At 38.2% G+C, this 71,395-nt stretch overlaps 4 protein-coding genes across 6 annotated transcripts in view; all 4 read left to right on the top strand.

Moving 5' to 3' along the window:
• Window positions 1–6,836: 6,836 nt before the first annotated feature.
• On the top strand, window positions 6,837–16,675 carry LOC118557422 (transmembrane protein 33-like). Its single transcript, XM_036127413.1, has 8 exons — window positions 6,837–6,939; window positions 7,612–7,678; window positions 10,086–10,180; window positions 10,276–10,463; window positions 11,304–11,371; window positions 12,078–12,211; window positions 13,835–13,918; window positions 14,545–16,675. The coding sequence occupies exons 2-8, from the start codon at window positions 7,631–7,633 to the stop codon at window positions 14,672–14,674; spliced, it is 747 nt and encodes a 248-aa protein (XP_035983306.1). The 5' UTR covers window positions 6,837–6,939; window positions 7,612–7,630; the 3' UTR covers window positions 14,675–16,675.
• Window positions 16,676–17,601: 926 nt separating this feature from the next.
• Window positions 17,602–27,527, top strand: LOC118557461 (Bardet-Biedl syndrome 7 protein-like). Of its 2 annotated transcripts, none has more exons than XM_036127519.1 (19): window positions 17,602–18,066; window positions 18,174–18,239; window positions 19,084–19,146; window positions 19,236–19,411; window positions 19,520–19,706; window positions 19,918–19,990; window positions 20,090–20,197; window positions 21,950–22,080; window positions 23,334–23,418; window positions 23,518–23,620; window positions 23,707–23,899; window positions 24,034–24,108; window positions 24,201–24,269; window positions 25,605–25,744; window positions 25,880–26,044; window positions 26,430–26,539; window positions 26,637–26,740; window positions 26,824–26,947; window positions 27,053–27,527. In XM_036127519.1, the coding sequence occupies exons 1-19, from the start codon at window positions 18,031–18,033 to the stop codon at window positions 27,184–27,186; spliced, it is 2,142 nt and encodes a 713-aa protein (XP_035983412.1). In that variant the 5' UTR covers window positions 17,602–18,030; the 3' UTR covers window positions 27,187–27,527. The 2 variants fall into 2 exon arrangements, with proteins under 2 accessions (XP_035983412.1, XP_035983413.1); XM_036127520.1 differs by having other exon boundaries at window positions 24,204–24,269.
• Window positions 27,528–29,397: 1,870 nt separating this feature from the next.
• On the top strand, window positions 29,398–33,253 carry LOC118556238 (cyclin-A2-like). 2 transcript variants are annotated; one of them, XM_036127433.1, is made up of 9 exons: window positions 29,398–29,513; window positions 29,774–29,994; window positions 30,384–30,633; window positions 30,706–30,812; window positions 30,885–31,108; window positions 31,438–31,642; window positions 31,732–31,845; window positions 32,500–32,633; window positions 32,711–33,253. In XM_036127433.1, the coding sequence occupies exons 2-9, from the start codon at window positions 29,782–29,784 to the stop codon at window positions 32,760–32,762; spliced, it is 1,299 nt and encodes a 432-aa protein (XP_035983326.1). In that variant the 5' UTR covers window positions 29,398–29,513; window positions 29,774–29,781; the 3' UTR covers window positions 32,763–33,253. The 2 variants fall into 2 exon arrangements, with proteins under 2 accessions (XP_035983326.1, XP_035983327.1); XM_036127434.1 differs by having other exon boundaries at window positions 29,437–29,994; window positions 30,706–30,815; window positions 30,888–31,108.
• Window positions 33,254–49,436: 16,183 nt separating this feature from the next.
• The window catches only part of anxa5a (annexin A5a), a 24,714-nt gene continuing 2,755 nt past the window's right edge, over window positions 49,437–71,395 (top strand). The window contains exons 1-12 of the mRNA XM_036127748.1: window positions 49,437–49,621; window positions 49,736–49,776; window positions 51,243–51,327; window positions 55,692–55,786; window positions 60,228–60,341; window positions 62,755–62,845; window positions 63,432–63,511; window positions 63,800–63,850; window positions 66,544–66,637; window positions 67,809–67,904; window positions 68,077–68,135; window positions 70,213–70,335. Coding sequence (XP_035983641.1) covers window positions 49,774–49,776; window positions 51,243–51,327; window positions 55,692–55,786; window positions 60,228–60,341; window positions 62,755–62,845; window positions 63,432–63,511; window positions 63,800–63,850; window positions 66,544–66,637; window positions 67,809–67,904; window positions 68,077–68,135; window positions 70,213–70,335 — 891 coding nt within the window. The 5' untranslated portion in view covers window positions 49,437–49,621; window positions 49,736–49,773. The remainder of the gene's footprint in view (window positions 49,622–49,735; window positions 49,777–51,242; window positions 51,328–55,691; window positions 55,787–60,227; window positions 60,342–62,754; window positions 62,846–63,431; window positions 63,512–63,799; window positions 63,851–66,543; window positions 66,638–67,808; window positions 67,905–68,076; window positions 68,136–70,212; window positions 70,336–71,395) is intronic.

Here is a 71,395-nt window from a genome sequence, read left to right on the forward strand (position 1 = left end):
CAGGTAAACTGGTTTTATTTTCTCAAACAAAGCAGGTATTGTTTGTCAAATTTCAAGTATTAAACAACTGCACACTCAGCAGTTCATAAAAACACAGGATAGCAGCATGATTTCAAAAGTGTTAAATCCAGAATCATCTTCCTTATATGCATGCAATAAGATATTTTAGAGGGTATTAAACATTAGATATATGCAATTTAATTTAGTTTGGAAACATATTGTTCAGTAATAGTGAAGTTCTACATTAACTACAGTCGTGATAAGCTTTAATGTCCCTCCTTCAGCATCTCCAACAGCTGTTTGAAGAAAAACACAAAGCATTCTTTGACATTTTCTCTCTATTTTAAATTTAAATTCTGTTAGGAGACATTTGCATTTCTTACCTACAAATGTGCATCTTTTTGACTTCATATCTTGCATTAGCTACTGTGATCCTACACTATAAAAATTAGTTTTGGATGATATTAAATATTAGTCATCAAAACAATATGCATTTTAATGAAGCCTACTGATTTGTAAAAGGAGTTTTCAACAGTGCTTATATTCCATTAACAAACGGTTTTAGTATTGAATCCCACTTATACATTAATTTGAATTGAAGGGAAAATTGTGGTTTGGTGGGTTAATTTCTTGTGTGTGATTTTAAAAAGTTTATGAATGATTTGGGAATACTTTGTCATTTATTTTGTTAATGTTGGGGGGGGGAGCATCTGAGCTAATTAGTCTTTAGTTGGCAAGAATTTTCTGTGTCATCAATTTAGTATTTGGTTAACACCTCATCAACATCCCCATCTGACATTTTAATTAGTGTTTAAGTAGGAGATTATTTGTTACAATAAAATGTGAGTGTTGTTTTAATTTAACTAATTTTACATTTTAATATATCAAAAATAATATTCTTTTTTTTTGCATGTGTAACATACAATCCAATGAAAAATGCCCCCCTCCCCAGGGATGCTGCTGTGCTGCACCTGGGGAGCATTCTGGGTCTTGCTCAGGGACTAAGAGTGGCAGTCTATGGGATTCAAACCAGGGAACCTCTACCCTTTTCAGGATGCAAGTGCACTGCTCTGGCCACCACTCTCCATGAGATTTAAACCTACATTATTTTAATGGCTAAATTTAACTCCTTCTAAAATTCAATTTTATAGTGTAGAACCTCTGCAGTGTTTTTTAATTTTTTTTTTTTTTTTTTTTTTTTTTTTTAGGAGTGCAAAGATTTAAAGATTTGCATGTTTGAAATGAAAATGTATCCTAAATTGATTGAACTTCATGAAAAATCCGTCCATCTGCAATGGAATTTTATTAATTTCCTATTTTTCAGGGAGTTCTGCATTTATTACCACATGGGGCATGAAACCAACCAAAGAACAAAAAAGAAAAAAAGAAAAAAACAAAATTATTTTAAATATGCATGTTTGCTGGAATGTTGACGTGCTCTTTAACAGTGATGTGGAGCTGTCCCTTCAGAACCATGACTGTGTTCTCAGTCTGCAGGTACGGATGAAGATATTCGGGGCCCCGGATCACTGTGGACCTCGACACAAAGTGCATTAAGCCTTCTGATCCCTCTCAAACCATGTGATTAATTCACTCCCATTGAAACCCGAGCGGGCAACGAGTGGAGGGACGTGACCAATGACATAATAGGCTCTGTCAAACAGCCCCGCAAAACGCCCAGACCATTTGTGGTGACAATCCTGATGCCATCAGTTCCATTATGGGCCCCCATTCAAGTCACAAACAAACATAGCTTTAGTGTGCGAAAGGGGAGAAAACAGTGCTTTTAGGCGGAGCCCCCTTTCTGTGTGTGTCAGTCGGCTCAGAGGTTCGGGGAGGCCATCAGATATCATCTGATTAATTACGAAACAATGAGTTGTTATCAAAAGAAAACCAACATCAGCGGACACATACCGTCTGTTTAATCCCAACAATATGATTTAACATTTTAAAACGCACCTATTTCTGATTTTTTTTTTTAAGTTTTAATGTTTGTTTGTTTTTTTCATTGTTGCCTCATGATATTTTATATGCAAAGAAAATAAAGATGCAAGACTTTCATTCCGTTGTGAGATTTTGACGTATATACGTGAGGCATCGCTGCTTGACGAGTTAAACAAACCAACCAGAGAATAAGAATAAGAATAAGAAGAATAAAACAGATCTCATGAGAAAAAAAACAATCAATTTAAAAATAAAGGGAACATAAAAATGTTCTTAGTGGCAAGAAAATTCCTGCAGGTTTTTTTATGAGATGACAAAGTGCGCAGAGGTAAGACGTTCAGTGCTGATGCATTCAGTAGCCTATGTCGTGTGGATCCTTTCCATACCTTTTATATATATATATTGGACAACCTTTAAAATGTATTATGTTTATTTATCCAGTTTTAAAGTTAAAAGCTACGTTTTCATTTTTAACATCGGCAGGATCAATTCTGTTACAAACCAACCACAAATATCAAATATTTCCCCTTATAATGGAGGGGAAAACACTCAATAGGAAAATGAATACATGTAATCACTTTTTAAATTAATTTTTTTAATGATGGATTTTTGCACATTTATGCAACGAAATGTAGAATCGTTCAAAATGTTGGAAAACAGAAAATTAATGTAGGCGATTAATGAAATTAGGGCATTAAAGAAAATAAACGATTTATTGTTTTAAATTATGCGTTCTATGTCAAATCTTAAACTCCAACATTCAAAGTCCGAGATAAACTAATTCTTGTAAATCAAGGCGCGCCTTTATCCTTTTTGCGCACAGAAACGCGTCTTTGACGGTGCGGCGGAGGATAAAAGGAGCAGGACAATGGGTTTTATCGTTTCTTCGGAGAAAATTCACCGTGTCCTTCTCATTCCTATCAAACACGCTCGCTTGTTCATTCTCACCTCCTTCCACGCCCTGTTTGCTTTGGACGGAATTCATCCACAGACTGAGACGGAGATGGTTTATTTGTTTCTCAGCTCTTTTCCTTCAGCGTAGCGCTCTCAGTCCTCCTAAATCTCTGCTTATCTTGAAAACGACTGAAGACGCTTTGATCGGGAAAGGTTCAAAGACAGAAAGCTGAGGATTTTTAGTCGAGTTGTTGGTGAAGGAATTCAGAAAAAAAGCTCCAGTAAATACGGACTTTAAAAACACTGATTCATAGTTTTAATACTTATTTGAAATCTAAATAAAAAAAACGGAAAATTGCGTTATGATTGTATATCGCCTGTTTTATATCCTTTATTATATCACGCTTTTTCTCTTAAGTGCATTCCATTAAATTGTGTCTTTATATTATTGAGCCACAACAATGTGTGGAATCATAAAATGGCACACAGGATAATATCGCTTTAAGAGCTTTTTTGTCTCAATTTCACACAAAAAATAAAAATAAAAATAACCACCCTTCCATTAGGTGGGTTATAATATAGGCCTACTGCATTTTAATTATTCTGTATTTATTAAACGAAAGCCTAAAAATAGGATTTCAAAACAATTAGACAAATAATTGAGGTTTGATTTGGATTTTTGAAATCCTGTGATTGAAATTAGTCAGTCATCGTGAATATATAACATTTTAACTCCATTTATTAGAAAATAATACACATTTACAAATGCTGATTATTAAAAGCAATCGGGCTCTGTGTCACCTCTAAGATGTGGGACTTTTTTTTAAATATACCAGACTACTGGGGTATTTATATATGTATATATATATATATATATATATATATATATATATATATATATATATATATATATATATATATATATATATATATATATATATATATATATATTTTATTATTAATATTTCTTTTAACGTCGTAAAACACCGGCACGGTTGATCGGTTTGCAGCAAACTTCTGTCTCGGTTTTCCCCACGGAGCTGCGCCAAATTAAAACTCGGTCAGAAAATGTCTCATTTAAATTCTCACCTTGAGCTCTCTGGTGGCTGTTAGCAGTCCGAAAGGAGCTGACGCTTTCGAAATGAAACAGCCCGTGTAATGATGTTCCGAGCTCTAGTGCTACAGCCTCCCTTTTTTTGGACGAAATTTTTAAGAGAACCCCGTTTCGCAGCAGGCAAACAGAAGCACCAGTTAAAGATGGAAAATGCATGCAAAGCAGGCCGGGCGCCGCAGCTTTACTTACTCTGTGCGCTGTTGCTGAGCTGAGTCTCCGCTGTTTAATTACGACCCCTAATTTCCCCATTCGGAGATAGTGTCAAAAACCTGCGACTATTTCTCAGAGATTCCCTTTAACAAGTGGAAACTTTGTGTCCTCCTGCACCATTTTATACATGATGAGCCGGCAGTAATGGGATTATTAAACAAAAACGTTTCAGGCGCTGGCGTTAACCTTTTTTAATGCCTAATTAGGTTTTGCAAAGAAATAATTAGATTCTACAGTGCTTACACTGCCTATATTTTCAAATGGCATCTGCAGCAAACACATCACCCCGCGACACCGCTGCCAATAATCTTCGGATGTATGCCCCTCAGAATCGGTCAGATGTAAGATTTTAAACATGTTTCGACCAAATAAGTGCACTTAAAGCTAAAATAATTTTCCTGAACGGCTGCAGGCCGAGCTGGTGCCGGATCAAAGTCTGGCCGACTGCGCCCCCTGGTGGTATGAAATGTGTACTGACAAGTACTGGAGAAGGTTTGAATACAAATGGCGTGTGCACATGTCTGCTACAGCGTTAGCAAATAGGTTATAGTGTCGTCCGATGAGAATAGTGGACAAAAGAGGAGGCAATTCTTTATCTATGGAAAACAGTTTTGGAGAAGCGAAAATAAAAGTGGCGCAGGCGCAGTGTTGAGAGTTCGGTAAACGTCATTCTCTCTCTTGCTTTCTTTAGGACACAGTGCAAAAATCATTGCCCTTAAAATCGTGATATTTTTCCATTGAGAAATTTCCAGTGGCCTATTTTGAATGTTAAATCAATTTCGAGCTTTTAAAGCTGCAGCTTAATTTTTATTTTATTTTTAGGGGTGGAATAATAACGACAACTTCATTGAATTTTAAAATCAAGAATTATATTAGCAAGTTTGAGATTTTACGCAAATGTTCTTTAATACACAGAGGTTCAATATTCAAGGTTGAAAAAAGATTAAATAATATTCAGATATTGTTCCTTTTGCAAGTTATACAAATGTACTAGTCTTTAGCACAGGAAGGTCAAAGTGCATTTATGGCCCTTGGAATTATTTAGTGTGGCCCCAGACCGCAGTTCAAGAATGGTAAGAAAAAGTAGATGGACACTTTTTGTAGCATTTAAAAACTGAGGTTTTTAATGAAAAATGTCTATCTTCTTATATGGAAAATGTTAAGTACTAAATAAAACATTATTTTAATAAACGTGTTTTATTTTTATATTTACTTAGGCACAACCATTCATGAGCACAGGCATCTACCTGAAAGCTTTAGAGAACTTCATGCTTCCCTCTCCTCATTTATATTTCAAATATGTTTTGGCAACTACTCACATTACCAAAGCTCCAAAACACATACTGACCATAGTATTGCTGTGTCATCAAACTCGGCAGACCTATACTCTGTAAATATTCTGCTGAGAATGACAAGAGAAAAAAAAGAGACCAGACTCAACAACGTGGACAAGCTGTAGACTGCTATAAGCAACCGGAACTTCCTTGACTCCTGATCAGTGCAGAATCTCCTCCGAGCCATGCCGGATCTATGCAGTAATGCAAGCAGAAGGAGTCCTGACCAAGTAAAGTGTGCATACAATCATATATTAAATAAAAAATAATATGTTTCCAATGAGGCTCGTTTGTCTGATTAAGGGTATCTTTTAAGATATCAACCCTTAAGCAGGAAATTTAAACAAAAACATGTTTTTTATCCACATTGCTGTATTTCAAACGTATTATTGTAATCCTAAATGTCATGTTTTCATTAGTTCCATCCATCCATACCTGCTTATCAATGCAGAGTCGTAGGGTGCCCATCTCCGTCAACGGAACTGGCACACTTACAGGTTGCTAGTTGTTTTCATTAGATCTAAAGGGAACATCACCATTATTAACATAAATAAAGGCTTGCAAACATCAGTCTGTGTGCAATTAATAATTTGTTAAGGCTTGGGGATAATTCAATAACAATATATATTGATTGTTAGACGTATATCCATGATAGAAAAAAGGTGAATAAAAAGTTCAATCGAATAACAGTTTTTCTTCCTTTTGCATTCTCCACCAATCACAACGCAGACCCAGGAACGCTCCGTCAGCAAGCCCCGCCCCCTTCAAAGAGTTCAGCGAGCACGCGTTTTTTTTTCCTTTTTTTTTTTTTAATTGCAGTTTTGGTGAAAGTTGGTTGAATAAAGGGTTGAGTTTTAATTCAGTGTTTATTTGTTCTGTATCTAAAAATAGGTCGCTTAGCAACAACATAAAATTATCAGGGCTGCACTTAAAATATATGTTTTGAATTTGTTGACAATTATCGATATTGATTAATATGATTTCTATTTTATTGATATGTTTTTTCTATCTCGTCCAGCCCCGTAATGCGTGTCATTTTGAGAATAGAGTCAGTGAAATAAATGAAAATGTTTTAATGATATTCAAATCAAATATAACTGCTGTACAATTATTGGACTTACTTTCTAGTGGACCAAGATATCTGTAATAAAATATAGTTTTTTTATTGCTTAAGTATAATATTCTAATTTGCATGATAAATACACTGGTTTGTTTCCGCTGTAATCTCTTTCTGATCACACATAAACCTTTAATAACGTCCACCACCAGAGGGAAATGTTTTCTGCCTGGTCACGGAACTATCCGTGAAATATCGCGAGAAGTCGCGCTGCATCATCGTTTGAGAAGGTCAGCTGATCATTTACTACATACAGTAGTGACCGGGCAGCTAGCTGCATGACACGGGATTATTCGACCCTGTGAAGCGCTTTATTATAACCACATGTAAGATGAAGGAGATGTTTTTAGGCCCTAACCGGCCATGTTTGGGCAGCAGTTAAAACGTGCAGCGCTGTCAGGGTAACGTGACTGCAGGCGGTGAGGACCGGCTAGGAGGCTAACGTTAGCTGCAATCTCGTAACGATGGCAGCAGAATATTCTAGACCATCGTCGGCTAACATTAGCAACTGGTGATGACATTGGTCTTACAGTCGGTAGATTTCACCATTAGAAATCATCTAGGGTGTGTTTCTGTGGGTTTTTAGTTTTTCCGTTGTAATCAAACTGTTCAAGGCTAGGTCCGCTGGCTAGCTGGACAGCTGCGTATTAGCTCGTCCACGGGGCATATTAAATGTAATTATCAATGATTAGTTCCCGTGTTTGTCCTGGTGGGTGCCAAGAATAGCTTTAGCTTTCAGTGCCTCCCAGTTATGTGTGCGTTCAGTGTTACATTTGGGTTGCTTTTTTATATAATTGTACTTCCCAGCACAGTTTGCAAGAGAAACGACCAGTTGTAATGTACATTGATGGATAATTTTAGAAATACGAAAGCAGCGTGTGTGATCCTTTTCAAAAATATGAACTTCAGAAAAGATTTGTCATTTATGTGACGCTTTGTTACTGTGCTGAACCAGTGTCACTGATCCCAAGGGATTTTTGTTTTTTTCTTATCAACAGAGCAACTTTATACTGAGAGATGGCTGACAATAACCAAGGAACCCCTCCTCCCCAGCTGGGGCCTGTGGTAAGTAGGCTGGATCTAATCTCAGTTTTGAATCTTTCAGATCCACGTGGGCAGGTAGGGGTAGGTATGTTTGTAAAATCACAAGCTGTTAGTGTGTATGAAGAACCAAATCCTTTCGTCTGTGTAGATGACTCAAAGCTTGTGTCTGATGTCCTAATGTGCACGCCGTACTCTGATCCCTATACAAACGTATGCATATTACTACCGGGTGATTCAGTCCTCTCTGTTTCAGCAGCACGTTCATGTCCTGTCTTGCTCCCTGATGTGGAACTGGAAAATCAACTACGTTTACGTTAACAAGCGTGCCTCCTTCACATGGTGAACATCCGGCACTTTAAAAGCTTTAAAAAGACTTTCCAAAGATAGATTGTAATGGCAAAATGAACCTGAAAGTGCACTAAATGTAGTTTTAATTATTACTTAAATGTATATAGCCATGTAATATGCTTATTAAAAAAGACCAAAAACCGTTTGATCATGATAAAATAGGGTTATATACGCCAAGCCTCCATCTTGATAGTGTTTTGACAGTCCTTTTTGAGCCGAAAAATAATCCCCTCTCGGACGCCGTGACCAGATATAAACAGACGTGGCGACATTGAGTGACAGTATCGCAGAACTATTATAATGCCAGTTTGCTTAATTAATAAATCAATTGTAAATAAAGCCAGACAGAGCCTGACCCTTTGCAACGCCTCGGAGTAAAGCAGCAGCTCGGAGTGATCAAAGACCAATGTTATTAATTAAATAAACCAACCTACGGCAACTCTAAAAGCCTCATATCAGAACATTTACTCACGTCAGTCAACTCTGGTCACATCTGAGCCTCGGCAGGTTTAGCGTCCGCTTCAGTGAACACCAACGTTCAGACTGTATTCCTAGCGATATTCCAGTCTTTTCGCTCTGGAAATCATATATTTGCGCAGTACATACTTAAATTGTAAATACACACAAATGGCTTTATTTACAAGTTCAGCAAAAACACCAAAATAACAACTAATGCGCCAGCAGGACGTAATCTTTCATTAAATCTTTGTATGCGACCAGATCAAATCCACAGTTTTTATGGATGGGCACAGATTATTTGGTCGACTAAAAAATTAAATTGTGCTCATCTGCAGGTAAATCTACCACCGTTTTGTTGGACTTGAATAAACCCAGGCTTTGTTGCTAAAATGAATTCATATGTCACATCTGTTACAGCTGTTAATGTAACAGAAATAGATAAGGAATTAGATTCTGGGGTTTTTACTTCATGTTTCTGTGGAGATTCTCTAAACCTCCTGGGAAATGTGGCACCGTGTAGCATAAACTACCAATCAGTGGGACGGAGTACACTCCGGCAAACATGCATGCTTTCAAATGATGCCAAGATCATGTATGCTGGGTAAAAGTTAAGTAACAGCATTTTAGAATCTCAGGTTCTGGGGAAATCTATGTCTCGGCGTACATTAAAATGTGCAAGGTTGTAGCTAAGACAGAACGTTCACTGCCAAACATTAATAGGTAAAAACAATTCACCGTGTGTTTCAGACGTTGACATAAAGCTTTCAGTAAATTTATATCACTTCATTAACTTCTCACAGTCCTATGGGTTACAAAATGGTCACTATTAAACATTGAGGCATGAAACAAAAAGCACCGAATTGCCAAATCCTTTTCAAACCATATAGTTAAATTGTGAAATAAAGAAAATAACCATCTAACTCCTCTGATAAATTACCCTAACAGTTGTCCTAAGCATCAGAAAGGTGTGTTTTTGGAGGGGTCAAAAGCGTGCAACCCCACACTACTGCTTTTAACTCTTTTTGGTGTTTATTAAGTTTTTTTCTTGGGTTGGAAAGCTGTTCATGTATCAAATCGGTTGCTTTATGGCATATAGGTACCTGAACTAACAGGCTATTACACTTACAGCCCTGCTGTGTTGAGAACTGGAAGAGATTTTTGATTAATTGAAGTTTGTGTTAACTTTGCTATCGTGCTTCAAACTTTAACCAGTGTTAGCTAATGAGAAGCTAGAAGAGGCATCCCTAAACTTATTCAATAATTCCTTTGTTCCCTGTGCAGTTTTTTTGTCTTTTATTTTTGCACTGCTTCTCCTGGACGGATCCTTTTTTTTTTCAAAACCGAGTTTCCCATCTGACAATAAAATGATGACAATACAAACAGCCGAAGCTGCTAATAATAGAAACTGATCAAGATTTGGAAACCTATAAAGGTGTGCATGTGAAAGAAACAGTTAAAGGTCTTTTACGTCTTGAATTATGGCTTTATGAGTTATTAATCGTACTTTCAGATGTTCACAGTGACAAAGGGGTTCTAAAATTTTAGAAATAACAGTACAGACACAATGGTAAGTGTGAATATACGTTTGTTGTAAAGTCATTCTTATATTTATTCCCACCAGCAATTTCTAATGAGCAACAAGCTGGAAACTGCGATGTGGCTATCCCGTCTCTTCACGGTCTACTGCTCTGTAATGTTTATTCTCCCAATTCTGGGGTGAGTTCCCATCGTCACTGTATACCTCAGCTCAGAGATTTTCACACACCAGCATTAATAAACCATCTGCTTAACGTCACCTTTTGTGATTTCAGACCTCATGCTGCAGCAAACTTCTATCAGCGAGCCCTGCTAGCCAACGCCCTCACCAGCGCACTTCGCCTACACCAGAGACTCCCACGCTTTCAGCTGAGCCGAGCGTTTTTGGCCCAAGCTCTGCAAGAGGACAGCTGTCATTACCTGCTGTACTCCCTCATCCTGGTCAACTCCTACCCCATCACAAGTATCCTTCGCTTTAAATGGTTTTCACTTCAAAGGTTAGGTTTCCAGTAGTGGTTTTGAATTATTTGATAGTTTTGACTAACAGCGATACAGAACGTGACTATTTGGATCACAGTCAAAAACTAAAACGAAGAGGAGCACTTCTGTTCTACTTCTCTCTCTAGCAATACGAGTGCGCTCTCTGCTGTCCAATTATCTCTTTTGCTAGCCAACCTTCAAGGATTCAGAACTATTAACCGCTTTATTAACAATAATGGTGAAATGAACTGCTCTCTTTGTAAAACCTACGGTGTTTTGCCTTTTACCAGCCCATGTTTTGTAATGTCCACTTTGCGCCGCCACTCAGACGGTGTTTCTCATACAGCAGCAGTGAAAAGAAAAGAAGAGGCAGATTCAGCAAAAATGTGATGGCTACAGCTATGGAAAATGCACAGTGGCAGTGTGAAGAGGAAATGAAGGAGCTTCTAAAAATTTTGTTATTAAGGGAAAGAAATGAAGGAGGAGAATAAACAGGGCACAGAGGAGAGAGAGCAACCTAAGATGACAACTAGGAAGGGAGAAAGTGACAAGAAACTAAAGCTGCGTATTATTCTAAGGTACAAGTAGGACGGTGTAAGACCTCTTTCCAGGCTCACAGATATTACAACCCCCCCCCACCCCCCAATAAACGTGTAGAAATCCCCCTCTGCGAAGCTTGTAAGGAGGGAATTCCCTCCTTTTTTGAAAACTGAATTTCAGGCTCTGATCACATGGTTTAGATTTAAAATGTGTTTTCTTTGACTAATTGTTTGCTACATAACATTCCTAAGAGCTTTGCTTGGTCCTTAACGTTTGTGTTCAGTGAGCATCTTCCCAGTTTTCCTGTTTTCGTTACTTCATGCAACCACCTACACAAAGAAAGTTCTTGATGTGAGTATAAGTCGTTAATCGACTGCTGTGCCTTTCACTGCACCTGATGTATGCCTGGAAACAGGGTTCTCATTATGAAGTCGATTGAAAAAGTTTTTGTCCCCAAGAGGCAATTCATTTGCAAAATGAATACACTTCAAATTAATGAGCACTCGGCCAAAAAAAATCAAGACTTTAAACATTAAAACAAAATTTATGGGATAATAGCAGAACTCCAGGCAGCACAATTTTAACAGCAATGATTTAAAAACCCAACAGATAAGGGAATGAAATACCTCAGGTATCGGTTAGATCTTGCCTTATGGCCATTAGTAAAGCTCCTTCTTGATGGCAGGAGCTGAAAGATGTTTTAGAAAAGATGCCGAGGATTATTAAGGATTGATGTTGCTTGTTCTGAAGACCAGATTAAAGTCTCAAATCAGCTCTAACAATTTTAGTACAGATCTTAACTATGCCTAATAACCTCCTTTTTATTTGTCATGCTGAGGTTACCAAACCAGCACACCCTTCCAAAAGTTAGTTATTTCTGTCTAATTAAGCAGCTGTAGCCTGGATACACACATTTTACCAACTGTTTAATGAAAAGTACTAAATACAAATGTCATTGCTTTTGTATTTATTTTAAGGCAAACTCTGTGCCCCACTAAAGGCTATTTGTAACACAGCTTTTTCATCAGTGATTGACTTTTTTTCCCCCCAACTGCAGTCCATGGGTCCAGGCAGCCTGATGTTCATCAGAAACCTCCTCGACCGACTGACGGCCAATCAGCAGAACATCCTGAAGTTTATCGCTTGTAATGAGATCTTCTTAATGCCAGCTACTGTTTTCATGCTCTTCAGGTACATTTACAACAAAAGTCTTGGGTTTCTGATGCTACGAGACATTGCAGAGCCTGAATGTAGCCATTTGTACATTTATTCCATGTAACCCTTTTTGTAAAGCTTTTTATTACTGTTTAGGTAAAAGTTGCACCAGTCAGATATTTATTGTCTATTTATGAACCAATACACACTTTAGCCACTTTGGGTTTCTGCTTAAGACCTGTTTTAATTAGTGTTCAAATATCTTTCTAGCTTTTGTGCTGTGAACGTTTATGAGGGTTGTGAACCAGGCTGACATCAATGTTTGTCCGAGAGAGAAGATCTTTTAAAAATTAGTTTTACTAGTTTATAATGAAGACAAAACTATTTGAAGCTGAGGTTCATTTCACTCATTCATCAATTTGACAAAACCTCCCCAAAGCAGCTACGGATGAATGTTCTGTACCATGTGGCAAGGCAAATGTGTCTGTATAGCACATTTCAGTACAGAGACAACACAAAGTGCTTTACATGATTAAAACATTGGAGAATAAAAACAGAATAAAAGCAAGTAAAAAAAAGAAAAGTTGGAATGAAATGTAGAAAATTTTAAAAGTAAAACACGAGAGAATGGAAACTAAAAGCAAATATTAATGATTTTCAAAACAGTTGGACTATAAACTTGAACTAATGACGCATCAATAAAACAATTTAACTAGGACAGTCAAAGGCGATCCTAAACAAATGTGTTTTTAATCTTGATTTAAAGGAACTCAGGCTTTCAGCACTTTTACAGTTTTCTGGAAGTTTGTTCCAGATAAGTGGAGCATAGGAACAAAATGCTGCTTCTTCATGTCTGGTTCTGGTTCTGGTTCTGCAGAGCAGGCTGGAGCCAGAAGACCTGAGTGGTCTGGAGGGTTGATGCACTGATAACAAGTCTGCGATGTATTTAGGTGCTAAGCCATTCAGGGATTTATAGACTAAAAGAAGTATTTTAAAGTCTATTCTCTGAGATCCAGGGAGCCATGGAAGGACTTTTTTAAGCTACCCCCAAAAAATTTAGCTTGAAACCACCAGAAAATGACCAGAATCCGCCGAATACCTAACTCTGCTGTAGGAGCCCAAATGAACAGCTGACGGGCCTCTGCAGAAAATACCGACTTTATTTTTAAACTCCTTAGTGACACAGCGTAGCAAGTTTCTTCTCTTCGTAACAGTGTCCACTCCAAAGAGTAATATCTTTACCCTGCCACGGTAGCGTTTACTTTACTGATCAGAAAGAGATCTATTTATTTTAACTGGCCAGTTACCTGCCAAGACACAGGTGACAATAAAGTTTTCCATCTTTGTTGTTGTCTCATATCCATGTTGAAACAGGGTTCTTCAGGACATCCTTTACATAAAGAAGCATGATTTTTATCACCAAGCTGAACGCAGCAACTACTTTAATCATGTTTTTATATTTATTGAAACTCTTTAGGAACAAACAGTTCTGAAAAAAAATTTTCACAACTGTTTGTTGGTATTGGGAGGTTCAAGCATCATTAATTGGAATAATTATTGTCACGATAAGTCGAAATTCTTATCATAAGTGAAAGAATAAATTCCCTTGCCTAAAATGGAGTTAAAATATGTCTGGTATGTCCTTTGTCTCTTTAACAGTGGTCAGGGAAGCTTGTTGCTGCCGTTTATCTACTACCGATTCCTCACGCTGCGTTACACATCCAGAAGAAACCCGTACTGCCGGTAAGATGTTAAATATGATATTACCGTAACAAAATAAAAATGTAAGATGGGTTTATTTCAGAATATGAGGACTTTCCTGCAGTTGCATCCCAAAAAAATTGAGAAGTATTATATTTTTATTTTTTGAATTTTTAAGTTTGTCACATCATTGTGACTCCTACTTTATACAACTTTGCTTCAGATTATTTAGTTTTGTTTTTTTGTGAGCACAACTCTCTTAAGATCCCAACCACAGCATCAGGTTGAAGGTTCAGCTTTAACTGTGTTATCCCAACACCTTGGTAAATAACTTTTTCAAATGGTGTACTTTGTTCTTCACAACAAATGCATTAACAGTCGTGGAAACTTCTCCCAACGCTCTGATTGTACAGCTGCAGCACTTTGTTTATTTTCAGATGTAGGAATACAGTAGTGCAAGTTAAAAAGTGCAAAACAAATGATCATTGTTGGCCTTCTGTCAAGTAAAAGTTACTTTGCTGTCTATATTAGTGTTTATTGGAATGTACAACAGTTAAATGGGGTTTGAGCTGCTATGTAAAGAAGTGCAATACAGGAACATTTAGTCATTTGCTTTTCTGAAGTGTCAAATTTGAGATTTCGTATTTCTACACATCTTCCCTCTCCAGCACTTTGTTCACGGAGCTGCGAATTCTCCTGGAGCACTTCATCATGAAGCCTTCGTGCCCTGCTTTTTTGAGGAGGATGTGCCTCAGCAGCATCGCCTTCGTCAGCCGCCTCGCCCCCACAGGCGTCTGAGTAGACTACGCAGAAGTTGTTCCGTTTTTTTCTTTGTTTGTTTTTTTATTTTATTTTTTGGTTTTTCAGCCATTTACGATGTGACTTAAACTATGAAGGGGACAGATATCGCCATCAATGGATGAAACCGTTTTTGAATGTCAACTTTACTGTCTGACCTCCCTTTTTTTACCTGTATATTGAAGACAAGCCAGTAAAGCACTGAAGTCTCATAGTGATATTTCTTTACTCAGTTTCTGGAAATTCACTATTTTACGTTGGCTGAACGGAGAACAGCTGATACCAGCTGCACTCTGTCTTATTTTGTTTCATGTCATTATTTATTCATAAAAAATGTTTATTCTGTGATGAAAAATAACATTCTGAGGTTATAGAGACTTGAAGCATGATTATTTTTTTTTTTAAAGATGTACTTTTGTTTGCAACCTTTATTATGAACTAAATGCCTCACTTTCAATGTTTTCCTTCAATGCCATCAAATAACTCCCCCCAATTAACATTCATAGGTATGTAGCTTTGTCGTCAAAATGGATGTTTAGCTCAGAAAATATCTGCTGTATTTTTTTCAGAATATTTTAAGGTACCAGAGTTCTTGCTGTAGGATTTGTTTGAAATAATTTGCACAATGCATGTCATCCTTCTCATTGTATCTCAGTTTTTATCACAGCTCTGAACTTTTTTAACTCATTGATGTTGCAGTAGGTTCTCCTCCTCAATGCCTGATTTCTTTATATTTTATGTGCTTACATGCCCTCAGAGACACCACATTTTTATGACGAGAATAAAGCTAAATCTCTTAAGTAAATCAGGATTATCTGTTCTGATACGCATTTTTTTTATTTTTTTTTAATACATAGGTTATACAGGGTTTTTTTGTTTTTGTTTTTTTTACAATAAACTACAATATCAAGAAAACTTATTTCACTAAACATATCAAAATGTAAAACTCATTTGGTGTCCAAAGTGTGGTGCGGGGGCCATTTGTGTTCCCTGGACTGATTTGCCCCCAATGGCAATTCAAGATGGTTGATGCAGATGGTTGCTTTTTTTAGCTTTAATTAGAGCAAATTTATTACAGACACGTTAAAATCTTACAATGTAGAATGGTACAACACAAAGTAATTATCTTTTAATTACCTTGCTTTTTACATTCTCTTTAATTCATAGTAAAGAAGACCACATATATCCAATGGATTTTACCCAAATGCAGACTTTGCTGCACCCAAATCTGTTTTTAATTAATTTATTAAAATTACCTAACTTACAGCAGGTGTTTTCAAAGACAGATTGACTCAACCTCTGTTTTATTGCTGAGAAAAGACGAAATTATTGCCTATTTCTTTCAATCAAACACAAAAGAATTTGTAAATTGGATGGCCATATTTTAATAAGGCAGCTTTGCCAAACCATTTTAAGTTTTTCTCTACAATGATTTACACATCCCTTTCCTAAAGAAAAGCAGACTAGTTTGTCTAATGTTAATATTCCAAGGGTTCGTAATTAAATTTTTTGGCCCTCGAATGCTTTTGACAACATAATTTTGGCCCCTGTGGCAAAATGTTTGGACATTCCTGATTTAAATGCATTAGTTGTGATGATGCCTTCCATCTAATGAAAACACCAAATACAGATTTTCACAAAATTAGATATATATTTTTAAAGTTTTAATTAGACTTAAAAAAAAGAGTTGTTGCAGAGTTATTGGCCTGCTTGCCAGCTGACTGTCTCAGTTTCTTCCGCCCGCATATTTGCATCATGGGTCATGGTAGTTTGCTAACTACCCAAGGACACTGATTGCCATGATCATACTGAGAGAGTGGACCAACACCAGGAGATGGCATGTTCCTCTATTCACTGATCTTCACATTGGATTTAGAGTTACTAGGCTTCTGTTCCCCCAGATTATTTATCCGGACTCTACGGACTTTGATTTCCAAATGTAACACAGAATTTTCTTCTTTTCATTTATAATAAAAAAGAGGACTTTTTTTCCTCATCCCAGGTAGGAGTCATGTAATATTTTGATACATTTTTCTTCCATTTAACTTTCCTGCTTTGATACAAGTCTGTACAGTGAGACCTACTGGCTTCTTTAAACCTCCAAAATTGCCTTTCCACCCTCCTTGTATAGGGCAGAGATTGTCTGCTGGACAACCTACAGTTGTCTTCTTCATGATTTTATAGGATTTAAGACCTTCTGTATTTAACACTTTTTTCTTATATTAGCTTTATGTAATGTTCTGCATTGAAAAGAGACTTTAGCTTTTCACTCACCAAATCATATATGTATTTTAATTTTTAAACGGAATTACTAAAAATTACATTTTGATTTTTCCACTGGACTGTAAATCCATTTACATTTTGTGGTTGGAGTCAAAAACTTCTATAGATTCAGCTCAAGATTCCACACGTCTGAAAACGTAAGAAGCCAACAACTGTAAAAGTGCTGAAAGCCTGAGTTATTTTAAATAACTCAGGTTCTTTCGTTATTTAGGATTGCCTTTGTTTTTTGTAGTTAGAAGTGCTGCCAAGAATTATATATGTACATTTCCTTTTTGGGGGCCCCTGCCAGTCAGGAGCCCTAGATTTGTCCTAACTTTCCCCCCTTTACAACGCCCCTGGTTGTAGTTAACCCGTTAACTGAAACATCATTGGTTTAAGTTTGTCGGTAGTCTGTTTTTAAAATCATCGATAGTTACCATTTCCCATGTTTTATTTTGTTTACATTTTTCTACATTTTATTCCGACTTGCTTTTATTCTGTTTTTATTTTCCTATTTTTTAATCATGTAAAGCACTTTGCATTGCCCTTGTAGTGAAATGTTGCTACCAGACAAATAAATTTGCCTTGCCTTGCTTTACAGCCAATCAGCATGCGGCGTCAACCTCTCAGTTCTGCTTTAATCCAATGAAATCGCAGTTTGGGAAAACAGGAAGTCGATGTTGCCTGGCAACGTCAGTTTGATTACATGGTGTGCCGTGATTAATATCCTCAACATTGTCGTTTCACTGAGTCTAGACAGACATTTATGGCAGACAGAGATCATGTTTGACTTCGGTTGCCCACTGCTACTCGTTCGGAGCTCAGGGTTGATCTGCGCTCACTGACCGACAGCTGGCGGCTCATTTAATCGCGTTAGCCAATTAGCTTGCTAGCTAACGTTAGCACGTCGAGCTAATCTCTTCGCTGCAAGTAATCCCAGCCTTGACTGCCTTCGTCGTTCTTTCGTTATTTAGCTTGAAAGAAAAAAAAAATCTGAACAACGTTTAGGAGTCAATTGGATTTTTTTTCTCCTTGGTCGGAAAACATAGTTTGAATATTATCTCAATTTTTTTTTTTTTAAATATTAAAAGAAGATGGAGCTCCACCTACACAGAGTTGATTATACGCAGGTAATCATTCATTAAACGCTGTGTTTGTCGAGCCGTTTTAGTTGCTGCTGAACTGAAATGGATACATTTTGTTTTGCATTATTTTTGCATGCGTGCTCTGCTCTCAGGTTGGTGTGACATCCCAGAAAACGATGAGGTTGCTTCCAGCGTTGGGGAAAAAGGCAACCCAAAAGGTACTGCTAAAAACCACCGCCTAATGTAAATAGACGCTGTTGATTTCCCTCTAAACGTGACCAAATTTAAATTTTATTCCTAAGAAGGGATTTCTTTTTTTGTTGAAAAGGTCTAGTTTGCTTCTAAGAAGCTTGTATTTTAATTATTTAAAATAAGTGTTAGTCCTGTTTTTAAAATGTTTATTTGAACATTAGCTGTTTTCGTGCTTTCTCTTCAGTTTTGACATTATGTAGTTCGTCCTTAAGAAAATTTGACATGAATTAAATGACACAACACGTTGCAATATAAAAACTATTAATACAGTATATAATAATACATAATATAGAATATCTACAATGAATAAGGGAAGTACAGTAATACCTCAGACAGTATATAGTTCAATCAATTTCCTGCATGTATGGTTTTCTGCTGAAAGCTCTTAAGTAATTACCTCACTGGTATGGCATATCAAACTGCCATCTTCTGTGTTTGTTCATAGATTAAACAGATTTAATTAGAACAGAGTGTATTTTTGTGTGTGACAGGCTGCTTGGATCATACTTTGAAATCTAAATTGTCTAGGTTCTGTGAAGTATGGACACATTCTCTTGAATTTTGGAAACTGTTATGTCTGAGTTATTCATAGTTAGAAGCTAAGTAATTTAACTAGCAAACTTCCTCACACAGAAACAACTTTTGTTTACTGTGCTGATTTATGTTTTAAATCAACTTTAGTAGAAGCCTCTGAAATGTGCTCTGGAAATGGACCTCAGATCACCACTCAGTCAGATCTTTATGGCTGAAAATGTGGTTCTTTAAATGGAATCAAGTTTGTTTTCTTGCTCTTCTTTGTGTCTTGTTCAGGTTGCCATAGCTGATCAGGATGGTGTAATCACATGTTTTGGGATGAAGAAGGGAGAAGCCGTCGTGAGTTTAAGTTTTAGACTTATGATCCAGCTGTTGCAGCATTCAGAAGTGACGTTTTCACTGTAAAGAGAAACGACTGTCTGTTTCAGCCTGTGTTTAAGACACTCCCTGGACCAAAGATAGCCAGAATGGACCTCGGAGGAGCTGCAGGAACTCCCCAGGAGAAGATCTTTGTCTGTTCTGGTTCTCAGGTTCGAGGATTTACTAAGAAAGGCAAACAGTTCCTCACCTTTGAGGCCAACCTCACGGAGAGCATTAACGCCATGTAGGAATCTCCTCCCTTTACTGCTTCGTGCTCCATTTCCCTGACTTTTACAGTACTTTGTGACTTTAACTTACTGTATGTGAACGCTAATGGGAATGTTATTTCCAGGCACGTCTCCGGCGCTGACCTGTTTGTGTGTGCGAGTTACATCTACAACCACTACTGTGACTGCAAGGACCAGGACTACTTCCTGTCTGGAGACAAAATTAATGACATCACATGTTTATCCTCAGAAAAGCTTCCTCACCTCGTCCCTGTGTTGGCTTGCCAAGATCGAGTTCTCAGAGTCTTACAGGTAACTATCTAGCTGGATACTTGCATATCATTTGTTGTTTGTCATACAGTGGGGGAGAAAATGTTGCTCTAAATGCTTCCAGTTTATTTAGGTTATTTACATTCAAGCGCCGCATTTAAATCAATGATTGTTTTTTTTTATCGTTTTGCTCTAAGCTTTTGCGTCAGTCTAAGGTTTCTCTTCAGTGATTCAATATAACTCTTAACTTCAGGGATCTGAACTTGCCTATGATGTTGAAGTCCCCGGCCCGCCATCTGTTCTGGAACTTTATAATAAAGATGGAGGCAAGTGAGCTTTGTTTTCTGTAGTATATTTAAGTTGTAAACCTACAAGATTTTGACTTGAACGAGATGCGACATAATGTCTTTTGTTTTTTTCTTCAGGACAGGAAGTCCTTTATGGAACCACAGATGGAAAAATCGGACTGGTTCAGATTGGGGACTGTGCTGCTGTGACCAGATGGGAGATTGAAAATGAAAAAAAGAAAGGAGGTACAGTTTATACACAGAGCTGATCAGAAGTAAACATCCACTCGTCATTGCCATGGTAGTCTTATTAAAATTAATATTAATATTTATTTTAACCGTTCATTTTCCAGGGTGGAATTATTTTACAACATGAAACTTCAGTGATTAAAAAAAAGAATTAGGTGAAATAGTTTGGATGGATTTATTGTAGATTTTTTCTAATCCATGTAGATTTTCATTTATACACACAAGCTCAAGTATATACATACTTTTGCTGTAATTTTTGGATAAGTTTCCCTTCGCGTGTTGCAGACTCATTCGTTCTGACCATCAACAACCTTCTGGGTATTTTACCATCCTTCTTGGCAGAAATGGCAAGCCGGTTGTAATTATTGTAATTATTATTATTATTGTAATTATTCTCGAGAAAAGTTTGTGGTCAGATGAGACGATGATGCGGCCATTCGGTCATTTGGTCAAGAAGTATCTTTGGAGGAATCAACAATAATAACATTTTACCAACTCAAGTATGAATAATCTTTATTGTTATTGTGTAACCATAGGGACATTTTGGTGAGACACTAACTCAGAATTTACACATAACACACAGACACAAGTCAGGACATAATGGTTAAGCTGAATGCTCTGACAAAACTTCCTTAGAAGCTAAAAGTGTTGAGCCAGTCCTCAGCATCTGATAAGATCCAAACGTTCCAGTCAATCAAGACAAATAGCAGTGACTTAACAGTACGATAAAACATCCCCTTGGAGGAATTATGTCAGATCTCTGCAAAATGTTCAAGTTAATTGACATTCAAGTCAACAGGACAGGTAGCAGGCAGTTTACAGGATGATGTAAAATACTGTGCAATTGCATGAATATATTAGACAAACAGGTTTAAATCGGAGGCAACTAGATTTTCGTTCAGTTCTTTCTGAACCTTTCAGCACCGATCCAGGAGTCTTTGTTCTGTAGCTGGAGTGCTGCTCTCTTTAAGGACATGGAGGCCCATCCTAGGCGCATTCTCAGTCAGATGCAAATCATTTACCCAACCCGTCACTGTCCTGGGTCGTTAGAAGCCATTGCTGGGTGTGAGTGGAGTACTTGGTCACCTGAATGATGATGATTCTGCAAAGTGTTGGAGGACCGAGCTGTAAACACTGGGGAGTTGGAAGCTCAAACCTCCCCCTCTGTTTAGTGATGGCTTTTCTCTTTTGACCAAGATGGCTTCTTTCACCCCTCTTTCAACCCATCTGTCCAAAATCTGGACATCATTGAGGTGCAGGTGGACTGCTGAATCTTTCCCCGAGCTGCTGGTCCTCCCGTACTGTGCCATGCGTTTATGGCTAATCTGAACTTTTCCATTTCTAACAAGAAGAGTGGTCTTCATCTGGAGTTCTGCAGAACCTTACTGTTGGTTCTCCCCAGCTTGCTAAGGGACATTTAATCAGGCATCAGTTGGGATGTGGGAGTTCAGTTTAAAATCTGTATATATTTTGACTTTGTGTGGATTAGAGAAAATTCTAATAAATTCAAACTAGTTTGCCCAGTTCTTTTCTTTTTTATTTAAATCCCCAAAACAACATGCATGTCTATAACTGTTATATGTAAACTTCTGAACAGGAATATCATGTTGTACATTGTATTTTATTAAGTAAGTTGTCTTTAAAAAAATCCCAGCCCTACCCATGGTGGAGTTTCAAACTAATTTTGATGCAGACTGTATGGTAGTGGGTTTGGACTACGTCTCAAGCCTCCTCTCTTTCTTCCTTCAGGAATTCTTTGCATTGATACTTATGACATTACTGGGGATGGAGTGAACGACATCCTGGTGGGCAGGGACGATGGGACAGTTGAAGTCTATGGCTTTGACAGCTCCAGTGAGCCTGCGCTACGCTTTGAACATGTGAGTTTCTGTCCCGCATGATGAAGATGCCTTTACTCAGTCTATTTTTTTTTTTTTTATGAATAATAAAGAACATAGTTACTACAGTTAAAAGCTGCTTGACCACAACAGAAGTCACGTGATCAAGTTTTGTAACACATTCAGCCAAATGTGCAGGTTGCCAATACGTTTTAAATTCTGTTTTGAAACTTAAAGCTTTTTATAGCCATTGCATTAATGCATACATTCACTCCCAGTGTCAAATACCCCATGACTGATTTCCAGTGACACAAACACTCTGCTCTAAAAAGTTTACATACAATTGAATATCTTGCTGTTACCTTGGACTCTACTTTATCTTTAAAACATCATCTAAAAAATATATCTAGAATTGTTCATTTTAATATTCATAACTTCAGACAAATCAGGTTATCATTGCCAGAAAATGCTGCTAAAATGTTTCTTCATTATTTGCATTTTTAATACTGTAAAACTAACTGGTCATTGACAAACTTGATACTCTTAGAAACAATACAATCACTATTTAAAAAGGCTTTAAAAGTATTCGATAGAAAGCCTCTGTCCTTTCGTCATTGTCTAATTCTCCAAAAATACAATATTCTTAGTTTTGAATTTAAAAATGGCTGTTCAATATTAAAGTTTTTAAATGGACTCGCTCCACCACCTCTGGGAGAGTTTATGAAGCTAAAATCCAGCACTACTAGAGGTGACTGTGTAATACTTCACAGACGCACAACATTTAGTCAACAGGCGTTTTCAGTCAAGGGGACAGAAATTTGGAACAACATCCCAGCTGTTATAAGAGACTTTGATACATTCAGTTCATTTAAAACCAATTATAAAAGATGGCTCAAAGGGAACCAGATCTCACTAATGTCAGACTATCCTGTGTTAATGTTCCTCTGTCTTTTATTCTATTATTTTGTTATTCATTAATTGATTTATGTCTTCTTTCTAGTGTCTGGTTGTTGTTTTTTTTTCTTTCTTTTTGTCTTATTGACTAGCTAGGGACAACAAATGTAAAGTAGCCTTCGGGCTAATTCTGGCATATTTACATTTATATGTTCATGAATATGCACTGTCCCTTTTTAAATAAAGATTTGTTTTTTTAAAAAAAACATGCATCAAACTTATGTCTGCTGATATTTTATTGTTCTAGATTTATTTATTTTTTTGCAGTCTTCAAACTCAACTGTACTTATTGTTACTGGCTGGTTCTCTAATGCAGGTATTTCTTCTTTTTCTTCTTTCAGGTGTTGACGGAGAGTGTGACCTCCATCCAAGGTGGCTGTGTGGGGAAAGAGCCTTACGAGGAGGTCTTAACCGCCACCTACACAGGTTAGATAACGTGTCATTTTTCTTTAGAAATAACCTTTTCTAATAGTTCAGACCACGTTTAAGTTAAATAGATTCCCTGAATGCTGACAACCTTTTTAGGATGGGTGACTGGGCTGACCACTGAGCCCCAGAGGGCTGAGGCTGTACAGGGAGAGGAGGTCAGGATGAGCAAGGAGACCCAGTGTAAAATAGAAGCACTCAGGTATGAGCGGCATGATGCATTTCTACAAGCCCCTTGTTTTACCGTCAGCGCGGATTTGGTTTCTCAGTGGCGTCGTCCTCTTTTAGGGCAGAGCTGGAGCAGCTGCAGGTTAAAGTCCTGCAGGGGCGTGAGCAATACCAACAGACCAGCCAGTCCAGCACGGCCGTCTCTGCTGTTCCCATCTTCAGCATAAACGACAAGTTCACGCTCTGCCAGGACGATGCCAGCTACAGTCTCACTCTGGAGGTGCAGACGGCCATCGACAACCTACTATTGCAGGTATTGGCAGCAGTGAAGCACTGCTGGTACCATTCAGATCCTTTATTTTAAGTCGGAGGACATTTAATCCTGTGATCTTGTCGCAGACGTGAAGCAGCAGCCTGTAACTTTTAATTGTAATCGTTTCTTCTCAGAGCGACGTCCCCATAGACCTGCTGGACGTCGATAAGAACTCGGCCGTCGTCAGTTTCAGCGAATGCGACTCAGAGGTGAGCTGTGTCAATCTGTGTGGAAACATTAAGCACAGATAAAATGGAAGCCTGCTCTGCTCTTAGATCCCTGACTGAATATTTGTTTCCAGCAGCCAAATGGAAACTTCCTGCTGGCCACATACAGGTGTCAAGCCAATACTACCAGACTTGAGCTTAAGGTAACTATTATGTTTAACTCTGACTTTCCCCAATTTCAGTAAAGGCGAGTAAGTTTGTCTTTATTGCAACTCCCTATTAATGGAAGTCTCATGTTTGGACAGTGGCTTTCAAAAGTGTCAACCCTCCACCTTTTTTTTTTGTTTTTTCCTATTGAAACACCAACATCTGTCGCTCTTTGCAGTCGTATGTCTGTAGTAGCTTTGCAGATCTACAGGCTGAAAGCCTCTTCTTTGCAACAAATTCAAGCTCCAATTAGATTGGGTGGAGAGCGTCTCTAAATATCTGTCAAGTCTTACCACAGATTGTTAGTTTGTTTTCTGTGATGCTGTTTGTTCACCAATGATCTTTAACAAACCTTTCAGGCCTTCACACAACAGCTGGAATAATAAGTTACTCACAGGGGAACCGTGTTTACTAATTGGATGACTTGTAAAAGGAGTTCAATGCTTTATTCGGTAAAAATTGTATTAGTTAAACATCTACTTCGCATTTATGAACAATTTTGTTTAGCTCTGTGAAATTAAATCCCAAATTAAACACATTACAGTTTATTGTTACAACATGACAAAATATGATAAAGTTCCAGGGGGATAATTAGCTCTTTCTATTAGCCAGTTCTTTTGTTAGCAGTCAGAGGAAAGCAGCCAGAGACTAATTCTCCAAAGTCTGATATATTTTTCCACATGTTGTACAGCGCTGGACTGTATCTGCAGAAAGGGCATTGTAATCAGAATACAACATACTTATCTTCTTGGGTGAGCGCGCCCCGTACAGTAGGCTGGACTTAGATATGCAACATAACCTAATTGGTGCTACGCAAATGCTGTGGGCAGGATCGCCTCTGCACGCATTCGTTCAGGGGAACATACTAGAAAAGTGTGTGAGTGTTGGTCCCACGCGTGAGTCTAGTTGTAATAGACCCAGTGATGGGAGAGAGATGCTTTGAGCATTCCTGCAGTTTCTCAGCTCTGAGAAGATTGTTAATACAGAAAGAAATGTTGTTTTGAATACAAAGGAAGTTTCCATGAAATATCATATAACTTACTAAATGAATGCTGCCACACAGTAGATTTCTAGTATCAATTCAAACCCTTTTAATAACTATTCAGCGTATGACAGATCTAACTTTAAACACTATTATTTATAAAAGGCTCATTCTAACAGTATGAATACTTTTTGCCATACACCGCACAAACGTGGTCGCTTTTTTCCTTCCTTTTGTGTCACTGCCAGGTTGATTCCTAAAAAATAATGTTTACCCTCTCCACTTGGTGGTTTTATTTTTTATTTTATATAAGATACAGCCAATAAATAATGTGTTCATCCACAATCAGGTGAGATCCATTGAGGGACAGTATGGGACCCTGCAGGCGTACGTCACGCCCAGGCTGCAGCCTAAGACCTGCCAGGTTCGCCAGTATCAGATTAAACCGCTTTCTCTCCACCAGCGGACACACAGCATAGACCCAGACAGGTAATCGTTTCTTCTGAGCGCATCCAATAACAATTTAACTGGTTATATTTGCATAAAATGCTGGGATACAGCCCATTTAAACCACAGCGATATGTGGAAGTTTAGTTCCATGATCTCTCTCCATTTCTGTTTCAGGCCAATGAACCGGCTCAGTTTGGTGGGGCAGTTCAGTTTTGCAGAGATTCACTCCTGGGTGGTTTTCTGTTTGCCAGAGGTGCCTGAAAAAACGCCTGCAGGGGAGAGCGTGACCTTCTACTTCCATAACACGTTCCTCGGCACACAGCTGGAGGCCACATACTGGTAAGCTCTGGCACATCTGTAAAGGATTCAAGCTTTGATAAAGAGATTGTACGTTAGCTGAACTGGGAAGGTTTTTGTGTTGAAGAAAACTCTTTCAAAGGTACAAACCATGGCAAAATAAATGTTAAATGTAAATATGTTGCTCTGTAGGAAACAAAAAAATAGGATTTTTTTTCATATGACACCAAAGTAAGCCATTAAATTTAATAATCCGATCAAATCAAACAGTTCTACGCCATATCTATGATTTGTTTTCCAACAAAATGAAACAAATGAATCAACATCCTTACAGGGAAGACATACTTACGCATTTTATATATTACATTTTTACCTTGGTTTAATCATCAAGGGAATGTTTCTAACTGTCCTGATTTCCTCTTTTCAGCAAAGGGGAGGGTCACTTTAAGTCGGACAATATTTCCACCATCTCTATTCTCAGAGATGTTCTCTCTAAAGAGGCGACCAAAAAGAAAATCAATCTAAATATTTCATACGGTAGGCCCACTGTTTCTCATCTTTCATTTTCCACTGATGAGTCTTTTGTATTTATCTAGGAAGGTTAAAAACATGGCTGTTGTGTATTATCTTCCAGATATAGATGATGACTCTGTTAGTCACACTCTCCAGATGATCCATCCAAAGCTGGAGTACCAGTTGCTGCTGGCGAAGAAAGTTCAGCTTATTGATGCTCTCAAAGTACGTATTTGGTTAAACGGCAACACATTCTGTCGGTGCTCATGCGTGACCCGGTTCATAATCCTGTCCTTGGTGGTTCTTAGGAGCTCCAGGTTCACGAGGGGAACGCCGATTTCCTGATCCCGGAGTATCGCAGCGTCTTGGACGAGTCTGCCAATCTTCTGGAGGAGTACAAGAAGCAGCCCGCACACCTTGAAAGGCTCTACGGTAAAGTTTAAATCACTGAGTAAAGATTAAACTGTTGTTTTAAGTGAATTTGGATTCTTTAAGTCGTTTACATTCCAGTAATGTGTGGTTTTTTTTTTCCTGCAGGAATGATCACGGATCTTTTCATTGACAAATTCAAGTTCAAGGGCCAGAATGTGAAAACAAAAGTGTCATCGCTGCTGGACATCCTCGACAGTTATGACTTAAATTCACTGTTGGACTTTTTCAATGAGCCATGAACAGACAAATCAGAATGTGTTTTATTTTTGTCTTTGTAATCCAAGCACAGAAATATAATGACCAAAACTTATGTCTAAATTGTGTTATTTTACTGTATTTAGAAACTATTTAAAGATATATTTACATTGCAGAGTAATACAATATTTATTACATTTTTGATATGACTTGAGAAGTGATGCTTGTTTTAATTGAATAATGTATGTCATTTAATGTAATGAATGATGTGAAAATGTTACAAAAAAGAATTCAGAAATTCAGTTTCATCATTTAAAAGGAACTTGTTTAATAAATGTTTCCCAAAACATCAAATCTGTCATTAATAAAAGTATTTATACAGTCATTTCTATGATTATAAATAAACTTTTTAATAAAAAGTATGATATCAAATCAGGACAACTTCTGGAACGTTGCTGTGGTTAGTTCAGTGTTATGAGGGTTGCTTATCAGTGTTGGCTGTTTTGTGTTAAATAAAGAGGCAACAATGAGACGACCCAAAAAACCAGGAATGGTTTACTAAGTGGGGGCCGCAGACATTATTTTTCCTCCTGAATTATTGTTTTTATTTTTTGAACAGCTTTTCAGTATCTGGCATTTGACTAGGTCAGTGTCACTATGGATAGCATTAGGCGATGCCTGGACCCTACAGAGGTTACACAGGCACTCTAACTCTCCCACATCAACACACAGAAGTTTTTCTGTGTCTCTCAGCAGAGTCTCAAGAGCAAGAAGGAGATTTTAGTTACTCTAGGAGAGCTGGACAGGACCGTCAGAGCTCCTAAGCCCATCAGCAGGACCAGTACCTGCTCCTTTGTGCAAAAAGGAGTAGGATGAGTACTGCCATAGCCCTACCAAGTTATTTCCACTGGGCCCCTGGCAGGATTGTCTGACCAAACCATTAGAAACAGACTTTATGAGGGTGACCTGAGGGCCAGACATCCCCTTGTAGTTGCTGTGCTCACTGCCTGGTACCGTAGAGCTTGGCTGGACATTTTGTCAGCAAACACCGGAATTGGGAGGTTTGGCACTGGTGTTCTGTTCTTTTCACTGATGAGAGCAGATTCTCTCTTAGCCCATGTGACAAACGTGAAAGGATCTGGAGAAGCTGTGGGAAACATGTCGCTGCCTGAAACGTTGTTCTGGGAGTCTGGGAAGAGATTCCTCAAGACACTATCCTTCGTCTCATGAGGAGCCCCGACATTGTCAGCCATGCGTACAAGCTCATGGGGCCATACAAGCTGAGGACCGATCTGAGTTGCTGCAATGATATTTCAGCTAATTGGACCAGCCTGCTCCATCAGTTTTTCTGTCTCACTTTCTCTGCAACTTCAGATTAAGCTCTCTGTGGTTTGATTGTTTCCATCAAATGATGAGGCATCCTTTGGTTCCTTGCACATTACCCATTCCATATTGGTGTGGATATCCGGCAAGTATTATTTTTTCCCAGTTGAAATCTGATGTGTTTTCAGTGTTCCTTTAATATTTGTGAGCTGTGTGTATACATACTGTACATAAATACAGAAATATGAACAAGCATTGTGTGAAAAATGTCACTTGACAGCTAGAAAAGGAGTAACATGGGCAATGAACTGTAAAGCTCTGTAAAAAATTATTTGGCAATTTCTGATATAAAAAAAACCTAATTTGGACATTTCACAGTTGTTCACTGCACTGAATCCTTCTACCTGCGAAATTGTCAGTGTCAGAACATTCATTTTCAAAATAAAAACATTTCCTATAGGATTTTTCAATGAAATATAAAGTTAAAGGTAGAGGGAGTTAGATCAATTTAAGAAAGCATTTTAAATAAAAACTGATGGTTCATTTTTGAAGATTTTAATTAGGTGGTTTAGAGTGTATCCACAAAAATGGTCAGATATATTTCCATTCATAAGGAATGCATATAAAATAATGAAGTCAAAATAAATTATTTATGGACCTGCTAAAGTAAGAGTTTACACTTTTTTTGTCAAATTACCCCTGACTTTTATTCATTTCCAACAGCAACGTCCTCTTTTAACAACGAAATTCTAAATACCGTAATAAACCACCTCTGAAGCTAAATGTTTTTTATGTGTGCTTTCCGTACTGAAACAGTTGTTAGCCATTCAACGTTTTCACTCGAGCTTGATCTTTGTTTCGAACCGGTTTTAAATTTGCAATCAAAGCATTATTGTGCTGTCTCGGCCGCCGTAGAAGAACAACGTGATTCGCTCTGCGGCCCCTGATTGGTCCGTTTCAATCATCGCGGGCTACTTGAAATGGGGCAACGCCGTATCTCTTCATGAGTCTCTGTAAATAGATTCTAGGATCGCTGCTTTGCCTGCAGGTCGGTACGGCTTTCTGACCGCTTAAAATGACAATTTTGCGAGCTTCTTTTATTTCGTAAACTTCCTGCCACATATGCGCTTCCTGGTTTGGTCTGTTTTGTTTTTATTTAGCGCCTCACTTCTGCGTGTTGTTGCTATCTCAACAGTTAAGTTTTGATTAGGAACGACTGTTCTACAGTAACTGTTCGGACTTAAGATCCCTTGTGCAGCTCTAACAGAGCAGGGTCAGTTTTTATTGTCTTTTTTGTTGTTGTTTGAGGCGGAAAAATGTCAGCAGCTAACCGACCAGGAAGCGCGGCTAGCGCGAATCACAACCAGGAGAACATGCTAACGAGGCTAAGAGGCTCTCTGAAGCCCCGGGCTGCAGCCAACGACAACCAGGAAAACCTTCCTCCGAAGCAAGTCGCCAACAGAACCGTTCTAGGAGCCCTGCAGGGCAACCAGAAGAGCAAAGCCCAGAACCAGCGCGGCACAAAGCAGGTAACCGTGTGGCTGGCTAAAGCTAGCAGCTGGCTGCGTGCTCTGAATGCAGCTGACTCTTATTAATCCTTTAAAATTATCACAAGCGGGTGAAGCGGTTCACTGTAAGCGCATAAACATCAGTTTTGTTAAAACATTTTAATTCAGCTTTTGATTGCGCTTTGTCCAATTGGCCGCCATTTTTTAGGTTGCCCAACCTAACGATTTAACTTATTACCTGAATAAAGCAACATGTGTCGTAGGCTAGAGTTGCTTCCCGCCGCCAGTGACTAAATTTAGTTTTTCCTTAAAGTGCAACTCCGTTAAAAGTTGCTTCTACAGCTTGAGTTTATCCAACTTTTCTCATGATCAGTTCAGATTCCTGATGCAGCTGTCCCCTCTTCTTCCAGGAGTCAACACAGCCTCTATCTTTTAAAAATGAAGATCTTGCTAAGAGCTGCTTTGAGAGGCTACCTGCCAGGAAGCCTGCTTTCCAGATCCATGTGGATGAGCCTGAAGCGGCTCCAGCTAACGAGGTTGAAACCAGCCAAGGGAAGCCCACAGAGGAAGAATCTCCTCTCGCAATCAGCAATGCTGTGGCAGGACTCCGCAGGCCTTTGGCCACAATCGACATCCCGGCAGCAATGGATGTTAGCTTTGGTGGGTTGTAATTTCTTCAAATCTTCAAATGTAAGGTCTTCAGATCATGTAAAGTTGTTTCTTTTTGTTCAGAGTCTCCCATGGACATGTCTGTGGTTGAGGGGGATGAAAAGCCCATCAATGTAAACGAGGTCCCAGAATATGCAAGCGAAATCCACACGTACCTCAGAGAAATGGAGGTAAGAAACATCTACTGTGTTCTGTTGCCTCTGGTGTTTGGACTTTGGCTGAACAGCATTTGTGTCCTGTAGGTGAAGACCAGACCTAAAGCGGGCTACATGAAGAAGCAGCCAGACATCACGAACAGCATGAGGGCCATCCTAGTGGACTGGCTAGTAGAGGTCGGAGAAGAATACAAGCTCCAGAACGAGACCCTTTATCTGGCTGTCAACTACATCGACCGCTTCCTGTCCTCCATGTCTGTCCTGAGGGGCAAACTGCAGCTTGTCGGGACTGCGGCCATGCTGCTTGCTTCGTATGTACCTGCCACTTACAACCCACAGTGAGGGGGACATACCCTGCAAAATCCACTTTTGTTTTACATTGTTTTTAAGCCCTTAAATACATCTTGTATACTAGGAAAGCAGAAATAGTCAATGTAGTGTTTCCAGGAGCTGTGTAGATGTATTATATTTTGTCAAAGGGGAATGTGGAGGTGAACAAGAAATCCAGATCAAAGCCTTGCAGTTCCACTTATTTAGGCCACAGCTGAATTTCTTTTTTCCAACTGTGAAAAGGAGTAACTGAAAAGCATGATGCCCCCTGTAATTAAAGGATGTTAAAGCGACTATTGCTTGATTGCAGAAAATTTGAAGAGATCTACCCTCCTGAAGTGGCGGAGTTTGTCTACATCACAGATGACACCTACACAAAGAAGCAAGTGTTGCGCATGGAGCATCTGGTGCTTAAAGTGCTCTCCTTTGATCTGGCGGCTCCCACCATAAACCAGTTCCTCACTCAGTACTTCTGCCATCAGGCTGTTAACAAGCAGGTGGAAAGCCTTGCCATGGTGGGTATCAGAAGCTAAGGTGCACACTTGTCTGAGCAATCTAACGCAGTATGTAACCGATGTAAAACTGCGTTTGTCGTCCCGTTCAGTACCTGGGGGAGCTCAGTCTAGTTGAGTCGGATCCCTTCCTGAAATACCTGCCATCACAGATGGCGGCTGCTGCGTACATCCTGGCCAACAACACGGTGACTGGAAGCTCGTGGGTAAGTTCCCAGGTGTAGCTTAGGATAAATATGCCTTTGTCATACAATGGGGGGGAAATATGGGTGTGATGGTGGCAAAAACACAGATGTGCACTAAAGCAGAATAAACAGCCTAAAGTTAAAATGTGTGTGTGTGGGGTGGGAGACAACTTGTCAGAGAAGCAAACTGTTGCAGTTATAATGGGAGATTTGATAAAGTGCAATATGCAAGTTAAACAACCGCAGCAGATTTACACAATGTGAGGAAAAATGTGCAACATGCATGACTGAAAGTGTAAATGATTCATGATCAGGACCTGTGCAACATGCTTCTGGAGCTGATAAATTGCATCTGTATTTTCATTTCAGCTCCAAACTATCTATAAATTGCCAAAGTATTGTCGTTTTGCCACATTCCTCTTGGGCCCACGTCAATCTCCAAATGGGCCAGCCTGAAGGTGCCCGTTAGTCCAGTACCCGTCAACCTGTCCATGGAGCCATTTTCAATTGAGAGCCTTTCTTTTCAGATCATCTTGACATTTCCTGTTGGTGGAATAAATGAATGCAGTGGAACAAGTTTTGTTCTTGGCCACGTTCCTCAGTGGCGCTTGTCAGTCTTTCTTCCATTGGTCTGTAAATTACTCTTTTTTTTTTTTTTTTTACTTCTCTCCTCAGCCAAAGTCTCTGGTGGAGATGACTGGCTACACTCTGGAGGATCTCATGCCCTGCGTTGAGGATCTTCACCGACTGCATGTTGGCGCTGCACAGCACGCCCAGCAGTCTGTCCGGGAGAAGTACAAGGGCTCAAAGTAGGTGGCTGGATTTGGTGCAAAATTTAATGTGGTGGTTTTTGGTTGTGTTCTGAGCTGACTGCTTCTTCTTCCAGGTACCTGGAAGTCTCCTGTATCGTTGCACCAACCAAGCTGATGCTGAACTGACTCTGGCTTTCCCTGCATATACCTCCTGTCAGTGTTTTTTGTAAATGATGTGCACCATTTTTCTATTGTGCCCTGCTCTTTTTGGAGTAGTGCTAGATATATTATAGGTTATTTTTATACTAATTACAATGTTCATGCCAGACTTGTCAGGGTTTTTTGGCTAATCAAGAATGTTTTAATAAGTTCATTTTAAGACAAAATGCCAAACTTTTATAAGACTGTAAATGCTACTTTGCCTACAACGTTGACTTGTAGAACTGAGCAATGTACAAGAACCCAGACTGGCTATCTTCCAAATTGCAGGGTCTGAAATTTCTCTGCAGTTGTTGCATCTTACCGTTTTTTCTAAGATGTAAAGCATTTGACTTTATGGGATACAGAGTAACATTTGTCTATCTCATTACAATGGTGCTTTAAACTGGCTGCAGTTTCAGGAATCTTCTGCTCTGTAAAATATGGCTCTTGTAAATAAAATCCATTTTTAAAAGCGACAACGTGCTTGAATCATTTTAATGTTGGCCTCATGGGAGCAGCAGAGGATATGTTTTAGTCTTAACCATGTAGCGATGAAGATCAAACTTTAAGATGGAGCTACTGAAATGTGGCCTCTCTTGTTGGAGATGCATGATTAAAAAACATAATTTTTTTTAATATTTACATAAGTGCTAGAAAATTAAACGGGAAGTAGTCAGTCATAACCCCTGCATCATAGATGAGCTGTCTGTGAAAGGCAAGTTGGAGATTTGGCCACATCCACTCCTGGATGAGCATGTAGCCATGCTGGACAGTCCACTGTGCTCTTGACTCACCATGCATGTAACTTGTAAGGAACGCACCCCTTAAACCTCCAGGACAAGGTTTGCTCTGAGCATAAATGTATTTTAAATGACGTTTTGCTCAAGTGTACATGTATAAAATGTCGAAGTTCAAATCTGAGAAGTAATGGCAATAGTAGCTCTTTAGTGGTTTCATATTGAACTACATAAGCAGAGTACTAAAAACAGAACTTAGGAAATGCTCAAATTTAGTGACCAAGAAGGATTAGTCTGTCCCTTATGGGATTTCTAAAGTTTAAACCTACCATAAAAGCCTGTGGTACACAAGGATTGGAATATAATGTCTAAAATGGGTGGTAATCAAAGGGAAGACTTAAATGTGTTTAGGATTGGGTCCAACATGCAAGTTGAACGTTTAGATAAGGCTAATAATCCTGAAAACCACTTCAAACATGCCCAACAGACCAGTGTCCATATTCAGAGGGTGCTGTGAAAATGCATCCTGCTTATTTTTAGGCCTTAAACCTCCTAAAGTTAAAACGTTAGTGTCTGAAGCAGGGGAGATGGTGGAAACAGCTGATTGGCTAATCTGCCTCCTAAACAGTGGAGGAAGTGAGCACAAACTTCAATCATACAATTATGTAGATAAACTATCATCCCCACAAAGGGATGTCAATTAGTTTCAAAGGCCAGGTGGGTTAAATGCTCCAGTAATTAGGAAAAATATTGAATAATGAATAAAAATCTGAGAAACGTACAAAAAATCTTTTAATGAGGTGTGGTTGACCCTGTTGCTTGGTGTGGTGCTGTCTTGTAAGTGCTGTGATTAGTTGATGGTACAAGAAAAAGAATGCACACAAATGCGCTCCGAGAGATCAAAGGAAAGAAATCTGTGACATGATGAAAAAATGAAATATTTGTCACGGCATTAAAATGTTTGAACGCACCTTATTTACATCACTTTGATTTGCTTGTTTACTCGCCGTACTGGTCATTTTACTGCTTCATGTATTTGATGTTAATGAGACTCACCTGGCAGCTTTTTATTGTTTGCCTGCTTCAGTAAAGCGGTTGGATTTGGCAAAACGGAGATGGCAACAAGCAGACTTCTAGATGACCATACAGAAAATCCTTTCTCACCTCTTTCATCTTGTCTAGAGTGTATTCATACAGAGCCCTCTAGGGGACATGGGTAATTTTTTTTTTTTTTTTTGCGTTCCCTCACAAATGTTTTTGCGATCCCTTGCAAAGTGCATGTTTCCGAAAAGTGCATGCCTGCCAAGATATGCATCCCCTATCGCGGGAGCGCGCCTCGCTCGCACAGTTCTGCAGGGGCAGGGGCCCCTGTCGCCCCCTGTCTAGAACCGTCCATGCTCCCTCACTTTTGATTGCTGCATGGAGCTGCTTCTCACCTTCCAGGCTGGTATGTAACACCAAGACACGCAGAGAAAAGGACGCATTGATCTGCAGCGATATACTTCACAGTTCCACGATCCGGGGACCAATTTACCTTTCAACACTACTATTCTCCTCCCAGAGCTGTGCGGGACAGAGGAGCTGCTCCTCTCGGGGGTTTCACGCCTTTTTTTCTGCATTTTATGCCAAAATCCAACTGGTTTTTTACAAGCAGAGAATCCCCGTAAAATGCTGACAGGTGAGCTCACATAAATATCGAACAGATGAAGTAGTAAAATGACCAGTACGGCAAGTAGCAAGCAAATCAAACTGAAGAGGATGTAAAAAAAGGTGCGTTCAAATGTTTTAATGCTGTGAGAAATATTTCATTTTGCTGAGTTTCATCATAATGTCACAGATTACTTAATCCTGTCTAATCACTAGGAGCACATTTGTGTTTTTTTGTGTAGTATCAACCAGTCACAGGTCTCAGAGGACGGTGTCACATCTAGCAATGGGGTCCACCACACCTCTTCACTAAGAGAACATTTCTGTTGTCTTCTTAGTCAGTTGCTCTCAGCAACAATCTGAAGCTAAAACTCCTTGGTAGGAATTTTCAGGCTAAGACAGGAGCCCTCAGAGAAAACTCTGAGGATCTTTGTGAATACGGGAAAAGGTTCTACAGTTACCTCCAGTGTTGCCTCCTGTCTGTTCAGGAGGATGCCGTCCAAATAATTTATTGGTCTTTATAATGGTCTGAGAAAAAGAAATTTAATGATTTCATTAACAGGCGTTACCAAGCTGAACACAAGCAAATGCTAGAAATATATTGCTGTGTAATCTTTCGCTTGTCGACCTGAATCACTGAAACAACTCTTGGATATTCCAATTTTAAGATACATACACCCGTGTAAGTTTATTTCCACATATTCTGACCTGATGACGTTTTGCATTACATACATTTATGTATACAGCTCATGTTACCTGATGGATAATTTGACATTAAATGTGTTTAAATCTTAAAATACGTATGCATAGGCCTTGTACCGGCTGCTCTATTATGATTTGGCTCAGAGGCCAGGTCGTAACAATAGACATGAGACTTGAACGTTTAATAAAAATGGCTTCATGACACTTTAAATTTGGCTCATGTGGATTTGAGTTAGAACTGGCTTTGTTATTTTCTTTGTGATTTGTATGCAGTAAAATTATTGATCTATAGGCAAGGCAAGGCAAATTTATTTGTCTAGCACAATTCAGTACAGAGACAGTGCAAAGTGCTTTACATGATTAAAATACAGGAAAATAAAACATAATATAAGCAAGTAGGAGTAAAATGTAGAAACAAAATAGAATATCAATAAATAGTTGGACTAAAAAAGTTGAACTAATGATGTTTCAGTAGAACAGTTTTACTAGAACAGTCAAAAGCAGTCCTAAACAAATGTGTTTTTAATCTTGATTTAAAAGAACTCAGGTTTTCAGCACTTTTACAGTTTTCTGGAAGTTTGTTCCAGATCAGTGGAGCATAGGAACTAAATGCTGCTTCTCCATGTCTGGTTCTGGTTCTGGTTCTGCAGAGCAGGCTGGAGCCAGAAGACCTGAGTGGTCTGGAGGGTTGATGCACTGATAACAAGTCTGTGATGTATTTAGGTGCTAAGTCATTCAGGGATTTATAGACTAACAGAAGTATTTTAGAAGTTTATTCTCTGAGATACAGGGAGCCATGGAAGGACTTCAGAACCGGGATGATGTTCTCTACTTTCTTAGTCTTAGTGAGGACTTCAGAACCGGGTCCATGTTCTCTACTTTCTTAGTCTTAGTGAGGATGTGGTCAGCAGCGTTCTGGATCAGCTGCAGCTGTCTGATCCACTTTTTAGGCAGACCTGTGAAAACACCTTTGCAGTAATCAAAGTGACCAAACATAAAAGCATGGATGAGTTTCTCTAGATCTCGTTGGGGCATCAGTCCTTTAATCCTGGAAATGTTCTTCAGGTGATAGAAAGCCGACCTTGTAACTGTCTTTAGATGCTTTTGGAGTTTTCAGGTCTGAGTCCATCACTACTCCCAGGTTTTGGGCCTGATCAGTGGTTTTTAGTTGAAGTGACTGAAGCTGTGTGCTAACCTTTGATCTCTTCTCTATTGGTCCAAATATTATTACTTCTGTTTTGATTTTATTCAATTCTATAGATGTATATACAAATATTACCAATGTTTATGTCCCATATCTGTATGATTTTAAGGGAAGTACCAGAACTATTTCCCCCACTTAAAGCATAGATTAAACAGATTTTGTAATTTGAAAACGGGCAACTTTTTACTGCCTAAATTTCCTTGGATGGAATCAGAGAAGGATGATATTTTGGAAGCAGACCCCGACCAACAAATATTAATCTGAATGAAGGGAATCATCCCTCCACCTCTGCTGATAATGCTAACTCTATTAGCACAACTAGAGGATCTAAGCAAAAGGTCAGAGGGACCAAGACGACCACTTCTACAAAAATATCCATCTGAAGAAGTTTAAACAAGGCCACCTCGATCAATACTTCCCACATTTACAGAAACCTGCAGGGAAACATAACACGGCTCCCTTAGCAAGAAGGTAACTGTTCCAAGCACAGATTTATAGCCATGTAATTGTGGCCACCAAGCAGCACCAGCACTTTTTCTTTCTGCAGATGCTTTGGGGAGCTTGCTGTTATGTTGGGGGTCTTGTGCTGTGAAATGATTTTAGGTAAGGTTCCTGCATTTCTTTACACCTTTAACTAACCCTACAATCGTACTTTAACTGATCCGATGCTGGTGTCATTGTGTGAGCCATAAAAACACACTTTTCTCATTTGTCCTAGCATTCGTGTGGAGGATGTGAAATGAGGTTTTATGCTCATTTCCCATGGGACTTTAATGCATAATTATACTCTTAATGACTGTTAGGGATAGTTATTGCTTTTTAGATTTAATACAACCATAATCTGAGTTTGTAAAATACATTAGTCTAAAATAAGAAAACAATCTTTTCTGGGTTGTCATGAGAGCGCCATGTTTAATCCAGGGGGAGCTATAGCGCCCCCTAGCCCACTTTTTGGCATCATACAGATAGGAGCGATGCACACGGTTTCCACATCCAGTAACAAAGTACAAAGCACCATTGTAGAAAGGATCCAGCCTCTTTACATACAGGGTGGGTGCTCATCACCCCCCCCCCCCAAAAAAACCCCAAATAAGTAAAAAAATAAAATAAAAAACAACTTGCAAGTGTTTCTTTACCTTAAGGGAGACACGAATAAAGAAAAATCCTCTATGTAAAATGTTGAGATTATTTTCTAAATTAAAGAGTATTAATTTTAGTTTTGAATTAACTGGATTTGAAATTCTAATTATAATGCTTGTTTTTTTTACAAGATATTTTATTATTTTTTAAAGGAAAGTTTGAGGTGGAAAGTAAATGTTGAAAAGTTTAAATTAGATTTAAGGCCATTCATCCAGATCTTGCCGGTCTAATCGCTTTAGGCTGGCTTTTAAAAACGTGCCGTGCCTTCTGCTGCCTCCCAGTCAGCGACTTTCTCTCTGAAAGAGAGCTAGTGGCAGTGAATTCACCTCTCTCTCTCTCTCTCTCACCCTCATGATAAATAGGGAGGCTGGTTTTTGCACAGCATCTGTCGGGGGGAAGCAGAGCCCAGCTGCAGAGAGGATTCTGAACTTGGAGGAATGGACAGATCAAATGCTCTGCAGTCAACAGGTCTGCTTTAAAACCAACAGCATGAGGCTGACGGACTGGGACCTCGCTATGAAAAGAGACGGATTATTCCGAGCTGTGGGACACTTTACATCAACAATGGCTACAGCACAGCATCTGAGAAGACCCAAGTGTGGCTGAAGACTTGTTTCCAACAGTGGAGAGGGCAGGTTGTTGCCAGACACCAATGCCTGCCCCAAGAAAATTTCTGGTGGCATCCACCTCGCTGCCCCTGTCGCTGGGATGGGGCTGGAACCTAAGCTTGTACGTGGGGATGCTCTTCGGGCTCCTGGTGCTGATGCTGCTGCTCCTCTGGATGCTCTTTAAGCAGCTCAGGAACTCGGTGGGGAAATCGATGCTGCAGCCCGCTCGCTCTTTCAGACAGACTTGCACTGATCACAGGTTGCAACGGGTGCTGTGAAGAACGTGACAAATCGGCCAATAACTCTGCCGGGACTGGGACTTGTTGGAGTGCTCGCAGGTGCCTTTTTTCAGATTCCTGTTTAAGACTGCTGATTTGCTCCCAGACACTTATGTTGCCTCACTAAATAAAAGATGGTATTCATAGAACCCTCTGTCTATTCTTTAACATCTTCAGGTTTACTCTTCTCAGGTAAGGGTACGACAAGGAGCCTCATCTGCATGCGGCTTAGAAGCCAAAAATAGGGGCGATTTCGTGCAACGGCTTTTTCTTTTAATCTCAAAGGTGATCTCAGAGAGCCATGCCTAAACGACTAAATTATTGAGTAAAAGCACAAGGCAGGATTAAATCTGCATCCCCATTCATGGTGATTAAGTGAAGCTTTCAGAGGGGCAATTTGCACTCCTCTCATCTTATTGGTAAAATGCCAGGAGGATATGAAGGACGTGTGCCACTGGCTTTCCTCTACTCCCTTGTCTATGTCGGTGAACAGAGCAAACGAGACCCTTGTGGGAAGCAGATAGCATCAACGGCGAGCGCTCACAGCTTTAATGCTGTTTGATCGGAGTGCGGGATGCACCAGTGGTTGTTGTGCTGCGCACAGGTGGATCAGTTGTTAAAGCTGCAAATACGCACCTTCAGTTTAGAGTGGCTGGATCAACATCAACAGCTCTCAATGTGCTTCAGCTTCAGTAATTAGTCAGACGTGGAAGGCGTGTCTTTTATTTTCACGTCTGGGAGGAAACTATAGACCTCTAACCCCGAGGGAGAGTACTGCCATTATTTTGACAGCTGATTTCCCTTCTGGAACAAGATAATTAGACCAAGATTCACAGTTAATTAATGTGATCTCTCAGGGTTGGACACTTTTCTCAAATGCTGACATGTTTACGTTAGCTTAGAGTTATAACGCCAGTTCATTTGTGGGGTTTCCCCAATTGCTTAATTAAACAACAACAATCTTGAAATAACTGCTGAAACAAAAGGCAAAAGTCCAGCTCAGAAGTAAGGAAAATAATCCAACCCCCTCGATTCTCAAAGCTCATATACTCAGATGTGACAGCTGAGGTAATTTTCTCTTCTGACAGCTGACAAGAAAGCAACAAAGAATATTTCCCTAAACATTTTATCCCAAGGATGTTTAATAGTCTGCCAGTAAACATCATCTTGCAGCTTTTGTCACACCATCAACTCTTCGGGGATTCCGCATCAACAGGTTATTTCAAAAATAACCACTGTCAGCTTATCTGCTGCCTTCAGCAGAACCGCAGATGAAAGATGCACGGCAGCCTGCGCGCTTTCCTTGGATGCCTGTTTTCCACCCTGGCTCACTCACTTCAGCTTATCCTCTGGTATCGTAACTAAACGTTTAAGGATTGGATGTGTCATGTTTTTTGTAATTCAAAGAGGGTAGAAAATGAAAAGCTGAGATACTGTGGGACTTTCTGACACACACTGATAAACTAGTGACTGTTAACCACCTGAAGATGATGTGGGTTCAGAATACAGAAGTTGCAAGGAAGTCTTACACACCAAGATGGCGGCACATATAACACGATTCAGACACAACGTAATTCAAAGTGCTTTGCAGGAAATTACAGAGACGGAAAAGTAGAAACTCATGTTAATATCAATAAACTACTTTTAAAACAGTAACACAATACACTGATGTTTGAACTACAAGGGTCTAAGCTCACCTTAACTTAACATATGTTTTTAATGCTTTTGTCTTTTTAAAATCTATGTAAATACAAGTACGATTAAAAAGGAAGAGCAACTGAATAAAAAAGCGTTTTAAATGCAGATCACTGGAGGGTTTTGCTATTTTTTTTAACAGACTTGTGGGCCCCACATGTGGTCCTTCGGGGCTACCTGGTGCCCACGGGCCCCATGTTGGTGACCCCTGAAATAGAAAGTGAAATCTAAATTTAAAACCTATAAATTGCAAATAAATCATTAAAACTGTTTAAAAATAATACCGGCTTTATGTAAAAGCTGCAGTAAGTAATGTGTTCAGTCCTGATTTAAAGAACCAACATTTCCTGCACAGGTTTGGTTTTCAGGAAGCTGCAGAAAGTTCTGCAAACAGTGAGTGAACATATCTCCGATGACCTGCAGGGTCCACATGATTTGTACCTGACAAGCATCTCTAGGATTTATTTTGACCCAAGGCCTTCCAGCGCCTTATGGACTCATATGATTTTTAAAATGTATTGTCTTACAAACAGGGAGCCGGTGCACTGACTGATGTAATAGGATCCATTTTCCTGTTGATGCACAAGTTTTGCAGCAGCTTGATTAATGGTTTTACAAGGAGGCCGGTAAAGAAATAATTATGATCATATACTACTGAACTAACTGCACTGGTTATGTTTTTCTGTTCTGTTTTGGTAGGGATTTTTTTATTCTGCTAATGTTTTTTAGATGGTAGCAGGCAAAAAAAAAAACAAAACAAAAAAAAAGACAATCTAAAAAATCCTACAATTTTTGCATGCTAATTTGATTTTTTAGCCTTATTGAGTTCTTTAACGTTACATTTGTGGTTACAGCAATAATAACTATCTATTGTGAACCAGGTTGGACAAAATTTGACCCAACCACTCGTTAAAATTCTGAAAAAAATATGAGGTTCTAGGTCATTAGCATAGTAAGGTAAGGGATTTGCAATTATTTATAATCTACATAAAGGAGAGCATTTAGATGTTGAATACAAGGGACTTGAGAATTGAGCTTTGAGGAACTCCAGAGCTTATCTTTATTTCCTCCGATAATTTACCACTGCTGCCAAATAACACAAAACATTTCCAACCTGTCAGGTGAGAACTGAACCATTTAGCACATTATTATACAATACATATCCAGTCTATCAGTATGTTGTGGTCAACTGTTACCATGACAAAAAATGGCATCCATTGAATGTGAGGCATTACTTTTAAGACCTACGTCTTTCAAAATATGTACTAATCCAGTCTTAAAGTTGTAAGGTAGTCCGAAATATGACTAGAAAACATTTAAGAGTGTTTTTAATCAAGAATGAGCAAAGTTGTTGATAAAATGTTTTTTATTAATGGACCTATATTTCATTATTATTGTATCATCCACACAAGGCCTTTTTAAGAGAGGTTTAATCAGTGCAGTTTTATGGGCCTGGGAGAATAACCTGAGTAATGAGAGGAATTTATTATCTGTTAAACACATACACAGCTAAAGGCATAAAAATGGTTTATGCAGAGGGACCAGGTGGTAAATTTCAGGTCACCAACAACTTCTTTTAAAGTTAGACAATTTAACAGTTTAAAATAATCTAGATCAGGGGTGTCCAGAGTGTAACAAGGGCCCCTGGACTGGTTTCATGTGGCCCCCGACTGTAATTCAAGAACAATTCGGCCCGCCAACATTGGTGGTTGATGTAGATGGAGACTGTTTACGTTTAAGTAAAGTAAAATGATTACAGATAAATTAAAATGTTCTTACAGTTGGATATTTTAGGCACAACACAAAGTATTCATCTTATAATAAGTGTTTTGCATTTTCTTTAATTTCATAGTAAAAGGATCACATTTATTCCAGGACTTTTACTCAAATGCAGACTTTGGTGCACCAAAATCTGCTTTAAATATTTGATTAAACTTGGTTCAGTACAGCAAACCTTTTAAAGGGAAGAGTGAAGCAAATCCTGATCTTGTTGCTGAGGATAAACTGCAGTTATTTCTGTTTTTTTGTTCAGTTGAGCCAAAAAGAATTTGCAAACCTGATGCCTTTTTCTATTAAACAGCAAACTTTCAAAAAAGTTTTGGATCTACAATGATTTACATATTCATTTATTCCCCAAAAAAGTGGACTATTGCATTTAAATAAAATAAGTGATGCTCATATTATGTGAAACAGGTAAAATCATTTATTTATTTTAATTTGTTTTAATTATATGTGTTTTGGCCCTTGAGGGCTTTTGAGTTGACAGTTTTGGCACAGGTGACAAAATGTTTTAACACCACTGATCTAAACAAATTAAGTCAAAAGATTGTGACTGTGAGATGCGCCACCTTTCTGAGCAAAATATATCTTTTGGCTAGATTGAACAGAATATCTGTTTGGCTTTGACTTTTTACTTTTAATCTTGATTGATGTGCTGCAGAGGAGAATGAGAGGAGGACAGCATGAACTGACAACCAACCCCTAATATACTACCTTCTTACTTAAATGACCAGTTATTGAGATAAGGATGTGTAAAAGAAGCCTGCAGGTTAATCTTTTAAGGTAGTTGAATCATCTCAATCTGAGGAAAATGGTATAGTTCCAATCTTGGTCTTCATTCAACCATGTCGGTCACAGTTTGAATCTTTTTTAAATTAATGTTCTAATATAATCAGAGTAATATTGTTAGTTGAATGGTATGTTCTCTTCCTTTACTTAATGTTCAAATCTCAGTGGGACATTGTTATGCTGCAAAAACATTCAAATTTATTTGATGTTTATCTGTTTTAAACATCTTTACCCAGAGTGCCAAAACCTGTAGAGGGTCCAATAAGTAAGTTTCTGAGAAGGTAAAATAATATTAGGCTTTTTAAATTAGGGTTCAATGTCATCTGCTGGATTAAAGGGTAGGGTTAAGGCAGACAAGCACTTTTTTCAGTCTTTGACCAAAGTTAGTGCTAATTTCTAAATACGAGAGAGCATTGGGCAAATTATGAGAAATGCCTTTAAAATAACAAGAATGGAATAAGCATGGGAAAATAATGATCAAACACGTCAACATTGTTCTCACTTCTATAGTTTTAATTGGAATTAAAGGCTCAAAATTGACTCTGGGTGTCTTGTAACAACACAAGGAATCTACATTTCTTCAAATATGCATAAATTAGCCAATAAATAAATGTATGTTTAATATAATGGAACGGTGTAGAGATTAACAATTGGAAGAAATGTAGATAAGGAGCTGCAAAAAGGAACACAAAGCCAAGAAAATAACTGAAATAAGTAAGTATTTAGAAAACAATCCTGCCTGTCAGTACAAATAACATCATATGGTTTAATCCTAGCAGATGGTTTACAGAAAGGTTTTATTAACAAATGATGGGTGAAGAGCCGTCTGAAGACCTTTGCAACTTTTTTGCTGCAAAACATGCAGCATTGGGTGTACATGTATTGTTAAACTTCTGAACTTTCCACTGAACACCGTTGGACTCGTAATCAGGAGGTGGAAAGAACAAAATGTCCCCAGAAATTGCTTCAACTAAGTCCTGCTCCAAAGATTTCTGACAGTGGTGACAAAAGAAGAAGAGTGGTCCAAGGGTGTCCACTGACAACGAGCTTCAGAAAGACTTTGGACCATTAGAAAGTTTTCCTGAAAGCAAATAATGTACTCAACAACCTCGACCAGGGATTACCAGTTCAAATCCAAACTCAATACACCTCAAAAGTGCACACTCTGTTATTGCCAGTCAATTATACCTTTTGTTTGTTGTTTATCTGTATTGTTATTATGATCTTTTAAATAAAAATTATTATTATTATTATTATTATTATTATTATTATTATTATTATTATTATTATTATTATTATTATTATTATTATTATTATTATTATTACCTCCTCTGCAACTCAATATTCCACTAAAGAAAAAGAAAAATGTTGGCACTCATATAAAGAGGACATATCATGTATGATCCGTTTTTTTAATCCTTAAATATTTTTTTTTTGTACATGGAGTCTCTAGGAATGCAGAAACATTTTATTTAGTCTATCCGGGAGCTTTGTAGATATCTTTATATTATTTTTTGGTCACACTTTTCAAGCTATTCAGTTTTCTCTGTTATCTATTGTGTTTTTTTGAACAGTTACGTCACAGTATTTGCTGTGGAAAACAAGGTCATGGACTTCCAGCTTAACAGTCTCGCAAATCTGACATTTTTATTTCTTGGGAGTGATTTTGTAGTCCAAGCTGAAGGATGCCAAAGCAACAAGTGGATAAGTCATTGGTTGTTAATTATACTGTAACCAGCGCATTACAAAAATGGCCGAATGGGGTGAAGTGGGGTGGGGTGTGAAGCGATTTAAAGAGACAGCACCAAAACGAGTTGCTCGCAGATGCACCTCAGTACAGGGATAAAAAAGCTGCAATGTGGGAGTAAATAAACAAGGAATTCAGACCAAAGCATTGCAGTTCCACTTTACATAGAACACCACTGAATGATTTCAATGTGAAAAGAAGACCTGAAAAGCAAGATACGTCTCTTTAAAATATCTGGAGAATATAGTCATGTTAGCTGGCTAAGTCTTTGACTGTTATCCACCATGTTTGGAGCAGAAGGGCACTGCACCCTGTAAACACCATACCAACTGAGAGATTTGGTTGTGGGAACATCATGGTGTAGCACTGTTTAATTTAGCTGTAGGCACAATAAATAGATGCATTTACTGAGACATTTTTTTTTATAAGAATCTGAAAATGAAATGTTGGTGTATATTTTAGCCAGCAAATGACCCCCAACACACAGCCAAGGAATCTCTGAATTGGTTTCAAAGGAAGAAAATAAAGACCAACCCTATCCTGCTACAGTATCAGGATACTTCCAGGTAATTCTAAAGCCAAAGGAAAGGGTCAGATTTCCAATTCAGCAAGTTGTTGTGCTGGATATCCTGACAGTTAGAGCCCCATAACACTAATGAAACTGGTGTGGGTTTAAACCCTTTTATTTGACACTTTATGCACTATTTACTTCAGGCAGCTGTTTCCAACTTGGGGCGAAACCTTTATAAAAGAAAGCAGTGGAAACTAAGCTGGAAGAGAAAGCCTGTTTAACTATTAAAATAATATCCTGTAAGTAAGCATTGACTGATGGAAACAAATTTCTACACTGAGGGATCCAGGACTTAACTCTTTTAATGAGATGTTTCCTTTAACACACCATCTTAATATTTGTCTCCAGTCTTCAAAGAAGCAGCGGATTTGCGGTCGTGGTATGTTTGTTTAGCCGTCAAAATGGGTTACAATAATGATCCTTTGTATGAGAGTGAGGGACGAAGAAGCAGGTAATATTTGTTGAAATGGAGCCTGTTCTCAGCTCAGAGCAGGTAGCAAACAGAGGCCGTAAGTGGCAGCTGGGGAGCCATTTTGACTGATGATAGTGCTTATTGTTTGTCAGTCAACACCGGACAAATGGAGCTGTCTGCACGCGGCTCTGTCAGCCAGCTGTCGAACAGAGAACCTCTCACAAAAACACCCACTGATGTTTGGATACTGAAACGCACGGGATGTTTTTATGCTCCTGTCCCTGGATTGTCATCAAATAGCTGTTTTTTTTTTAGAAAAAAGTTGATGTTGGCTCATGAGAAAAGCAATTTAAAAAGCAGTTTAACTATATCACCTTGCTGATATGACACTAAGGCTTTGTAAAATCTAATATTAACCATTTCTGCGAGCTGTTAATGATCTTTGCCTAGCTTCAAGTCTCAATCCATCATTCTTATTTCTAATGCGGTAATTGAGTTCAAGAATCTTTAATACACCCCTAGAGGCTATTGACTGCACAGCCAGTAGTAAAAACTCTAGGATCAGACAGATCATAAGGTTTACAATGTTGTTTCTCAATTTTATCTGATTCCAATTTTAACATTTACACAGCAAAACGTTTGAATGAAAAACAAAATGATAATTACAAAGAACTCTTCTAAAATATCCCCATCAACTGGAATTTAATCATGTGTTGCTGCATGTTTTAAGTACTTAAGCCTGACATAATGGGTAACACTAATGACATGTTTAATTTTCTCACCTTGCAAAAGGTCTTCAACATGGGAACCAAGCCTTCTCTGAAAACCTGATGAAGAGTCCCAAATAGAGCAAGAGGTTGAAAAGGATCATGAGAAAGCAGCTGATCCCATGTGGAACCCGAAGACAAAACCCAGATGGGCTTTTGCCATCTTTCTCAGGGAGCTTGTATTCTTGATCATCTCACAGTAAAATTCACTGACAAACTAAAAAGTGTCCCATACAGGCAATTTTATTCACAAATCATATGTTGTTCCATTTGGTAGAAAAATATTAATTTTGTGTATCGTTGCCAGTTTGGGGCCAACTTCATGCATAATGTTATTTTCCAATAAAACTCTACAGCCAGAGGAAGATGGGTTAAACATGACACCTGTGGACAGTTCATATTTTGTCCAGTGGAGTTTTTGCTCTGTTTTCATCCACACTTTGCAGATAAAAGTCCAATTTACATAAATGAACGTAAAAACATATCAGAATCAGTTTTACTTGTGAAGACATGTGTTCACAAATGAGGAATTTGACTGGACTGTAAAATGCTCGCAATGTGTTTACTAATACAATAATACAGTAACACCAGTAATAAAAATCAAATACAGTAAAACACATATGAAGACATTGTATACAAGCGGACAGATTGAGACAATAATGCAGGGGTCTGTAGTCCTTGTTCTACTGGGCCTCATGGCAGCTTTTGTAACAAATCTAGGGGTGATTTTAGACAAGGATTTTAAAAGAAAACTACAACGTTAATTCTGTGGTTAAATGAAGCATTTGCCACCTTCATCTTTTAGCTAAATTGTAACCTTTTTTTTATACCCTGCTAATTTTGAGGAAGCTAAACACGCTTTTTGTTCGTGCAAGAAGGGACTGTAATGATCCTTTTGTCGATCGTCCCTCAACAAGCTTCAATTGGTGCAGAATTGGTGCCGCCGACAGACACTTCCAGATGTGAGCACATCTCCACAGTTATATCCTTCCTTCTAGTGACGGCATGTCCATTTTAGATTGCATTTGAAAGTTTTACTGTGTTTTTCAAAGCTCTCAGTGGTCTGGCCCCACGCTACATTACTGAATTATTGAGTTTCTGCGTGTGCGGTAGATCCCTGAGGTCATCTTCCCAGTTCTTCTCGGGTGTTCAGAGAACTACCTAGAAACATTAGGGTTTATTGGGCCTTAACCCTGGAACCAGATCCCTCTGGATCGGCGCTCAATTTGGGTTTGGATTTTCTGGGCATTTCTAAATCCAAACTTAAATTTTTTTTGTTTAGGAAACCTTTTAATACTCAATAGCACTGTGGTATTTTATTCCAGATTTCTAAATTTCATTAAACTTTTTCAGTTTATTTATTTTATCTGTTTTTTAATAATTTTTTAGATTTAATTGAAAAGCTCTTTTTCCATCCCTCCGTCCGTCCATCCATCCATCAATCCATCCATCCATCCATCCAGCGTATAAATTTTGTCTGAAATCACTTTATTAAGTGCCCAGATTGTACCTTTTCATCCACCGCTGTTGTTCAGATATCAGTCCAGAGATTACAAGCTTCTCAGTTATTTAAAAAAAAAATCTCTCCATAGAATCTGATATGCTTGTTATTAGCAGCCAGTGCACGTTTTTATTGAATAAAGGAAATTGGTTTCATGTCAGTCTGGGAGTATGTGATATGAAACGGTGAGCTCTGTTACCGGATCATGTCCCAGACGACGTTCACACTCTCATCGTTTCACAAGTGCTCACTTTAATTAAGGTCCGCGGGAAAGGAGGCAGCAATAAAGACATGTGAGCCAACGTTTTTGCTCTGCCGGGACTCCCTGCTCCCATCAGGAACCTTCTGTTCGCTTCAACCAAGGTTTACCTGCTATTTACCTGCCTGATAGGATGTCAAAAAAAGTTAATGATTTTCAAGGCAAATGAGTAATACCATCAAAGCACAATGACATGTTGATGATTTATTATTCAAAAGATCTACGTCTTTTGAACTCTCATCCATCACAGTGAAATAAATTGTTATATGTGAGATTGATCACCTCAAGCCATTTGATCCAAACAGTAGTTTTGACTCATAAGCTCCCCTTCTTCTCCCTGAGTAAAGTTTTTACATCTTAACGTACATTTTACTAAATATATTTCCTAATTTTTGAAACATTTTAATAAGAGGTTGATACATCTATTTAAAACACATACAAGCCATGTTCAGTAGTGCTGGCTTTCTGTACAATGCATATTAATGTATTATAATAACATATTCACTGGACTTAATTTGATTTGGTATAACTTATTTCCTCAAAAATAATTAAGCAAAAACTATTATTATTATTATTATTATTATTATTATTATTATTATTATTATTATTATTATTATTATTATTATTATTATTATTATTATTATTATTATTATTATTATTATTATAATCCCAGTGGAGTTTTTTGTCTGTACACTGGGCTTGGTCTGAAATCAGGTGGACGCCGTTATATCATCCCAGAGACGACATCTACTGTGTATTTCTGGACAATGGAGGCATCTGTTTCATTACTGCTGCCTTTTAAAAGACGCACAGGGGTGAACGGACACACGGGGTCATTCTCTCTTGTTTCACTCGTGTGGAATGAAATGCAACACTTCCAGCAGACAAGGTGAGCGCTGCTTGCTTTCTCTTGTGAGGAGGAGCTTTAAAGGGCAGTGTAATAAATAAAATAAAAAAAGAGGTACCTGGACCACAGATGACCTGTGAAGAGAGGAAGACACACTGCTGGTGAGAACAGAGACCCATTTTATCACTTCTTTAAGCTGATTGGTGTTGAATCAAGCATGTGTTGGCATGCTAATCTCTCAGGAGGAAGTTAATATCTGTTCATTTGCTTTTCAGTTTAAAACGCTTATCCTTTCACCTCATCGTTACATAAGATGGTAAGTTCTGTCTGCTAGTGTTTCATTTTATATTAGCTGAATACACTGAAAAGATCTGCTTTTTGTGGAGCCAGCCTAATAACATTTGTTTTATTCCTCTATTTGAGATTAAGAGCAGTGTGTTGTAGTCACACAACAGGGCTAACCTTTATGTTTGACTAATGAACCGTATCTTGCCTCTAAAAGGTTATTTTCTAATCACCTAAATGGTACTGACACTGCAGGGTCGTCCTCATTTCCTCATTTAGAAGCACAGACTTTTTTCTTGATAACCCTAAAAGCATCATCAGTTTTCTGATTTCTTATAACTTGCTGCCACAGCACTGGGTTTGTCCCGATGCACTATGTTTCTGACGATCCCTAATTTCACTGTACTCATTACCAAAAGGGTTTTTCTCCACAATAAACTTACATTAGCAGAAAAGAGAAAAGAAGCACATTCATCTGATACACTTGATTTAAGCTTTTTCGACGCCTCAGACCATCTGATGAGGATAAGTAGCAAGAACTAAGTTTCAGCCGAAGACATCGGGATAATTTGTACCATCTTCAATTACATGTTCATGGAAACACGGTTTGTTGTGTCCACAATGGGTTGAAGGTTACAGTTACAGGTTTGACACAATGCTGCCTGGCAGCATCTTGACCGATGGAGAAACAGCCTCCTATTTCTATAATATTCATGGAAATTAAGCAAGTGCTTCACTTTAATCTTTTGTCATAACAAATGTGTACATGTAGCGTTCATTGAGCGGCGTATTTCTTCTCATTGGTGTCCACTGTTACAATGTTAACACTCAAAAACACCAAGGCATTTTTTCAACATCGTGGTAAGAAGTACCCTGACTGCGAGGAATAGGAGATAATATTTTCCACTCATTCTTTCTATAATAGTTTTTGGTTTGAGCTGCAGCTGAGGAAAATGTTTTATTGCTTTTCATTTAAATTAGATGATCCCTGTAAAACGCCTTTGAACACAAGTAAAACACAATAAATGTCTAACACCCACATAACAAAAATTAAAGACGGAGACCTCAAACGTGACGAGTAGCACCTCACGAGAGATTTGACTGTCATCGTTAAGGATTAACTGAGCGGCTGCTGAGTTATATTTGTAGCAATTATCACACTATTTAATTTTTTACAGAATCACAGAAGGTAGCCTTTCTTTGGAACATTCATTATTTACAGCGAGAACAATAGCTTAAAAGACCATTCAGGTCTAAAGTGTAACAGCGATGTGTATCATGTATATGAAGGTTTTTTTTTTCCTACCGATTCAGTGTTCCAAGCCTAGAAGGAAAAATAACGCTTAAACAATTTAAGAATATCCGGAAAAAAAGTATGAACATGATTTTATTTACCTTTATTTAGATTTTTTTCTAAACAGTGACAATAAATATCATATAGGTCTGTTGGTGCTTGAACTAAATATGTTTATCAGTCTTCCCTGTTGCCATCTACAGGAATACAGAGGCAGCGTCAGACCTTTTGTTCACTTCAACGCCAAAAAGGATGCTGAATTTCTCCATAAGGCAATGAAAGGAATTGGTGAGTTTTTAGTGATTAATAATAATAATAATTGAACTTTATTGATCTCACAATGGAGAAATTCACTTCTGCATCTTAACCCATCCCTTAGGGGAGCAGTGGGCTGCCACTGTGCGGCGCCTGGGGAGCAATCAGGGGTTAAGGGTCTTGCTCAGGGACCCAGAGTGTCGTGACTGGGGATTGAACCGGGTACTTGCATCCTTCTTTGAGTGCAAGCGCGCTGCTCTAACCACTAGGCCACCACCTCCCCCAAGGAGGTTGTGGCTGGCTAATTAACACTAATGGATATATATATATATATATATATATATATATATATATATATATATATATAATATTTGTATGCAATAATTTCATTGGATTGTCTGAAAAAATTATTCATTCATTCATTAGCCATTCATTCATTCAAATGCTCATCTTTTACTCTCTTTCAGCATGCTAAATGATGTGCATGCTTCTACAGTTAAATCTATGAAAAAACAGTTGATTACATAATTTGGTTGAAAGACACAGTTAGTTTTTTTTAACCTGCACACATTTTCGATTTCCTCCTAACAAATGATACATTTGCATATAATCACAGGTATTTGCACAGAAGTTTATTACCATACACACTAGTACTGTTTTTTTCCCCTCCTCTCTAAAATATTTCAGAAACTAAGCACACAAAGCAATCATGTAAGCCAGAGCATAAGATAGTTTACAATTGGTGCAAAACCATAACACACATTTTTTCTGATGTGTTTGTATTGGAAAAATAACTGGGTTTGAACATGAATAAAGTGTTAAAAAGAGTTGAAACTTAATTCAAACAATGTGTTCTGTGAAAGCAGATAAATTAACAGTACAAACCTCCATAAAATTATAGACAGAGCAAAAGGTAAACTGTCTAAAAATGTTAAAATGCTTCCATGTGAATTATATTTGCATAATGTTTTAAGATGTAACTAAACAAATATAAAATTCATATTAGTTTCCAATAGAAATAGGCTAAAAGCACCTTTTTATCACCAGGCATCCAAAGCTGGAATAAACAGGAGCTTGAAACTGGAATCAACTTTACAGTCTCATTGGATTAAAAAAAAAAATCTATATTCACTGTTTGAAAAGTACTAAAAGTAGCTCACAGAGGCTTCTATGTAGTAAAGATAGTCTGTGGTCTCTCAAATAACCAAAACCAGTAAATTAAACTGACTGTTGGAGAAAAGCAGCAACCTTGATGTTATGGTCATATTTAGGTACATCTTACTTGAATTTTAATTTAGTCATAAAGGTATTATTACCAACATGATTTTGTCATAACTCACCTTAACAATTGGCAAATACAAATTGATTTATCATTATGTTGATCATGATGTATGATGATGACACTGTAATTTCTTTCTCCAAAACTTTGTCCAACATTCTCAAAATTTGTACAACCTACAATTAAATGGACCCTACAACCACTTTTAGTTGTAATAATTTAAGATTATTACAACTAAATTCAATTTACAGTCCAGGGCATGTTTCTGTTTTAAATTTCATGTTTTTAATACTTTCGCATCTTCTAAAGGTTATCTTGCCATCAGAATCCCAAGCATGTGCATGTCTTTGCTTTGCTCTTCTTTACCCCTTTCCCACAGTGCATTGAGGCTTGCAGGATTTTTTAAATCCAACCACAGCATTTCAACCAGGATAAGTTTGGAAGTTATGCTTTCCAAGCCATTGTGTTGAAGATTTAATGGTGTATTTGGGATCAACGCCCAGGATTTAGCTGGTTGCCTTATATGTCATATCTTAGGATCTGTTCAAGTTTGCCTTAACTAGACCCGCATTCAAGTTTTGAACTCAATTCAATTCAATTCAATTCAATTCAATTCAATTCAATTCAATTCAATTCAATTCAATTCAATTCAATTCAATTTATATAGCGCCAATTGAACTTGAGCCAAAGCATGAAGCGACAGCGGAAAGAAAAACTCCCCAGGAAAACTGAGGGTTACCTCAGTTTTCCTGAGGTAACCCGTCCAAACCTGTTACTTTGTCATGACATTTTAACTTGAGAGCTTGAAATGTCTGGTATGTAGCTCCTTGTTTTCTTTGATGATTGCATAGCCTTAACTTTGGTTAGATTTGCTAAAACATTCACCACTAAAATGACCCCTCACCATATTTAGACAAACCTAGGTGCTTTGGAAATAAACATGGAGTAGCAGAATTTAGTTCCTATGCTCCACTTATCTGGAACAAACTTCTAGAAAACTGTAAAAGTGCTGAAAGCCTGTGTACTTTTAAATCAAGATTGAAAACACATTTGTTTAGGATTGCCTTTGACTGTTCTAGTTAAACTGTTTTTTAAAATCATTAATATTTGGTTTTAGTTTCCATTTTCCTATGTTTTATCCATCCATACATTTTCTAACACATCTATCCCTTGAGGGGTCGAGAGGGGTGCTGGTACTTATCTCCAGCTGTCAGTGGGCGAGAGGTGGGGTACACCCTGGACAGGTCGCCAGTGTATTGCAGCCTATGTTTTATTTTGTTTCAAATTTTTTAATTTTGTTTCCACATCAAGTTTATTGCTCATGATTAGACAATCTATTTTGTGAAGCTCACCATCCGGTTGAAGAACTCCTACACAACCTGAAGCTGCAAGCTTAATTAATAAAACAGCTATCTAAACGTTTCTCTCTCTTGCTGCTTTGGCATGAAGCAAATAAAAAAAATGGAAATCCTAATGGACCCAAAACTAAATCGTTCTGAAGTTTAGTACGATTAAATGTCTGAAAAAAGTTGTGTGTTATTTTATACTTAGTATTTAAATATCTGTGATCAACTGAAATGTAAGGATGGTAAACTTCAACAAAAACTGTAAGCGTAAATTCATCAACTGGTTCACAGCGTTCTGTAATAAAGTAAAGAAATGACACGGTACTGGACATTTCTGATGTTTGTAAAATGTCAACCATTAGCTAACAATGTGTTTTTTTCCTCACACAGGGACTTTTACTTTATTTATGCAAAATTTGATGGTTGTATCACAATTTAAACAACAATATCCCCTCCTCTAGACAGAAGTTAAATACTGACTTACACACAGTCAGACTGCAAATGCAGTCACTCTCCCATTCATTGGGCTTTTTTGACTGACAACTAATACTAATGACATCAGCAGCTGGTTATAATCACAGATGATGGTTTAAAACTTAAAACCACTGTAAGAGAAATAATTTTCTTACCTGATAAACGTAATCATCAGAAACAATAGCTGTAGCTGCCTCTGCGGTTTGGCTGTTGACTCCCTGTTCCTGCTATGTGTCGTGGCTTTGGCATAAAATGTGTTTTGTCCTTCCTTCAGGTTTATAATCCTGAGACAAAAGTGTTTTAAGGCAGAGTCTATTGTTGGTTTGTGAGAAATCTGTCCTTCCATGGATCTGACCAATGTTTCCTGTCTGAATGATCTTTGCTCACAGTACTCTTTTTCATTCATCATTAACTCAACATATTTTGGTTAAATTTGATCTATTTTATATTTTTTTATCAAGAAAGCTGTGTCTATATCGTTTGTAAAGTAATACTGCATCAGACACATGGGATCCAGGTCAAACATCATCACCCATATATGGACCTCACTTCCTGTTTTTAAGGGATGGGAGGCTAAAACAGGCTTTTTGTTGTCATAAAGAGTTTTTTTTAACTCATCTGTTTTGAAAAAACAAAACAAAGGGATATTATTATTTATTTATGTTTTACATTTTCAGTATTTATAGTTTTATGCAGAAATATGATCATATTTGCCCTTTAATAAAGTGCATTTGATTAGAAGCTGTTACAGCGGTAATATTAGAATGGCAAGTAAAAGCCAGCATTACTTATTTGATTATTTGCATGACCTTCGTTAAAGAAGTAATGAAGTCAGTTTATGGTTGTTTGAACAATATTCTCACTGTTGAACCGGGTCAGGTTGATTCTTTCTATTATGGCCATATCCATAAAGCCTTAGAACAGGAATGATTTTCTGACTGGTAAGAGGCTAAATTTGCTTGGAAGTGGATCATTCTTTCTCCAAAGCCACCAGACTTCCAACTCAGACTGAAAGCTCAGCCACTCTTAAATTCTGACTGATTATCTCTAGGATTTGAGCACATAAATTTGTCATGTATTGAAACTGAGCAAAACATTTAATTAATGTCTAATAATAATTACCCCCACTTCTCAAACAGCTGAGGAGAATTAGTGAAGAATTAGTGAAGCCTAAAATAAATAGATACCTTTTTGGTAAATTGTGTGCAAGTTAAAATTATCTTATTTTCTTATCCTTCATCGGGAGGCAGTGTCCACATTTCTTTCTAATAAAGGTACTCTCTATAACTCTGTTACAGGTACAGATGAAGATGCCATTCTCATGGCTCTGACTGCCCGCAGCAATGATCAACGTCAGCAGATTAAAGCAGCTTATAAAAAAGCCTACGGGAAGGTGAGTTACGGAAAATTAAATGGAAAACTACAAGCAACTGGCTGTCACTTACCAATAAATACATTATGTTTTACTCCACGGCCTTGTCAGTCAGCAGGGACCTGGCTTGTGCATGGTCACACATATTTAGGAAAATTAACATCAAAATCTTGATAAAAAACTGATAAAGACCCAAAAATTATTAAAATTGTAATTTATAACCTCAAATTTAGTTTTTTCCTTCTTTTTGGCTTTATATCTTAAATAAACTGAAAATCATTCAAAAATGACAAAAAAGGGGTCATGTGTGCTCAATTATGATTTATTTGCATCTCTGCCTGACACTATTCTTCCTGTATTGATCATTTAGAGTTAGGGTGGATCAAGATATGAAAAAAAAAATGCTGCAAACTAAAACTGCTTTTAACAATGGAAGTGCTAATAGTTTATATCAGTGGTCCCCAATCCTGGTCCTCGAGGGCCGGTGTCCCTGCAGGTTTTACATGTGTCCCTGATCCAACACACCTGATTTACTTCCCCAGTGTGCTGTCAAGCTCTCCAGAGTCCTCCTAATTACCTCATTATTTGACTCGGGTGTGTTGAAGCAGAGTAACAATTAAAAGTTGCAGGACACCGGCCCTTGAGGACCAGGATTGGGGACCTCTGGTTTATATTCATCAATTAACAAAATGTAGTCAATGAACAGAAGAGAGATCTAAATCAAATCAATATGTGGTGTAACCCCCACTCAATCTACAAATGCACCTAGCAGATATGGAGTTTAGACGAAAGTTCAAGCTGGAAGAATCACTCCCAGCACACCTGTTTCCACTGATCACCTTTTCATGGGTCCTTGCGTCAGCCTGTCTGCATCAGTTCCTCATTTTATCATCCCACAAGACTCTTATAAGGCGCTTCATCAATGAATTCTCCTGCTCTCCAGCTGGGCTTTGGCCCTCCTCCACCACATCTCCTCCTTCATGCTCTCAGGCTTCACTGGACTCCCTCTCTCCTCTGGCCTTCACCTCCAGTGTCTGAACCCTGGGGGCAGACTTCACTAATCCTAATCCTAAAATGAACATCCATGCTCATAGACATTCACAGCTTTCATGTCTGATAAATAATCAATAATCAAATCGGGAGTCCAAGCACCAAAGAATTTTTCTAATTTATGCCAATAAATCTCTCTAATTGCCTCTTTTTGTCTGTGTGAGACTCACCAGATTGAATTGATGCTGTCCTGAAGGCAGTTTTTGAAGGAAGAACTCACCACATATCCTCTGTGGATATAGACTTCCTCAAATCCTTCTGTCCCCTCGTGTATTTACAGACAGACCTGTTGATATCAGGGCTCTGTGGGAGCCATGTCATCACTTCCAGGACTTGGTGTTCTTCTACACGCTGAAGTTAGTTCTTAATGATCTTGGCTGTATGTTTGATGCCTCCCTGATGGTATTACATGATGGATACGTATTTGCTTGTATGACTCAGCATCGAGGACACTATTAAGCCTGACCAAAACTAAAATTCAGCCCCAAACCTGTGAGGAAGATCCAACATGTTGCCTGCAGAAACCCATCATTGTATCGCACTCCAGCCCTTCGGCGAACAAAATGCCTATGCTATGAACAAAGATTTCTAATTTTATTCAATGGTCCATAGTGCCAGCTGCGGTTTTCTGCACCCCAGTTCCTATGTCCTCATGCATAGTTGATTTGGTTGGCCTTGTTTTCAGGTGTGGCTTTTTAGCTGCAACTCTTCCATGAGTGGATGGGTGTACCTGAGTAAGTTCACTTGACCGACCGCTCTGTCTAAGATCCTTAACGTTGACCATTTTGTGTACTTCTTCAAAAGCGCTTTAACAGCACAAACACCTGTCTGCTTAGAAATATTTATCTGGGTGAGACCTAGCTGTCTTGTGTCTTGTTGCTGGGCTCAGTCTTACCATGACCTGTTGTTAGCGCCTTGCAACCAAAGATAACCATTAATCAATATCTGACAGTGTCAGATATTTAGAATGAATATCTCTCAGTTTAATGGCTACTATGACAGAAATCTACTAATCAGAGCTTTTATGATATGAGGGTTCCTAATGGTGCTGCCCTGCAAAAAGGAAAAAAAAGGAACGTTTTGGATTTCTGAATCAATTCCTGTCGTGGATAACCTGTCCCGTTTGCTCCAATCAGAGCAAACCCACTGCTACACGGAGCCTCGGGAGGCTGTGAACAGGTGCATCTTCACCAGCTGTGTGGATGTTGGGTTGCACGCTAGGCACATACCGGTGACAGCTTCCATTATTGTTCTTTGGCAGCCGAGACCAAGACTGATAAATAATTTGGTCTCCAACGTATTTTTTCTTCCTGTTGGATATTTTTATTTCTGCCTGCAGGAGACTTTATTTCTCTGAACAGGAGAATTCTTGACAATAAGAATAAAAAAAAAATTGTTTTTAATATTATTCATGATAGAACATTGACATTTGATTAAACAGATTCATCCAAAGTGAACTCTTTCATTTATTACCAGGCTATATTTAATAAAATTATTTGATCGTGGTTTTGTTTTGGATGGATTTGGGAAGAGTAGAGCATGGTACTAAACATCTGATTATTTTAATAACAAATCCAGCCGGTGCTGTTGATGGTTGGCAGACACGGCTGAAGTTGCATAGTGTGGAAACGATTTAGTAGTAACCAGCGGTCGTACAATGTGCACACATTGATCTTGACATTATACCAAAGATAATGAAATCCACATTGCACAGTGTGTCATGGAGTAGTCTTTTAAGATTGCTAAAATCACAGTGTAGGAAAGCCTTTATCATCTGTATGGTATTGTTGGTTGATCATAAACTTGACTCCAGTCCTACAAAGTTCCTGACTTTTTCCAAGTTTACTGACAATAATTGATGCTGGTTTGAAGGCAAAGGCCTTCAAGGCCAAATAAGTGATATTTAGATTATTTTCATTCCTTTCATTTAATCACCCTGTATTTTGTAAATTGATGAAAAAGAACAACCATTACTTATATACTTTTTAGATATTCTTAGTTTACAGCATCTGTTTTATACCTGTACTGCACTGTACTAACCAGTACTGTGTACTGAACACTGAGCTGTGCTTGAGCACAAATGCTCTCTCATGTATTTGGTGTTGTCACCTCTTTGATAATAAATAAGCCATAAAATGAAAATGTGAAAAGTTACTTGGCTCTATGTATAAAGCTAAATCTTAGAAAAACCGTTAGAGGTTAAAAAACAGACAAAACTAAAGCAATATTTTCCCAGCAATGTTCAGAATAAAGGTTTATTGCCTGTTGAGCTATCATTTCGCAAAAGCATTCAGGGAAAGCAGTCTCCATGGAACAGAAAGCTGTGCATCTTGTCATAAAGGAACATGGCCATTTCATGCTTTAATGCCCCTCCTGTTCCATCTCACTGTCAACTTGTTTTATGACCACCTGTGGAGGTTATTACTGTTTTTTCTTGCAAAGATAATCACTGCCTTGAGTATAAATAGATCAAACTGAGTAAAAATATACATGAGAACAAATTGCAAAATATCCCCTGCAATATCTTTGAATATTACACCATTATATCAAGATGAGGCCATGAAAAAGCTAATTTGCTCACTTTTATTTTAAGAGATAAAAAAAAACACACAAATGCCCTAAACTGGCTATTTGGAAAATAGATATCTAAAGCCAGAACCTATTAAAAAGAAATATACAATTTTAAATTAAGTTACATTTTAGAGATGTCAAAGACCATACAGACATACAATAAAAAAAAAAACATAATGTTTCCCTAACCTGGCCACCCAGTTAATAATGTGTAGCACTCTCCGTTCTGCACATTATCAACCTGGGACTGCTCCCATCAAATCTGTCCAGGGAAAAGAGGATCATGCATCCAAACTCTCTTATTGGGCGAAGCGACACCTTGTGCCCGTCTACCAAAGGTTGGTTTTAGCCAACCATGGTATCAAAGGAAAATGTCGTAAGCAGCAGACGTCATGAGAAACCACAACAAGCTACACTGGTCGAGGGGCGCTTATTTGACCTGCAATTTTATTCTCATGTAATTTCTTGTCAAATATATCTATCTATCTATCTATCTATCTATCTATCTATATATATATATATATATATATATATATATATATATATATATATATATATATATATATATATATATATATATATGTGCTGCAATATATATATATATATATATATATATATATATATATATATATATGAATTAAATTTTATTTCTATCCTAATATTTGTGACGTATTACCTCTGGTCTGTTTTTTTAAGTTATGTCTAGACTGCTAGTTTGATTATTTCAACCTGCATCAATCATTTTGTCAGTATGACTAATACATTGCGAGTGTAGATTTCTATACAAATACAATTATTAATGATTCTGGTCCTCTTGCTATTATTCTTTCTTCGACGGCAGGACTTAGTCAGTCAGCTGAAATCTGAGCTCGGTGGGCTGTTGGAGAACCTGATCGTGGCACTGATGATGCCTCCGGTCTTATATGATGCGACTCTACTACACAAGGCTCTGAAGGTAACTAATAAGGCTGTTCCTAAAAGGCTTCACTTTGTCCAGGTTTCAGGTTTCATAAGTAAATCATCAATTTTCATATTTTCAACATAGTTCCTCTCTTGCCGTTGATTAAACCCCTAAAACAGCTAATGTACGTTCATTAAAATTGCATTACAGTGACGTTTTTTTCCCTGTATAAAAAAGCTATTCTGTCTTAAAATGAATTAGATGTGATTCTAAACCTTTGGCTCATTTAGTATGCACTGACTTATGAATGGGCGAATTGGTTCATGTCTCAGTCTTCACCAGTCGCCTGGCTGCAGCTGCTCTCCTTCACACAGCAGAAATAATGTTGCCCATGTGCTGCTGCAGTAATTCAGTCATAAATGTTTAAAAAGTGAGCTACAATTCAGAGGGGACAAGAGGAGGGATGGGAATTGTATGTCAACCTTCCCTAAATGTTGAAATGTCAGAAGGGTGTAAGATTGTTACACATTTTGAAACGTAAAATTAAATATTTAAATCTGCCTTTAAATATTTAAATCTGCCTTTTAAATTATGACATCAAATCATTAAATGCAATTTGTGTTAAATAACTTCATATGAACATGCATTTCATTATTTCACTCTGTATTTATTTATTTCACGCAGCAGACCCATCATGAAATCATTTAAAGCACGGCTCGCCAACATGGGGCCCGCGAGCCTGTTCTAAAAGAACCACAATCCACCACCAAAACTTTATTTTATCCTGTTACTCGTCTTTTTTAATCACATTTGCATTTATATAGATTTTAAAATGACAATATCTATAACAAAGCATGAACATTGTATTTATTTTGCATAAAGTTAAGGTGAACTCTGACTCTTCTGGTTAAAAGGTCAGTAAAGGTAGCCCTTCACGTGACACAACCCCTATGAAGTAGCTCAAAGTTTCAAAAAGATTGGTGACCCCTGATTTAAACTGTCACTTTCACCCATCAAACACAGTGGGCGGGATTAGGACGTCCCTGACGTCTGATTGGCTGCTTCACCCTGAGTGAGACAAAACGACTTCTTCTTGGTCGAATATTAGCTCCGAGGTCAATATTTTTGCTGTAAAGTGTAGGAATAACCTCATTAACATGTTACCACACACTGTCTGAGCTACTCCAGCCTATATTCCTAGTTTGGTCTGAAGTATCCCTAATAAGTTCACAAGAGAACTTGCTGTGGTCCAGAATAGGGAAGCTGTGTCAGACAGGATCAACATCGGCTGCTGCACAACACCATGAAATAAATAAATAGAGTGATATAATATAATGTATATTCAGATGAATTTATTTAACAAAAACGAAATTTAATGATTTAATGACATCATTTAAAAGGTATATTTAAATATTTAATTTTACAATTCATAATTTAGTGGTACATTGAATTGTTTAATGATGTATTAAATAAAGAAATTTTACATTTAATTATTCAATGGAACATTTAATGGTGCGTTTATTAATTTAATTTTACATTTCACTATTTCATGGGACATTTATTATTTCATGATATATTTATTTATTTAATGTTGCCCCCTTTAACCCTTCATACATTTATAGTTCTAAACATGTTTAATTAATTTCCCACCTGTGTTTTATTTAATTGTCATTGTAGTTCCAGGTGACGGTGTATGTCACGACACAGCGTGAGACAATTCAGTTCATTTATTTAGCCCCAATAGACAACAAATATCGTCTCAAACCAAAAGAGAAACATCTCTATGGAAGGAAGCCCAACCAATCACATCAAATCAGTGACTTTACATCGATCAATAATTCGAGGCAACCATTAAAAAACATCTCATGTTTTATTCTTCATCAGAACATGACAAACTAAAATAAAATAATCTGGCTTTTACATGTTGCAAATGATCCTAAATAGTCAATGATCGTAAATCAAAATCACTGTTCACTATGATTATACACCCATTCTGCTGTTGGCCATGACTGGAAAATCTTACAACAAAGCAGAAAAAAGACCCCCCTCAGCATTGGGTCTGATCATGCATTTTTAAAAACGTTTTAATATGGCACTAGTTCACGGTAATGAAAATCCTCTGTCATGAGGATGTGTGCACCGACTGGCCTTTCATGTCTCCCTCTATCTGCTTCAGATCTATTTAGGGTCAGAGGTTGAAACTGTTTTCTTTAGAGCTCCACTTCCACATCTTTTCATATTTGGCATTAATGGTGAAGCTTTTCTTGGCTTATTTGTTTCCACAGACATATAAAAATATGATGGATGATAGATGAAACCATGAAGCTTTTCACTCCAAAGATATTTAGCCTCTTCTCCTTTGTACGCTCCTCTAAAGGCTGATAAAAACGTGAAATGAGTTCTCTGAAGCACATCTATGTTGTTTCGTACTGAGCTCCGGCGTGTGCGTACTCTGTTTGGTTCCCAGGGCGCGGGGACTGATGACCAAGTACTGATTGAGATCTTGGCCTCCAGGACTGGTGAACAGATAAAAGAAATCATCAAAGTCTACAAGAAAGGTGATGTAATGAGGCAGACCAGAGCAGAGAAACGTGATTACTGGGACTGCAGTCATGGATCACAAACCCTGATGGATTACACCCCAAACACATGAAACCGCTTCTGAGAATTGCCGATGATGGACAAGTAAAAAAAAAAAACTGTTTTTGACTTTACTTAAACAATTTAAATCATCTCAAGATGAGATTTAGGTAGGTTTAGTTGGATTTGAGTTTAATCCTTGGATGATTTCAAGAATATCTGTGGACAATTAAAGGAGGAGCTTTTCATCTCTTGCACATTAAAAGCCCCAGATTTTAATGTCTTGCATCATATTTTCCTTTTACATCCAAACTATATGCTATTAAATTAAAAAGAGCGGAAGAAGAGAGAACTCTGGTGTCAAGTAGCAGAGCTGACTTGTATGTTCCTTGAAAAAGAAAATGGAAATAAAGGTCCAAAGCCAAAGAGCTCAGTTTCTCCAATCTGAAAAAAAGAGAGTCCTGCTAATCAATTAATTAAATCACTCCTGCTGTAGCTATCGATTGCTTCCATAAACAACTCTAGTCAAAGCTTCCTTTTGTTCCTCTTCTCATTTCCCCCCAGAGTTTGGTGGCAAATTGGAGAAGGATATCAGCAGTGACACCGGCGGGTGCTACGGCAGACTGTTGGTGATCCTGCTGCAGGTAAAGAAGGGACCTGCTGGGAAGATGTTCCTGTCATGATAATGAGAGTCCCTGGTGATTTCATTACAAAGTCATGAGAGATTTAAGTCTGAAGTCGAGAGGTGACTGGCTGTGTAAAGGAAAATAACACGGTTCTGGTGCCTTCTCAGGATAATTGAATCTACTTCGGTTCAGAAGTTACTCTGAGTTCATCCCCGCTGGTCTAATTTTTCCTCTGTCTCTCACCCTGTCTCTCTGCCTCTGCGCCTGTCTGTCCTCTTGCATTTCTGACTTTGTTTGTCTGCGAAGGGGAGCCGGGAGGAGACAGTGGAAGAGGACAAAATTGAAAATGACGCCAAGGTAACAAATATATTCAGTAAAAAAAAATGTCTCTAAGCAAACCAAAAATGGAAAAAGCCACTGATATTGACTGATTAGTTAATCTTTCTGTTTACTGGCAAACCTTTCTCACACATATAGCATTTTAGAACACATACAGTGCAAATGGGAAATATTAAGATTTTCAACACAGTACTGTATTTTATTTATCTATTTTTTTCGGTTTTATCTTGAACAAAAAGGTACATAGGCAACTTTGCACATGACTGTAAATGATTATGAAATTTGAATATTGGAAGATCTCCTTGTCATCAGTAGTCAGACCCTATTTTACCCTTCACTAAATCTGCGAATGCTCTGCAAACATGACAAAAAGAAAATGCAGCAAAGTCGTATCATGGGATTTAACTGGAAATGTAGCAACCTGGTGATCTACATTAGACCTTCATTAACTGCTCATCATCAGTGACCACATTTATGGAAGCAGAACTTTAGACAGTTTGCTGCACTGGAGCAAACAGATGTGTATTAATGCCAAAAATGCTTGTTAGAAAATCAATTGTTGCAGCCCCTAAATCCTGTAAGGGTTACAAGGACATTTCCAAACAACCCCAGGTCCTTCCTTCTAAAGCAAGAAAGGCTATTGGTAAGTTTGGTGTCTCCTCGTTTGACTCGACTCATTTCTACTCGACTTACACATGTCACCAAGGCACCACATTAACATGGGTGAGATCATCAGCCGAAAAGGTACTGTACCAAAAAAGGGTCTGTTCCCAAATAACCAGGTAGAGCCCTGTTGTGCATCCCTGGTATTGTACAAGTGGAAAATGTTAATCATTACTGATTAAATGACAAGGATTCTTGCAGGGAACAACTACGGCTTGAAGAAACGTATCATGTCTGCAGGTCTGAGGTTTGGAAAGTTCCATCTAAATAATCCAAAGGACTTCTTCTATAATGTCATTATGTCCAGATTAGACCAAAGACGTGTTTAGCCATTATGCACATCTCAGTGTTTAGATAAAATCAAACAGAACATATCAGCACAGTGGTGGAGGGATGATCATTTAGGCTCCTTTTGTACCTACAGGACCTAGGCACCTTGCAAACATCTGTACAAATATGTATTCTTCAGTCAAATGTTAGACCATCTCTCTGACAGCCGAGCTTAGCTCCATACTGGGACGTAAACTGGACAAAGGGTTAGCAGACCAAACAGAGCAGCAAATTCAAAACGGCAAACAGGCTTAAATAATAATCAGCTTTATTGTCATTGCAACGTGCATTCCAATTAACTTTGTTCTCTGCATTTAACCCATCCCCTTCAGGAGCAGTAGGCTGCCACTGTGCACCATCCAGGGAGCAATCTGGGGTTAAGGGTCTTGCTCAGGGACCCAGAGTTGCAGTTGAACCCAGAACCTCTGGGACACAAGCACAATGCTCTAACCACTCGGCCACCACTTCCCAAAAATCACAAATCGGAGGCAACCGGTACTTTCACTTAGCTCGGCGAGATGCATGCGTGGAAACATCAGTGAACTGAAACAATACTGGAAAAGAAAATAGTTTCACCTCAATGATGTTAGATACTAACAAGATCATACAGAAAACAAAGACTACACGGTGTCACTGATACTAAATGAGTGCATGTGAAAATCCTCAGTTATCTGGGTCATCGCAACAGCAAACAGGCTTAAATCGGAGGCAACCGGACTTCTGTTCAGTTCTTTCTGAAAACGTTTCGACACCTATCTAGTTGTCTTTGTTAATTTACCAGAACTGACAAAGACTCCTGATACTAAATGTGGTTCTACAAGCTGCGGCGTTATAAAACTGTATTTGCAGCCATGGGAACTTTATTTACCCCTCACCGTGTATAAATGACAGAAAGGGACAACTAACTCTTGCTCCATGCGCTGCACCTCTTCTTGCATCGCCACAGAACATTGGTTTTAAACACAATGAGCTGCATAATCGTCCCATATAGATGAACTGCTCCGCACATTTGCACTTTACTACTCTGATAATAGAAAGCTATTAAATTTAAGCCCCACGACACAACATAAATTGTAAGAACAGACGCCTGTTGGGAATTTAGGAGACACTTTGGCTTTAATTTAGCGACATTTTAACATTTCTCGGCAAGCAGCACAAACAGCTCTGAAAGGTGAAAATGCAGAGGCACATTCTAAGCAGCGATTTAATGGCCAGCGTACTAAATTAGACAATCATTTAAATTCCATAATCCTCTTCGTCAACATATGGTTCTCCTAGCTGTCTTGCCGCTAAAGGCGACGATTTATTGGAGCAGGATTCCTCTATAGGGCAGCTACTGACGTAGTCTAAACCTTCAGTAAGAAGACATGTTGGTTCTTGTTATTGATATTGAGCAGTGAACTGGATCTTTTCATAATGCATCTGTGAAAACACCACACTCATCTTTTCTTTTTTTCAACCAAACAAATCAGGGAACACTTCAAATTTTTTCTTCATTTTTTTACATTCCTTAAACGTGATTTGTATGAGAGGAAAATGAGAACCCTCGTTTAGCTGCAGAGAAATGAAGGGTTTCTCCATCACAGCACAGAAGAAACTGAAGCGCTCTTATTCTCGGGTGCTTTTCGTCAGTGCAAAGCCCTTCATTACTGCTGTCACACCGGCTCTGCCAGGTGGCTGCGTATGTGTGAACACAGGAGTGTGCTCTGCCATTACAGGACCTGTATGACGCCGGCGAGGCCAAGTTTGGCACCGACGAGGAGAAATTCATCACAATACTTGGCAACAGGAGCTCAGAGCATCTCCAGAAAGGTGAGGTTCTGATATTGGAATGATCACTCGGTGGTTGTTGCCCTTTGACAACAAAAAGTAGATTAGAAAGCTGGCCCAAATATCCAGACGTGAGAAACGGCGCAGAGAGCAGCCGAGGGTTATAAGATCAGATGCTCAACAGCCTCAACCTCTGGGGCAAACGCTGTTTACTGCAGACGCAGGCAGGTGACCAAACTTGTTCTGACTATTAATGAGGCACAAAGTTAAGAAAGTGTGATGTTGACGGATTTGGGCAGCAAATAACCTTGTCAAGTTTAAATATGTACATGCTGAAAGCAAGGTGAAAAATGAGAAATGCATTTTGGATGGGGCTCTAGCATTATCTCCAGCATTCAATGGGCGAGAGGCGGGGTACACACTGGACAGGTCGCCAGTCTGTCGCAGATGATGAACCCAAAAAGGTTAAAAAATAAAACAACTGGACTTCTATAATGAAGCTGAAGACGTTTCACTTCCCATCCACAAAGCTTTCTCAGTTCAAAATGAGTCACTAGCCTGTTGCTGCTTTCGCCCCTGTGTGTCTGAGCTGCCAGGGGTGTGACTTTGATCGACAGGCATCACAAATTAGTCTGATTAGATAAAGAATGACACAAAAAGCACTGATTGGCAACCGACTGACCCCGGATCAGCATCTTTAAACATCCGATTAGAAACCAGGATGAAGTCACATGGTGGACAAACGTTTTAAAGCATACATACACGGTCATCTGGCTGGCGTCCCTCATGATTGAAATGTGGTTTAGACCTAAAATGGATCACGAATGCTGAAAAATCTGAAGTCAGACACATTTTATGAGACAACAAATGAGTAAATTACTTTTTTATCTTGTATTTTACGTTTACTGTGTCAAACTTTTTTCCTGACATTTTGATGGGGTGGTACCCTAGCGCCCCCCTTTGACAAGCTGTCACTGCTGATGAAAAAAGTAATTCCTCCCTCTATCCGTCCATCTTTCTATCCCAGAAAACTCAGAAAACAGGATTGCGGTGATCCATTCGGACTGTATGCTTTACACTCAACCAAACTCAATTAAAATCCCAAAAAGACAATTAGTCAAATACAATTTGATTTAAAATGACTCGACTGTGCTTCTTCTGAACACGGCACTCGGGCAGCAACATAAAACTGTCACCATGACTGTTTTTCTAGTGTTCGATGCGTACAAGAAGCTCTGTGGCTCTGACATAGAGGACAGCATCAAAGGCGAGACCACGGGGAACCTGGAAGACTTACTGCTAGCTGTTGGTAAGATCCACTACATCTGGCTGTTTCCAGATGCAGTGACAAAAATCAGCACCTCCTCAGGCTTTTTCTGTCCTGTCATACATATTGGAGCAACACAGTCTTGACGGTTTCAAGCTATTTCATCTTATTACTATTTAAATTCAGCCTCTTCTTCGTCATATTTTCCCCACAGTGAAATGTACCAGAAATGTGCCGGGCTTTTTTGCTGAGAGTCTCTATAAATCCATGAGGGTAGGTACCGACATTCATCCACACGCCGATAAAAGACAACATTGCTGCACGACGGGGTTACTGACAAACTTAAGGACCATTTAAAAACCAAATAACAACATTTGCCCCCTGTCATTGCTGGTCAACCGTTTCTATAAATCATTTAAGAGTATAACCCTAATTTTATGATTAATTACCCTGCATTGAACATGTTTTTGTTGGCAAGACAGAAAAGTACAAATAATGCAAAACATCCACTGATGTGTGAAGTCTTAGGCTATCCCTGCATCCTCTCACCATGTTCTCATATTTTCTTTTAATGTTTTGAAGTTGTCTTGATCAGGCTTTCTCAATCCCTTTCAGCGTTTTCTTTTAGCTGCTTTATCGCTCACCTAATTGAGTTGTCGCTGCATGTGTAGACTCAACACTGATTTAACCATTTATTTTAAGAGTTTGATGTTTTGAATGAGTTATACTAATCTTAATCAAGACCATTTTATGTTTGAACTGAAAGATGATGATCGTGCAACTTCCTTTAGTCTCCCTGCAATGAGTCCATAAGTGCAATTTGGAGGTTTTAGTTTAGGATTTGGAACCCCATTAGCTGAGCTCTTTTTTAAAAACATACTTATACAAAAATATTGTCAATGTGAAGGATAACAAGCATATATATATATATATATATATATATATATATATATATATATATATATATATATATATATATATATATATATGTATAAAGATTCAATACAATTTCGACAGAGATTACAATTTATACAGATATCTGTCCACATCCTGCATTTCATTCACAGATAGTTGTTCAATTATCTTTACAAATAGTCAATGCCAATATATCTCCTCAGTTGTCCTTTAGATATAAATATTTGTTCTAAATTGATCAGTTTTAGTGGCAAGTCATTACGTTCTTTCAATGCTCTATAAATAAAGGTTTTGTTAATACATTTTTATTTGTTTTTGGAATTCACAAGTGAGCTTAGTAGCATAACCCTACAATTCTCTATAGTTTTTAAATTCATTAAATAAGAACAATGGATATTTTGATATCTTCCTTGTAGAGAACAAGGAAGAAGCCAATGCTTGATCCTGGACCTTCAGCCACCCCTGTTTTGGATGCATAGTTATTAAACTAGTTATTTAAGAGCAGTTTAGAGCCATATTTAGAACCTCGTTTTGCATGAGTTGCCGTTGCTCTAGATCAGGGGTGTCAAACTCATTTCTATATGGGGCCACTTTGGCGTCATGAAGTCATTAAAAGGGCCGGTAGCACGTGTATAGACAATGCTTTTCATTTCATAATTTCATTGCAGTTCACATAGAAGTATAAAAAATGCACAGTAAAATAGCAACCTTAGGCCCAATTTATCTGCAAGAAAAGTTGATATTGGGGTGAGTTACACTTACATGAGGCACAGTTTTAGCCACTTTATACACTTTAAAAGGATATATACCTCTACTTTATGAAATTATATGCCTTTTTTTTGGCTCTTGAGGGCCGGATAAATTACCTTGACGGGCCGGATTCGGCCCGCGGGCCTTGAGTTTGACACCTGTGCTCTAGATCTTTTCTTTTAGTGTTAGCCCAGATAATCTGACGATATTCTAGTTTTGAAATTATTACAGTTCTGACAACAATCTTCATCAAATTAGCTGGAAGATACTGATGACATCTTACTACCGCGACAGATTTTCCTAAATTCAATATTTCTTGACCAAGACAATTTATTGTACAGACCCATAAGTTTAGCCTCTGGGAGTTGCTCTATAGAAGTGCTTTTTCTGTGTGTGCACTTTTCCCTACTTCTTAATAGGAGCTATGTGCAAGAGGCCTTGGCATGCATGATTTTATTTCCTTTTTGGAACATGGGTAATACTTAGTTAAAGTGTTTGGTAAGACCACATATATAAAAGAAAATGGTGAATAACTTAAGACCTTTTTTTTATTTCAAAAGACAGTTTTACCCTGAAAGATTACATCTAATTCACAAAAAAAGATTACTTCTGTAACTCCTAACAAACATATACATCTTAAAGATGATCCTCTGTTTTATCGACCATATTTTATTTTTATTTTCAGCGAGCTGGAACTGATGACGACACCCTGATGAGGATAATGGTGTCGAGGAGTGAGGTGGACATGTTGGACATCAGGGCAAACTTCAAGAAGATGTACGGACAATCTCTGTATACTACCATCCAGGTACTAATCACAGACGCATTAACATTATTCAGGTTTTTCATAAACACACTAAACAATACGGTCCGCTGGAAAAGACTGCAGGACGGGAAGTCATTCGTCTTCCAGTTTTCACCTTGCCTACATGCGCTCATCGATCCGACTGCATGGCTGCTTGTGGTGTGGGTGTGCTGCTTGTGTCAGTGCAGTGATGGAGTAGGGATTGCTAATTTACTTTAAATGTCTTGTTCACTGTGATGAGACTGCTTTCCTGCTTCTCACACACGGTGAAGTGAATTAATCTTTTCCCTCGGGACCAGATGTTCCCACAGAGAAGAATTATCCCTCTGTTCTTGTGAAGCCCCCAAATCTCCAAGACGGAATATAGATAAATAGGACATTAGCAAATAACCTTTGAATAAACGGCACAAAATACATCCTCAATCATATTTTTACACTTTTCATTGAATTACAGCTATTATCTTCTTAGTTATCATCTGTTTGTAAAATCATTTTGATCACTTTCAAGGAGATTTCAAAAACCTTTTTTTTTTTTTTTACATGAACAAAGTATTCTCACAGCTGCCGTTTTGTGTCAGTCGCTTCTTTCTCTGAAAGACACAAATAAGGCTGCATTTATCTTTGAATCCTCACAGTCCTCATGATTCCCTTTCATTATCCAAGTGCAATTTAAACCATACTGCATTTTGTTGCTACAGTAAGAAAACAGGGTTTATCTCCCTCAGATGCTATAAGTTTATGATTCTACATAAAGCAGTTAAATCCTTTTTGCTTTACATTCAAATAGCCAATTTTGGCGGGTCTAAGAGGTGTATTTGGCCTCCTGTGTATTTGACAGGTGATCAGCCAACTAATTCACTGGTTAACTAAATCCAGCAAAACAGCCTAACAGGTATGCAAGCGTTGCAAAAAGCAGAATAACAGGGCTAAGATGACAATGCAAAACAATAAACAAAAAAAAACTGCCTTATTCACAGTTGCACTGTTATATTCAAGCAATAAACATAAGTTACTTTTGTTGTTGTTGCTCAGTTTTTGTTTTCAGTTAAATCTCTGGCAGGTT

This window comes from Fundulus heteroclitus, chromosome 23, assembly GCF_011125445.2.
Source record: "Fundulus heteroclitus isolate FHET01 chromosome 23, MU-UCD_Fhet_4.1, whole genome shotgun sequence".
Taxonomy (NCBI): domain Eukaryota; kingdom Metazoa; phylum Chordata; class Actinopteri; order Cyprinodontiformes; family Fundulidae; genus Fundulus; species Fundulus heteroclitus.

Coding starts and splice junctions, on each gene's coding strand:
- LOC118557422 (XM_036127413.1), top strand. CDS start 7,631: ATGGCTGACAATAACCAAGGAACCCCTCCTCCCCAGCTGGGGCCTGTG. Junction 10,181..10,275: donor TTTATTCTCCCAATTCTGGG/GTGAGTTCCCAT, acceptor TTGTGATTTCAG/ACCTCATGCTGCAGCAAACT. Junction 12,212..13,834: donor ACTGTTTTCATGCTCTTCAG/GTACATTTACAA, acceptor TCTCTTTAACAG/TGGTCAGGGAAGCTTGTTGC.
- LOC118557461 (XM_036127519.1), top strand. CDS start 18,031: ATGGAGCTCCACCTACACAGAGTTGATTATACGCAG. Junction 19,991..20,089: donor ACTTTATAATAAAGATGGAG/GCAAGTGAGCTT, acceptor TTTTTTCTTCAG/GACAGGAAGTCCTTTATGGA. Junction 26,741..26,823: donor AGCTTATTGATGCTCTCAAA/GTACGTATTTGG, acceptor GGTGGTTCTTAG/GAGCTCCAGGTTCACGAGGG.
- LOC118556238 (XM_036127433.1), top strand. CDS start 29,782: ATGTCAGCAGCTAACCGACCAGGAAGCGCGGCTAGCGCGAATCACAAC. Junction 31,109..31,437: donor GCGGCCATGCTGCTTGCTTC/GTATGTACCTGC, acceptor GCTTGATTGCAG/AAAATTTGAAGAGATCTACC. Junction 31,643..31,731: donor AGGTGGAAAGCCTTGCCATG/GTGGGTATCAGA, acceptor CGTCCCGTTCAG/TACCTGGGGGAGCTCAGTCT.